General features: G+C 40.1%; 1 protein-coding gene across 1 annotated transcript; it reads left to right on the forward strand.

The window, feature by feature from the left end:
- Positions 1-11,011: 11,011 nt before the first annotated feature.
- On the forward strand, positions 11,012-45,597 carry LOC309479439 (uncharacterized protein). The gene is made up of 8 exons (XM_082143579.1): positions 11,012-11,457; positions 15,153-15,360; positions 16,291-16,398; positions 16,478-16,611; positions 17,993-18,166; positions 19,394-19,563; positions 22,700-22,918; positions 45,125-45,597. Exons 2-8 carry the CDS (start codon positions 15,328-15,330, stop codon positions 45,406-45,408), a joined length of 1,122 nt encoding a protein of 373 aa, XP_081999705.1. The 5' UTR covers positions 11,012-11,457; positions 15,153-15,327; the 3' UTR covers positions 45,409-45,597.
- Positions 45,598-72,089: the final 26,492 nt, after the last annotated feature.

Here is a 72,089-nt window from a genome sequence, read left to right on the forward strand (position 1 = left end):
CGAGCTGTGTAGACACTATTTTACTGTTGTTTAAAGCGGTAGATTGCGTTTGTAACACTTTCATCTGTTAGTGAGTCTGAGTCTGATAATCCCTGCTGAACTGAACAACTCAGCCTGTGACGTCCTATGGAACTCGACTGTGACGTCACATCTGCTGCTCTGCAGCGGTCAAACACGCATATTTAACCCTTGTGCATTGTTCAAATTCACTACCCTTTCATTATGTTCGTGGCTGAAAACAGCCACTACTTTAAACTGCTGTAAAAATGTATGAGATAAATATATATATGCATAAATCTATTAATCAACCTCAGTCCTGATCAAAACTACTAAACGTTTTTAAAAAATCAGGATTTTAACTCTTTAATTGCCAAATTCATAAATGATGTCACTGATTTGGGGGGAAAAAACACACAAAATGACTTATTTTCAATATAAAATGTGATTGTGGACTGGATTTTTTTTAACCTTTTATCACAGTCTTGGACATGTCAAAGATTAGAAACAACATTGGTTTTGATGCATTGTTAGTTTTTGTGCAGCATTCGATTTTAACTCATTTACTGTTCATGGCTGTTTTTGCCCCATTGACTTCCATTATAACCACATTTTTTGATTGCAAAGCCATGACACCATATAATCATGCATTTTTGATTGTTGGTGGTTTTCCCTGTTGGGAAGAGGTAAAATTTGTCATTTTTACTGTTGATAACCAGGTGGCACTATTAACCCTTTAGATAGGTCTGTGCAAAAAAAAGCTTAGTTTCTGGCTTTTACATGGCATGTATTCTGAATTTCGTTTCTGCAATCTGAAGGTCCGTTCTCCCACGTTTCTCTCAGGACACCCAACACCCCATGGGGCTGACGTCCATAAAGAAGTTCGAAGGGGAGAACCCTGTGGGGGCTTGCGGTACCTCGTGCAGAGCAAACAAGAGGTGTTTTTTTGGCGTCTTCGTGAACGAACTTCCAAATCATGGTTTTTAATGTGCGATTAAATCGTTCCACCTGTTTGTTTTTCTGTTTGTGGGTGATAGACACTGGTGCGAATCATTTATACAGTTCGCGTAAGGTTCGTAACATAAATGCCTTGCCTTGGTCAGTGAGAATCTCCTTCGGGATTCCCACTCGGGAGATTAAACGAGACATGTGCCTCTGCTTTTTATGGAAATGCTGCGGAGAGCCACTGCCTTGGTGGTCAGCCTCTCAATAACGCTCTGTTCCCCTGGTTCAGGCTCCAGTGGTCCCGGTTCCACCTCTCCCACCTGTGCGACGGCCCGCTCCCATACATTCTCTTTCCACAAGAGACATCCGTACATAAATACCCCAATAATTTACTAAAAGCAGTCCAATTTGTTCCCAAAATTACTGGATGTCCCCCATGCACACACCGTACCTGAACCATGCGGCTCTCATCCAATGCCTCGGGCTGAGTCAGGCTTTGATGGATCAAGGCTTGGTTGCATCCTGAATCCACCAACACCTGATAAGTACAAGCCAGCTTGATCTGAGGCAGCTTGCGGGACGTCTGGGACCTGGATCACCTCCATCACTGGACACCTAACAATAAAATGTCCCAAAACCCTGCAGTGCCAACAGACCGCCCCACCCCCCTAGTGGCAGGAAGTGGGTCAAGGGATTGGCATGGAGAGAGCGTCGGAAAAGGAGCTGATGCGGGCGCAGCTGCTATGAGCTGAGGCCGACCCGCTGAAGAAGGGCTCGTTTTAGGTCCTCGTAGACCCTGAGGTTCTGGACCGGTAGTTGCTGTGCTGCTATTTGCGCCTCTCTCCTGAGGCATATCGGCCAGTGGGATTGGGGCCACTCACATGCTCCTACAGTCCTCTCGAAGAGGTCCAGGAGCGCCTCCAGTTCGTCCCGAGGACCCTTCTTCACGAGAGGCACGGGAGTGGGCAGGGCTGATGTAGAGGGATTCCCCACAGCCCGAACCTCCCGGTCCATCTAGCTCCGGAACAGCTCGCGGTCCTCCTACTGCGCGTGGACAAGGGCCTGGAAACGGCGTTCCTGATCCTCCCTCATGTCCACCAGCGCCTGATGTTGCTCTTGATGGGGTCCCGCGAGCAAATGGATGACATCCGCAAATGGCGAACCTGACGGGGTTTGCATGACGGCATTCTTCTTCCTTCCCGGCTTCCGGCACCAGTGTAACAATGTACAGAGGAAGGAAGGAAGACAGGGTCGGCTTACTGAGACTCATCCTGTTTATTTTAAACAAAAAGGAACATAACCAAACTCGTGCTCTCTGCGCTCTCAACAGCTTCTCAGTGACAGTCCTCAATAGTTTCCAGCTCTCATCGGCGGTCACAGTACAAGCTCTCAGATTGATCTCTCTCCTCTCGCTCACTGTTTCCCAGCAGTGTATTCATGGATTTCATCCGGTCCCTTTCCACAGGTGTATTAATCAAGCACAATGCAGTCTGCATTCATAATCTAGGTGCTTGATTTTATACACCTGTGGAAAGGGACCGGATGAAACCCATGAATATCTGGTCTCTCCACGCCAATTACTGCAACAAGACACAGGTGTTACTCATTTGCACTTGACCTACTTACTCACCGCTTGTTTCCCAACTCTCTCTCCCGTCGCAGACCTCGCTGAACCACACCCCCCACGCCACAACCATTTTCTCAAGACCGTGCAACAGTTAACCTGTTAAGCTGCAACGCCACTTTTGAAAAATCCCCAGAAATGACATACCCAAACTGAAACAGATACAGTTCATGAACCCTTTGCACTAAAAGCACAAGTATGATCTCATTTGAAAGCTGACACCTGGTAGTTTATTGTAAATGTAGAATTAATTATTGTCATAATGAAAAAAACATTTTTTAAATAGCTTCAAAGTTTTGTAAAGTTATTAGAAATTTATTTTTATTAAACATATTCATGAAAATAAAATTGAAGTGGGCCCTGGAGCAATCTAGAAATGCACTGCAGCTAAAGCCATATGTGTGACCATGTTATATTTAAAATCTGAAAATGATAAGTCTAAAACTCTGTATTTGGTTAAATGTTTTTCAAGATCATGTCAAATTACTTTATTTTGATTAGACTCTAAAAATGCTACTGATGTTTAGTCATCATCTAAGTCATCTATTCAGTCTATTGTCTCTATTGTTTTGTGGTGCAAACGAGCCCCATTCAGTCTCAGTCTCCCCAGTACACATTCACACACCTCTCCAGCCTGGTTATGGATCTAAATATGCATATCTTTTGTCTGCATTATAGTTACTAACGACTGGCTATTCACAGGCTATTCATAGGGTTTCAATCCCTAATTTATTTTATCAAAGTTCTCACTTATATTTGAAACTGTATCAAATGCACTAAAACATTTCAGAAAAGCATTACTATTTAGAAAAAAACCCCATAAAAGAATAACTTCTAGGTGACAGGTGCACCTGAGCTAGCTAGCATGTTAGCTTAGCACACCATCAATACACGACCATTTATGAGATTAAAACTATGTTTGTGCTTCAAACTTATTTTATAACGCAAGTCGATTGTTTTAAATAATCTTCTGTGATCTAATTTGGCTTCAGATAAAAAAAAAAATCAGAAAGAAAATATATTATTTATAGTATGCACGATGATAAAGTCTATATCGATTAGCATTACATTATAAATATAATCTATTATTATAAAAATACCTGGCATTGCTTGAAGAACAGTCAAATATCAAATATCATTTGCAATCATGTTTATTGTCTTCAAAACGTCTGTATCTGCATATTACAGCGATCTCTGTGTTAGCTTTGTGTGTAGCTGCTATCAGTGACGTCCTTGAAGGTCACATGATTATGGCTCTTCTTCATGTTCCATATGGAGTATTATTGTGCATATAGCGCCCTCAGGCTATTGGTATGAATTGAAAACACAGAACATCTCAGTAAGAAGCGCTCATAATGATTACATCGACGCATTTGGGTATAAATTCAATAAATATTATTCCTGTCTATAGAAATATGATGTGAATCTATGAGAATATATCAATATTTCTCCAAGTCTGCACATTTTTGAGCTAAAAGCCCTGAGGGACGTTGTTTTGTGAATCGCTGTCATGACAACAGCACGGAGTTTTTTTTTCTGAATGGACCAGCTGACGCTCATAAATCATATTAAAGGTATCAACGCATTTTTCCATTTCATAACTCCTGACACAAAATAAGACATAACTGTCACTATAAGTTTCTCAGAATACAATAGTTGTCAAATACTGAAACTTGAGTCTTATATCTTTTTAATGATGTATAGTTTGTCAAGGTAAAACATTTAATCTGATAGTAACTTTGAACTAAATAAATAAAAAAACGCTTCAGTGCGCCGACGCACTGGTGAGGGTTAACAGGTTTTAACATCTTATAAATCTTGCAACTTTTATATATAAAAATGTAAGTACTTCAGTGTTCAGTTCATCTTTTTCCCTTAAAGGCTTGGCACTCATCTAGACAAACCGAATTGTAACATCTGTAATAAGCAGCATCTGATGGACAAGTGAGGATGAACAAACAAAAGACCCGGAAGGACTTACAGAACTATACTGAACTTTTATTCAAACATACAGACTAATAATACAAATAATAATGAAAAAGTAGGCCTATACTAATAGGGGAAAACCAACTATAAATTTTTTTAACAATGAGTACATTTTTTTATTAAAACATGAAAAACATTGTGATGAACAAAGTATAGCTAAATTTTTTTTCATAAATTTCATGTTTTGCAATAATATATCTTACTATATATTTAATAATTGCCTATATAAAGAAATATGGAAAATAAAGTTAAACAGAGTCACAATCTGTCTGCAATATTTAGGTGAACAAATAAATTGTAAAATATTGTTAAAATATATACAACAAAAAACTCAAGCTTTAAATGTATACTTTTTGTTCATTGTTGAACTACACACCTTTGTTCTGCACCAGCATCTCATTGTCTCATTAAATCACTGTATAGTGATAATTTACAGCAATCAAAACTCCTCTTTAAACGACAGTGATCTGTGGCTCGTTGTGTTGTGTTATGGGAGCCATACATTTCAGCATTAGCAAACTCACAAACGTTTTTGTCATTTAAAATCAGTACAACTGACCAACCATAACTCAAAATGATACAAAACTACTTAGTCAGACTAAATGGACATGCAAAATATATGAAAAAGAAATACTGACAAAGCATTGTGATAAAGTATTTAATGCAACCATCAAACTATATACAATAAACACATAACAGAATAATGTGTACACTTGATTACCAATTTGTTGTAATTTGTCATTCAGTAGGATTTTTAAATGTCTCTCGGAATATTGTGAAATATTATTAGAATTTAAATAAACTGTTTTCTATGTGAATAATATAGTAAACTGTCATTTATATCCTGTGATCAAAGCTGAATTTTCAGATCCTGATCCTTCAGAAATCATTCTAATATGATGATTTGAGTATTATCAATGTTGAACACAGTTATGCTCCTTCATATTTCCGTGGAAACTGTGATACTTTTTCCAGGATTCTTTGATGAATAGAAAGTTCAGTGAACAGCCTTTATTTGCATTTATTAAATGTATGTACTTTTGTAACATTATAAATGTCTTTACTGTCCATTTTGATCAATTTAATGCGTCCTCCTTGATGAATTAAAGTCTTAATGATTAATTTCTAATAATCTTACCACATATGTTTGAATGCATTGCATTATTTCTACAAATAAGCATCAAAAACTCTTTAAACATTGATTTTAAAAAAATCATAAATTTTTCTTGATCATTAAATCATCATATTAGAGTGATTTCTGAAGGATCATGTGACACACTGAAGACTGGAGTAATGATGCTGAAAATTCAGCTTTGATCATAGGAATAAATTACATTTTAATATATATTCACATAGAAAACAGTTTATTTTAAATTGTAATAATGTTTCACAATATATTCTTTGGTGAGCACAAAATAACATTAAAATACCCTACTGACCCAAAACAGCTTTTTTTTCTTTTCTTTTTTTTTCTTTTTATTTCTTTTTTTACATTTTTTTTATTATTTTTTTTTTATTGAGGAAATATCAAAACAAACAATAGAAATACAGTACATTTCAAATGCTAGGGGGAGGTACAGTCAGCATTATAGGAATACCTTAAAGAGTGTACTTGCAGAATTCTAATAGCTTTTTGTTTCTTCGAGGGCAATATTGACTCAATATAAAGCTTCACTTCATTTTTAAATGCAAAAAAACACGGCTTTTTCCCTGAAAATTTGCATTTAGGAATGTGGAATTTAGCCATTAAAATAAAAAAAATAAAAAAATAAGTGCGGGGTTGTTTATCTTTTGAGTTTACAATACCTAGTAGAACAACTTTCCACAGTAATGTAAAATTTTCATCAACATTTCCAACAATGAAATAAAGTACATTTTGCCAAAAAAAAAAGACACAAAAGGGCAGTGCCAAAATAAATGAACAGCTGTCTCTGGCTTCTTTTTGCAAAAACTACAACTTTCATCAATATCTTTTTTAAAATTTGGTTAAATAGTGTTTAGCAGGGTATATTCTGTGAAGGAGTTTAAAAGATACTTCTTTAACCTTGTTTGTTAAGAGATAGCGATTGGGAAGAAGCCAGACTTTTTTCCAGTCAACATCACTCACAAACTGATTCCAGTAAGCAATAACATTTGGTCTCGAAACAACATCTTTCTGGAAAAGGGCTCTTATTGACCTGTTATAAATATAAGGACATGAGAAACATATTTTACCTACAAGGGACTGATTTGGTGAGAGGGGTGGAAGTTGCTGGTAATCTAATCTTTTTTGTTGTTTAAATAACATACATATTTTAGAAGAAATTGCTCCAAAAACAGTTGCAAATTCCCTTGTTTGATCCAATACAGCTTAATGTTAGTAAGAGTGACACTTGTCTGGCCACGCCTTTGGTTCTTCTTATTGGCTCAGCTTCAGTGACATCACTACAGGTTAACTAAGCCCCGCCCACATTGGCACAACTGACAGAAATGCAAGAGGTGAGATCACAGGTTTACACATTCCGGAGCAGAAGGAGGCGGTAATGCACATACAAACTGGATGACAACTGATGGAAGAAGAAGAAGAAGAAGAAGAAGAAGAAGAAGAAGAAGAAGAAGAAGAAGAAGGAGGAAATATGGCTCTAAACGTGTTCTTTCGTCAACAAACTCTTCTCCTGCATAGAGACAGAGCGCATTTAGGCCACGCCCACACCCAGGGGGAAAACAAACGAACTGTCTCCATTGACTTTGCATTGCGAGAGAGTAAGGGGAGGCTGCAGACCTGGAGCCGGTAGATCTACGCCCCTAGCAGTTTTACGCCCCTGGCAGTTTTACGCCCCTGCTGTTCCTGATGCGTCCAGTAGGGGGAGGCTGTACATTGACACGAATTGATTGAGGTATAATAAATAATCCGCTAAAGTTATTGTTGTTTAGCAATGATGCAACATTTATTATTTATAAACGAATAGCTTGATAGAGCTAGGTAGTTATCAATTCATTTCTTTATATCAATGGATAGGTCTATCATTTATTTCGAGAGACAAAAAGTTCTGGACGGTCAGGTTGATGTTCTGTCTGGCTTAAATTTATAAGTTATAGCTTACCACGTGTAAATTTAGCTGCCCCTAGTCTTCTCTACTCACTTTCAAAATTAATTTTCTTTTGAATTTTCTTTTGTTGCCTGTCTTTATCTTGCCTCTTCTGGTAAGACTCCTTTACTTTCTGGTTTGAGTTGTTTCTTATAAAATGAGATGATCTAACTATCTCATTTATATCTAAATATACATTTTTCTTAAAATAGCGTACTGATCTGGATTAAAATGTAGGCTGTGTGCACTTAAAGTGGGATTTATCATACTCTGTCTTTGCCAAGTAACTTGCATGATGCATCCCATAAAGGTGTGTGTTTGCTTTAGCTATGGAAATCTCTCTCTCTCTCTCTCTCTCTCTCTCTCTCTCTCTCTCTCTCTCTCTCTCTCTCTCTCTCTCTCTCGAAACTTTTATAAACTATAAAACACCCATCTCTTTTTTAACTGCATTCCAAACCAATAGCTTCTCTAGTAAATAAATGACTTACAGAGACATACAAGGACATGTTTTTAATGTCATTTTTAAAATTTTCTCTGCACAGTCCATCATCAGTGGCCAAAAGAAATCAAAGTGTCTTGACACTTTTTCCAAAAGTGTTCCACCAACAAGTACCTGTGCCATTGTACTTTGAAGATCAGGAGCAAATTGATGCAATCCACACTCATCTGACATAAATTCTGGGCAACACACACACACACACACACACACACACACACACACACACACACACACACACACACACACACACACACACACACACACACACACACTGTGACTAGATCAAATTCACCATGGATGTCCTTTTTATATTTTTTTAAAGTTTAGCTTTTTTTTAATGAAATACACACATGAAATGCAAATTAAAAAGGCAGTTTGTGTTCTCGTAACACTTTATTTTATGTGGTCTGTGACTCATGGGGTCAGTGATTCTGCAGGGTCTCCAATAAGTATTATAGTTTATCTCAGTTGCTTTGGTGCATTTCTCAGATCACACCTGAAATCACATCATCTTTCACTTGTGCACATCATAAAAGCAATTTCTCATTTTATACAAATTGCAAATGCTTTGGTACATTCATGCAATTCATAATGTACAACTGTCTGCTGTTTCCTACATTATCAACTCTTTATGTCTTGTTGATCAAAATATAGGCCTATTATACTATTTCTCTGTTGAATTGTCATACTCAAAACATCTAGGCATTAGTTCCTTGCATAAGTCATTAAATGCAAAATGGCTGACTAGTTGTCATAAACTGTTAAGCATGTTTTCAATATACATTTCTATTACACTTTATTTTGTAAATGTGTCCTGAACTGATGAATTGCGGAGGTGTATTTAGAATTTCACTAATGAAGGAAAAAATGAATTGATATAATGAATAATGATGAAATGTACAAAAGCAACTGTGATAAAAAATTAAGGATTCAGGAATTTTATACAAAATTTAACAGTGAGTCCTGCTGCTTTTGAATTTGACAAAATCAAATTCACCATGGATGTCCTTTTTACATTTGTTTGTTTAATTTTATTTATTTTTTTTATCAGTGAGCAGAAGCACTTTGACAGGAGGATAGAAAAACAGTTAAAGCAGAGTGGCAAGCCATAGGGGAGTCATCATAATTCATAAATGGTGTTGATAAATAATGTTTTTGTGAACAAAAATATTGTCTCTTTCTTATAAATGGCCCTTGGAATTTTAGAAAAGGGATAAATTGTGTTTGTCTTCATAAAATGCTATGAAGGACACTGTTTTGTAGCTGTATGATGACTAAGTGAATAGTACAGCAGATATTTAATCGAGAATCCACATGATTACACGGTGCTGTCTAATGGGCTAAATATGTTTAATATCTAATTGTAACTTTATATAAATTCACAACAACATATTTCACTCAGTCTCCTGTATAAAAACATACAGTGAATATTCTATTATTATTAATTAGTATTATTATTATTACTATTTATTCAATATTAATGTATTCAATATTCAATTAACTATTCTATAGTAGGTCATATATCATTACTTGTCATCTGATCCAACTATGTGTGTTATTTTTTAATTCATGAAAACAAATAGTCTTCTGTATAGGCTGAGTGAAGCCCAACCTAATATCTAGAGATATTTTAATCCACAGTGCAGTGCAGATTTATACTAAAACGTTTAATATTTAAATTAACAAAAACCACAAATTCGGGCAAAATCTATGAACTGGGCGGTTATTATTGTGTAAGTTTTGAGCATCGATTTAATGGTGTTATTTCGCAGCATATCCCCCTACTGGACGCATCAGGAACAGCAGGGGCGTAAAACTGCCAGGGGCGTAAAACTGCTAGGGGCGTAGATCTACCGGCTCCAGGTCTGCAGCCTCCCCATATAGTTGCGAGAGGCTGCCTCCTTGTCATTCCTTGCTTCTAACAAAAGACAGACAAATGCCTAAAAGCTGCTGTGTGACAAGGTGTACAGCAAACAAGCTAAAAAACCCAGAAATAAGTTTTTATTAGCTCTCGACCCCAAAAAACGAGTGTTTTTAGGACATAAAAGTGGATACAGGCAGTTGAGACAGAGCGTCACGTGTCTCATTACTCTGAGAACTAACGTACGGCCGCTGGAGGAGACCGTAATCGACAACACAGGATAGTTTATCTTACAGAAATATAATATATAAAACTGACATTTGGATATTTGACTCACCAGTGACCAAATGTTTAACTTACTGCACACGTAGTGTATTTTTAGTGCATACTGAGTGTCAGGATCCCACAATTGACCCATTCGTTCCAGCCTGTATCCACTTTTATGACCTCAAACGCTCGTTTTTTGGGGTCGACAGCTTATGAAAACTTATTTCTGGGTTTCTTAGCTTGTTTGCTGTAGCTGCTACACCTTGTCACACATCAGCTTTTAGGCATTATTCTGTCTTTTGTTAGAAACAAGAAATGACAAGGAGGCAGCCTCTCGCAATGCAAAGTCAATCTTCTTCTTCTTCTTCTCAAGTTTAATGGCAGTTGGCAAACCAAACTTAAATGGTGAATGCAAAGTCAATGGAGACAGTTTGTTTGTTTTCCCCCTTGGTGGGCGTGGTCTTCAGATTATGACGCGTTGCGCTCTGTCTCAATACTTGAGCGGCACATATGAGGAGTTTCTGGGTGTTTCTCCCTCATTTCTGCTAGTGGTCGACCGATATTGTTTTTTTGATGGCCGATATCTTAGAGAGCAGGGTGGCCGATGTAAAGCCGGTATTTTTATATAGCCTATACTTTATATTTATTTTAATCAATATTTAATAAAATATAAATCAATTACAAAACAAATCCTTAAAATAAACCTGCTTATACTGTAGATGGCAACTTCTTGAATCTGCCATTACAGTCATCTATTACAGTATTTCACAAATAAAGTAATTGTTTAAAAATATATGAATATGTGAATAAAAAGGAAGTAAACACTGTAACATTGCACTCAGTAATCTGGTAATATTGTGCGCACTGGTAATCATATTTTTTCAAATAAAGACAAGGTAACACTAATATTACATACAGCACACAGTGAAAACGATATGAATATGACACAGTGGGCAACTGGATATAGCACAGCATATTTTAAAATGAAGGATTTAAATTTTTTCGATCGTGTCTCCTGTGAAGCTGATCTTCTGTTCACATTCACTCACTTCACACGGACCGACCGTCCCTAACACGTTTATGCACACTTCACAAGATATCACAGCTGGATTCCATTAAATCTGCAATGAAATTAAATGTTTATTAGATATTCAGAGATTTGATTAAATGATGTAGATGCACATTTGCTGAATGTTGACGGTAAATGAAAGTATTTTAGCCTGATTGTTTGCCTTTTCTGTTACAAATAATATAAAAGCAACGCTTTACTTTTTACCAGTTCTGTCTAACAAAGTATTAGATATGACTGACAGAGATCGTAAACTAATGAAGACGGAGAATGTGAGTGAGCGCTGTGTGAGCAGGCGCTGGTGTTCTCAGCGCCACCCGTCAAAATAAAAGTCCCGCTTCCAACACATCGGCCTTGGCGATATATCGGTTGACCACTAATTTCTGCTTCAATCTCTTGATAAACTGTGGCATTTCTTTGTTGTTTAGAATCCAGTATTCCTGTAATTCTTTTGTCTTTTATGAGTTTAATGAAGAAATCTGTCTCGTCTTCTGTCCAAACACACCGCATCATCTACGTCAGCTGACCTGTAAATGCGCAAAAACTGTTTCCATTGCAGTTTTACGAAATATTCCTTTTTCGAACTGCCTGAAAAACCACCTCATGCAAGCGTTAACTTTTTTTTTTATATATATGGGAGTTTTTTCGAAATTGACACGTTTCCATTGGGCGTATTTTCAATTCACAATTTCAGTTTGTGCGATTTGAAGGGTAATGGAAATGTGGCTTATGTTCCGTAGCTCTTCTTTCTTTTAATGATCTTAATGCTGACACTTCTTTCTCACGTCCTTCTTCACAGGTTGACAACGTGTCCCGTTTCCTCCGGTACGTGCAGCCCACGGCGAGTGAGCCGTCCCTGGACTTCTTGTCTAAGAGCACAGAGACCCGGGACTTTCTGACGGCCCTGCAGCGCACCGACATGGGCACAACCACCTTCTATAGTTACATCAGGAGCATTATACGGTTCCTGGAATACCTGATGACAAGGCTGGATCTGTGCAGAACCGACCCAGAGCTCCGGTCCAAATGCCAGAGTTACACTGACACGCTGAAGACTGTATCCAAGACACATGACAAGACCTGGGATACGAGGTTACATGTTCATTTTGCATTGAGCTTTTTTTTTTTTTTTACTAATGTTATAAATACATGCAGGGCCGGCGCGTCCATATAGGCGAACTAGGCAATTGCCTAGAGCGGCACTTTTGTAAGGGCGGCAAAATGTGTGCCAATCGGGAATGAACAATTCACAAAATAGGCTATATGATTTGCTGAGCTGCCGCTGCGCCGCCCCGCGCCGCCCCGCCCCGCGCCGCCCCGCCCCCTGCTCTCACGAGTCATGACTCATGACTGAGTGATGGGAAGTTCGGATAATTTTACTGACTCTCTTGTTCGATCTCGTTCATAAAAATGAACGAATCTTTATTTGAGTCATTTCGTTAATTTAAGTGGCTTTAAATGTTACACAGCCAAAATCCCCGATCACATCCACCTACGCATAGTATACCGGTATGTATATATTTGCTTCCTCTTGGCCTAAAGTGTTCCTGCAACGGGAGTGTTCTCTGGCTAGAGCGCAGAACAGCGGAGTTTGTATGGACAGAAGTGCATGCCTGAGCTTGTGTTTTGGGTTAAGCTGCGTTGCTTTGACATTGTGGAAAATATAACAATAGAAACAAAGTATAGGCAATTAGCATTTTTACCCATTATTATCAATCTAAATTAATCTCGATTTTAATTTAACTTAATTTCGTTTTTCTTTATGTAAATTTCGTTTTTCTTTATTTAAATTTCGTTTTACTTTATTTAAATTTCGTTTTTTCTTTATTTAAATTTTTAATTTTGTTTTTTCTTTATTTAAATGTTTTTTTTCTTTATTTAAATTTCGTTTTTTCTTTATTGAAATTTTACATTTTGTTTTTTTCTTTATTGAAATTTAGTTTTTCTTTATTGAAATTTAGTTTTTCTTAATTTAAATCTACCCTTTACTGTGTCAGTAATTTGTTAGTCAGAAAAATATAGACTACCTTAAAGTAGGCTATTGCTTAATTTAACAGACATGTGTGTGTGCGTTTTATATTGCTAGTGAAGCGTGGATAGGGGCGTCACCACTTTTGAATAAGAAACAATATCAAGACTATAAAACTCCTCAAAAAACGCGCACACACTCAAACCTGACTGCACATCACATTTTTGACTTTATTGATTCTGCTTTTATTCCGGAGTCCCTTTTATTTTATTGCTCCGGAGTCGCATATCAGTCACAAAATGCGCCGAGGAAGAAAAAAAACATATATAGCCTAAGTCGCACTGGACTAAGTCGCTTTTTTTTTTTTTTTAAATGTATTTCTCTAAAGCGGCACTAAAAGAATGTTTTAAAACTTTCACAGAGACCTCAAACTGAAAGCACAAAGCCTGTCTTTAAATTTAATTTCGTTTTGTATTAATTGTATCTTAATTTTAATCGATGTTTCATCAACCAATTGTCTGGATTCAATAAATAAGAAGAATATATAAGCTATTAGAAAATAGATAATTAGGACATGGAGGCGCTGGCGAACCTGGAGCTCGTCTCATAAATGAACCGAAACTCAGCGTAGGCCTATAAGGTAGCCTATTGCCTCACAGACCTGAGACATATAGATAGCTTGAAATGTCTACTTTTAAGCAGAACAATTCAAAACGAAAGAAAACAGACTGCGCTGCTTATGTAATTCGTATGAAATGTGCATTTCTCTCTGGCGCTGCGAAGATCGCGAGTCGTCAACTTCATCTGTCTAGCCGACACTGACATAAAAAATAACTGTTTTATTAGTAAACAATTAAAATGTCTCCTGCTATATTTTACATATTTGCCTGTTCCTTACAAAACACTGACAGTGGGGTTTTTGACGGGGTTTTTTTTTTTTTTTTTGAGCAGCTGCGGACAAATTCTTTCGACACACACACACACACACACACACACACACACACAATATTACGTAACACTCTGCGCTTATGTTTTAAAAAGATAATTTAACATAAATAAAAAAAATTAAATAGCCCACTTAAAGTGTTTATTACAAATAAATGACTAAATGCTAAAAATTAATACATTTTAATGAACAAACATATGCGTTGCATTTACAATTCTGTGAAAACAGGGGGTGCTGCAGCACCCCCACTTCCCGCGGCCCTGTTCGGACCAGCCCTAGGGGCGGCACAAATGTTTTTCGCCTAGAGCGGCAGAAGTGCACGCGCCGGCCCTGAATACATGCATGCGTATATACGTACATAGATAGATAGATAGATAGATAGATAGATAGATAGATAGATAGATAGATAGATACTTTATTAATCCTCAGGAAACTAGGTTTGTTACAATAGCAGTAACCACATTTAATCCTCGCACACAGACAACATCAATCTCTCTACCTTACTACATTCATAAAACAAAAACGTTCACTAAAGCATTCTATACCCTATAATATTATAATGTTTCTTCTATTATATATCTATTTAAAAAAATAAACTGCGTTAGACTTAACTGGGAAGGGTCACAGCACTTGCATATTGTTGTCCTATTGTTAGTTTAACTGCTTCTATTGTTCTCCTCATTTGTAAGTCGCTTTGGATAAAAGCATCTGCTAAATGATTAAATGTAATTTAAATAATATATTAACTAAAACATGCTATATCCTGTAATGATAATACTAAATCTGATACACAAACAAAATGATCTAAAGCATACAACCCCTATTTTAATAATACTAAGAACATAGGTTATGGTTGCTTCCTCACATAATCACAAGGGTGGTGTCTTTAATAACCTGTCTTGTTTGTTATGTTTAATCCAGTCACAGAAGGTTCAGTGAGAGAGCTCCCAGCATTAAAGATTGCCAGAGGATTTTAACAGTTGCGAAGTCAGACTTTCTCAGGATCCACGGGGATCTGCTGACGGGCACAGCGGTCTCATGCCCCGACAAGACCCTGTACTGCTATTACCTCCAGGCGCTCTTGGTCTTCCGGCACATGCAGCGTCCAGGAACCGTGACAGGATTGACCGTAAGTTCATCTACTTTAACCCTTGTGCGTCAATTAAAAAAAGTTACACATAGGTCCATAGAGGACAAAAAACCATAGAGGTCCATAGTTTCTGTGTCAAAAAACTGTCATAAAAAATTTAAGCTTGGTTGCACACACTTAAGTTTGGCCTCATTTTAAAGAAGACCCTCGGCAGATTATTGTTAAAGTAAAAGTTTAAAAAGTGAAAAGTTATAGAGGTTTAAGTTTATGAGCAATATTTTATATAAAATATATATTTTATGAAACATGTTGAACTCAAAAATCAAAGCCATGAATCTAAACAAGTTGTGCTCCAAATTTGAGGTTGAGATCCCAAAAAAAGAGCTTTCAGTGAGATATTGTTTGGGCGCAGGAACACATTTTCTCCATTAGATGCAGCAAAACTCCACTGATACACACAGTGGTTGGATTTGTGATTTGCAGTATAGTTTCTTTCTCTCAAATATTAAAAGCACATAAACGCACACACACACATTTTTTTATTACACACATACAAACCACACTCTGACATCCATACCAACACACCCACACAATTATAGCTGAATAATTTATCCAGTTGGCTCTATAGTATGCCGAAGCAGAAAAACAGAATAAAGCGAGTATTTGTTTTATAAGCCAAACCTGAGAAATGGCACCATCTGGGAACATTTTTACGTTTGAAGCCTTGCTAACAGAATGAAAGATTAAAAATTGCAGTTTTAATAGGTTTAAATTTTTGTCCAAAAGGTCCTGAGGAACTATTTTGTGTACCTCGGGGAATAGTAAAATTTCAAAAAAAATACACACCTGTGCCAAAATGTATACAGTTGGCATTTGCACAGACAAAATTATCAATTTAATGAGTTTGTTAACTCAGGATATGCTGGACACGTATGCAATATTAAACTAAACCTTTTCGATGTTTCCCAGGATGAGGACTGGGTGGAGCGGATCGCTCACGGTGGCAGGGTGGTGATCGGCGTAAGGAAGGAGAAAACTGCAAGCATACAAATAGCCTTGACACAAGAGGAGGAAGCTGTAAGTTTGAGCGTGATACAAACAGCAGATTGCACAGCGCCTGTGTTTTACATTCAGTAACTGTGGTGTTTCTCCGCAGTGTTTTCAGCTGTACTACAAGCAGATCAGGCCTGGGAACATCAGGCTCGAAACATTCTGCCAGGGTTTTTTCGTGTCGTCGTCCGGCGAGGCTGTTTCCAATGTGTCACATGACGTGTTCCACCTCCATGAAATGTACGTACTGTACCTACACAGATCCATGTGTAAATGGAGACACTTTACTATATCCTGTCAGTCACGGTTAGAGTTGGGTATCGTTTGAATTTCAACTATTCCGATTCCAATTGATCCTTTGCAGGGAGTTTGATTGACAGGCGATCTGACCAATCATAATCCGCCATTTATGTCCGACAAATCAGTCAGGAGAGTTACTAGATTAATGTTGGAGGATTTGAACCTGAAAAACGGAGTATACTGACATCTTTCCGCGGTTAAAACAACATTCCTTCTTATGTTCATTCATGTTTATTTGATGCTATAAATTAACTAGAAGGAAGAGATGATCGGTTCACGAGAAGCTTTAACTGAGGCGCCACAGCGATCTGTCACGACACATTAAAGAGCCACAAAACGGTATTTATTGTTTAAATTTCTTTACAAAATGACCAAATTTGAAAGTTGAGACTTTGTTTCATATCAAAAGTAACCTGGTCTGTCCTGTTTGTCAGTGTGTTGTCAGTGTCCTCTCTGCTCTGCAATCATGCGCGATGTATTTTTCACTGTGTGAGAACATGGTGGGGCGTGAGAGCGGCATGGTTTGTCGGACATAGCAACAGTAATGTTGCGATCTTGCGAACGGTCAATTCTGCTTATCGATTCCTAATTTTGAATCCAGTAAGGTAAAAAAAAAAAAAAACTGGGATATCATTCACATTTAGTCTTACTGCAAAACATTTAGTTGTAGTTGAATATCTTGAACAAAAATCAACAGGCTAAAAATACCATAGCAAAAACTTGCCTAACTAATATAAATTTCAAGCATTATTAAAGACTAGTAAACACACACAGTAATTAAAAAAGAACTAATAAAATACTAGCAATCGCAACAAATAGATACAACTGAACAAAGATACGATTGAAACGGTGTTTTAAGATTTTCAGGTATTCAGGTACAAAAACTGTAATCAAAAGTAAAATAGCACTGCATTTATAAATAAAATATACATTAGAAATATAGTTACAAAAGTTATCCAGTCAAGAATGAGCGAGTTTTCTCTATCTTTTGTTGTTTGATTAGTGTTATTATAGATTGCTGTCACTTTAAGAGTTGCCTAATCTACAGTAGAGAAACAACGATCTCCTATATCTTGAATGTGGACTGCAGTACTTATTTCCACCACTAGCTGTCATTCTTACAGACTGCACCTTCAATGTTTTAAAGTCATATTGAAATGCTCTCAAAGGAATCGATAAGAGGAATCGAAATTTACATTTTATAACAAGTATCCGATTCCTGACCAAGTATTCGATTCCATTCTATTCCAATCGATTTTCGATTCCCAACCCTAGTCACAGTCATATCACAGTTAACATTTGATGTGATGTTTTCTTCCAGGTATAAACTGGCCTGTGTGAAGAGTCAGGACGTGCGGAGGGCTTTTAGATCGGCTCCACAAAGCCTCCCGGTGCACAAACAGAGGGCCGTAAACCTGTACCTGTCCAATAACACTGGAAATCCAACGCCTCAGGACACCGTGGACGCCGCTGAGCTCCTCGACTCCTTGTCCGGGTCAGTCTCCACTCAACACATCACCTGGGGCCGGTTGCATAAGACGATAAGACTAGTCTTACAAGTTAGACATACATTTTTTTTTCTTTAAAGGGATAGTTCACCCATAGATCAAATTTACCCCATGATTTACTCATCCTCATGTCATCCTAGATGTATATAACATTCTTCTTTCAGACGAATACAATCAGAGTTACATTAAAACATGTCCCGGCTTTTTCAAGCTTTATAATGGCAGTGAATGGCTGTTTCTGTTTTGAGGTCAATAAAAAAAGCATCTATCCATCATAAAAGTGTCCCACACGGCTCTACGGGGGTTAATAAAGACCTTCTGAAGTGAAGCCATGTGTCAGTGTAAGAAAAATATCAATATTTAAAACTTTATCGACTAAAATAACTAGTTTCCGGCAGACGGCCGTACGCAAGTCGACTTACGCCACAAGAGTAACACTTGACGATGTATGACGTATGATGTAGGAGTAGCGTAAGCTTTGACGCCTCGCGCGGTTCAAACAAACAGGGCTGGGCAACAAACTCAAGCTCCTCCCACATTTAAAAAACTAATAATGTCGTTTTAGATGTCTAATTCGTGACTGGTGTTTTGCTCTCTCCTCTGCGCTTCAGCGTTCGTCATTTCATCATGCGTCGGGTCAGAGGTCACTCTTCTACCGTAAATCGATGCGTACAGCTGTCTGTCAGAAACTAGTTATTTTAGTCGATAAAGTTTTAAATATGGATATTTTTCTTACACTAACACATCGCTTCACTTCAGAAGGCCTTTATTAACCCCCGCAGAGTCGTGTGGAGTTCGTTTATGATGGATAAATGCTTTTTTTTATGTGCTTCAAAACATAAACAGCCATTCACTGCCATTATAAGGCTTGGAAGAGCCAGGACATTTTTAATATAACTCAGATTGTATTCGTCTGAAAGAAGAAAGTCATATACTCCTAGGATGACTTCATGGTGAGTAAATCATGGGCTAATTTTCATTTTGGGGTGAACTATCCCATTAAGACTGTTCATAGGTTTTTTTTTTTTTTTTTTGGTTACATCAAAACGTAGATTAGCCTAATTTGATACAGAAAATTAAAACGGACTGCCACTGACTAACTGCTAGTGGTCACACTAGAACTTAAGATAATGTCTTAACATAATGGCTATGTTTATACAACTGGTCCTTTTTATACAAGTGTTTTTTCTTATATTTATTCATCACTAATACAGTGCTTCCTCGGACGACGACACCTCATTGGCTGAACTGAGTTCTGCTGGATCCAGGATAGAGGAACACGCTTCACGAAAAGATTTCGTCGACTCGGGTTTTCCAGAAGACCGTGTGCTTTATGATAAGTGGCGAGCCTCCCAGTACAAACAGAGAGAGCAAGATCTGCTGTGTGAGTCTCAAAATACACCAATACAGCATTGACACGACACAAACTAGGCCATTAAAGGGATAGTTCACCCCAAAAAATGAAAATTACCCCATGATTTACTCACCCTCAAGTCATCCTAGGTATATGACTATCTTCTTTCAGACGAACACAATCAGAGTTATATAAAAAAATATCCTGGCTAATCCAAGATTTATAATGGCATCATTATAAAAATCATTAAATATCATTTATAATGAATGGGAGCCTAAAATTTGAAGCCCAAAAAAGCGCATCCATCCATTATAGAAGTAATCCATACGACTACGGGGGTTATTAAAGGCTTTCTGAAGCAAAGCCATGCGACTACGGGGGTTATTAAAGGCTTTCTGAAGCAAAGCCATGCGTATGTGTAAGGAAAATATCTAAGTCAGAGTCCAACGGGGACCAGAGAGAGTCGGAGCCCGCAAAGGGATATCTAGTGGTTTGGACCCTTCAGGGGCCGAGGCCTCTCAGATGGAAAGCACTCGTGCCTGCAGTGCTGGCACTTCCAAGTTATAATATCTTACAAAAGTGGATGGCGAAGACCAGCCGGCCGCTGCACAAATGTCTTCAGTTGGTCCAAGCCCATGAAGAGGCCATACCCCTTGTGGAATGAGCCCTGACGCCTATTGGGACATTGCATACCCTTTGAGGCGTAGGCTAAAGAGGTAGCATCCACTATCCATCTTGATAATCTCTGTTTCGTGACTGGAAGCCCTTTGGTCCGGCCGCCGAAGCATACAAAGAGCTGTTCTGACTGTCTGAATGAGGCAGAACACTCCAGATAAAAGCTGAGAGCCCTAACAGGGCAGAGTAGACTCAATTCTATATCGTCTTCCAGTGAGGGAAGCGCCGATAGCGAAATGACCTGGGCTCTGAACGGGGCTGAGAGCACCTTAGGTACATAACCATGTCTTGGCCTGAGGACGACCTTGGAGTCGTTAGGCCCGAATTTGAGACCAGAAGCGTTCATAGAGAGCGCTTGCAAGTCGCCCACTCGCTTGACCGATGCTAGTGCTAGCAGGAGTGCAGTCTTAAGTGAGAGAGGCTTTAATTCAGCCAACTGAAGCGGCTCGAAAGGGGGTCCCTTAAGGGCCCTGAGAACCGTGGATAGGTCCCAGGCAGGTATAGAGGGGGGTCGAGGCGCGTTAAGCCTCCTGGTCCCTTTAAGGAAGCGCATGACCAGGTCGGTTCCTTCCCAAGGACTGGCCGGCCACAGGAGCATGGAAGGCTGCTATGGCCGCCACGTATACTTTGAGCATGGAGGGGGTCCGGCCCGTGTCCATCAGCTCTTGCAGAAAGGAAAGTACTGATGGTACATCACATGAATAAGGGTCAAGGTCCCGAGCTGCACACCAGCCGGAGAACGCTGACCATTTAAGAGCGTAGATAGTACTCGGTAGCCTCGGTGATAGTGTTTAGGACCTTTTCCGGGAGGTTCCCGGATACCGGTTGAGGGGCCATACATGAAGGGCCCACAAGTCGGGATGAGGGTGCCAAATTGTTCTGTTCGCCTGTGTGAGGAGATCCTGTGATATGACTGTGACTATGGTTGGGAATCGAAAAATCGATTCCAATTCTGGAATCGAATACTTGGTCAGGAATCGGATACTTGTTATAAAATTTAAATTTCGATTCCTCTTATCGATTCCTTTGTGAAACCATTCAAGTGCAAGATGACTTGCTTTTATGTGCTGCATGCATGTGTAACTATATTGGTCAACTGTGCATAGTGACAGCAGCTAATAACACTACTCAAACAACAAAGACAAAGAGAAAATTCACTTGTTTTTGACTGAATAACTTTTATTTGTAATGTATATTTTACTTCTAAAGTGCAGTGCTATTTTACATTTGATTACAGTCAGTGTTGCCAGATGTACGATAATTATCGTATTTGTACGATAATTTTGACCTCTGTACGATCAATAATGAAAAAAATCCCATAATGTACGATAATTTCAGAGTTTTCAGTCGTTCGTCCAAACACACATCCTACCGCTTCTCTCTCTGACCCCGAATCATTTCGCAGGCACGCCTGCCTGCACGCAAGCACGTATACACACACACACAGGCACCACACACACACACAGGCACCACACGGTGTCGCCCGCACGTCAACACTACAGTTTTGCCGAAGAACTGTCTATGGTTTAGATCAGTTTCACAAAACGAAGCAGTAAAGTGCTAAAAAAAAATGAGTTCAGAAAGGGAAGGTGAGGACAGTGTATCAGTTTCTCTCTGTATCATAGTTTAATTATGGTCTAGTTCAAAATGTGGACTTTCGGCATATCTTTTGCACTTTGGCAAAAAAAAGTTAAGTAGCCAGACTTCCTCCAGTTAGTGTGAGCGTATACACAGCTTGTTTAAATTGGCTGTAAAATTATTTGGAAAATAAAATTGTTGGAAAATAGCTATATTTTATTCGTTTGGTTCGTGTACGATAATTTTGAGGTTTTGGTACGATACTTCGACATTTCTAATCTGGCAACACTGATTACAGTTTCTGTTCCTGAATACCTGAAAATCTTAAAACACTGTTTATTTCAATCGTATCTTTGTTCAGTTGTAACTTTTTTTTGCGATTTGCTAATTTTTTACTTGTTCTTTTTTTAATTACTGAGTGTTTACTTGCCTTTTAATAATGCTTACAATTTATATTAGTTAGGCTAGTTGTTTTTCTATGGTATTTTTAAACCACAGGCAAAATTCCTTGTGTAAGTGTTCTTTAGCCTGTTGATTTTTGTTCATGATATTCAGCTACAATTAAATGTTTTGCAATAAGACTAAACGTGAATTATATAAAAAAAAAATGTGTGTGTTTTTTTTACCTTATTGGAATCGAAATTGGGAAACGGAATCGTTAAAATTAAAACGATACCCAACCCTACGGATGGATGCACTTTTTTGGGGCTCCCATTCACTGCTATTATAAAGCTTGGAAGAGCCAGGATATTGTTTATATAACTCAGATTGTATTCGTCTGAAAGAAGAATGTCATATACACCTAGGATGACTAGATGGTGAATAAATCATGAGGTTATTACCACTTTTGGGTGAACTAACCCATTAATTCACCGTGACTCGAATGAGTTAAGTTATGTAACTCTTTCTTCAGCACACTTCACACACAGCAAGGCTTCAGCTGGAAAGGTGGCGAGGCTGATTGCGCAGGAGGGGTGGAAGACCAACTCCCCGAAGCCAGAAGAGGTCGAGAGGTTGTGGAAACCAGCTCCTCCAGACAGCATTGAGGCAAATCAGGTTATAATAAAGTGTGTGTCTGAGCAGACCTGGACCGGGCTGGCCGTCAAGAACTTCGGTGACGAGCACGGTCTAGGTAAGAAGAGCTTTCATTTTCCTTCTAAGGAGAGAAAATATACATTTTAGCAACTGTTACAGGGTGGCCACGGGTCCTTAATGGCCCCCGAAATCAAAATGTACGTTTTTCTTTTTTTTAGCTTTTATAAATGTTAGCCTTAAGGTTATGAATAAGCTGGTGTGTTCCAAAACAATGACAAAATTCGCATTTAGGAGATGAGTACAATTTATTCACACCTCTACTATTGAATCATCAGCGCTCGGATTCGCTGTCAAGTACAACTCGCAGTCTGTGAGGTCAACTAAACACTATTGGCTATTTGAAAAGGGGGAGGAGCCGTTCAATATGTCCCGCCATAACTTCCTGTTTCAGTGGAAATCACGTCAACGCATCAAACAAAGCTGCGCGATCTAAGGCACTTCAGTGGGCCTTTAAAAAGTAAAAAAAAAAAATTTATTGCAGTTGTAATTTTGCAGTACACAGTATTTTGTTTAATTGGTAACAGCTCTATAGTGCAAATGTAAGAATTTGACATGAAAGATACATTTAAAGGGGTCATATAATGGTACATGCACAAATTTACAAGTTGATTGCACTGAAATGTGTGTTGGCAGTGCCTGTACACAACCATCATAAAATGATAAAAATCCATCCAGTGTTTTTTTATTTTTATCTTCTTATATGTTTTCCCCTGTCTCATATCAAGCCGTTCGACCGTGTGACGTCACACGGTCGGACGCCCCTCCCACGATTGTTGATTGACAGCAGCGTTTCAAATCAGACCCGCCCTCGCTCGTGAGCGAGCTGTCAGTCATCATAGTCTGCGCGTCATTGTTGATACTCACTGGAGCACTGTCTATGAGCAGAATGGCATTTAAGCGATTGTGGTGTTCTGTTCTTGGGTGTAATAAGGAACACATCAGTCATTTTGATGTTCATAAATCCGAACCGCTGAAGACGCAGTGGCTGAGGCTGCGTTCGAAACCGCATACTCAATGAGAAGGTACTTAATTTCAATAAGTACTTACTTAACGAGCGCTAAAAGAGTATGTACTTTATAGCCAGATCTCGTTGAGTATGAATGCGAACCGGACATCTGCCATGTTGACGTTATCATGTGACCTACGACGCGTTATCACACGCGCAACAACTTAAAAGATTTGAACGACACGTTTAATTCATCTATCTGTAAATATCTTGATATTGATTCAACTTACTCATTTTGTGGTCTTTTTGAAGAAACTGCTGCCCATTTATTTTATGAATACATTTAGGGTTGATTTAAGTTCTTAACCCTACTAATGTGACCCACCGTTTTATCCCTAACGATATTATTTATTTTTATTACGAAATACCAAAATTGTCATCTCTTGAATATGTTGTTAATTTTTTAAAATTTTATATCCAAACATTTTCATCCACACGCAAAAGTGGCTGCTTTATGTTTTCCTCTTTTTCTTGTTGAATTTAACTCTCGTTTCATCCTTCAGGCCTAGGCCTATAAATAACAAAAAGATGCTTTTTAAAAAATGTATTATAATGAATTATTTAAGAAAATGTATATTAAGATATTCAACCTTGTAGGTTCTTTTTTCCTGTGTAAAAAATCTCATATTATGTATGCAAACCCATAATATATACCTCATAACATCAGTAACTCGACAGCCCTACCTATAATGGTTTTCCTCAGCTTTTGTAATGTCTGCACAGAGGGCAGCTGTGCGAAGATTCGCCTTTGGAGAAAACTGTTGATTTTGTACTCGAAAAATTTAAGTATCATTAATATTAAAATTAATATTACCTCAGAATGAATTGCATTGATATCCCACCCCAAAACATACAATAATAACAATGATAAATGCTGACCAATACTTAATTATATTACTTTTTACTGAAAATGATATAATTCAATAAAACAAACATAGCTATGCATGATTGAATACACTCTAGATGTGTATATAATGAACATATCTACATTTTCTTTCAAACAATTAAATAAAACATTAATTAAATAATTATATTTTATTTACTGACAACAATGAGAAATATTAATAAATTAGTAAAAGAATGAATGAAAGTCACCATCACACAATAAACAAATACATATACAAGTCAACACATGAAACAAAGCTTTATTCAAACTACAATCATGTATGTAGGCTACAGGCGCTGAACCCCAAATCCTTCTGCCATCTCAACACAGCGGTTCCCAGTGGAGTGATGGAGGGTCTCGTAAGGGCAGGTGGAGTGATGGAGGGTCTCGTAAGGGCAGGTGGAGTGATGGAGGGTCTCGTAAGGACAGGTGGAGTGATGGAGGGTCTCGTAAGGGCAGGTGGAGTGATGGAGGGACTCGTAAGGGCAGGTGGAGTGATGGAGGGTCTCGTAAGGGCAGGTGGAGTGATGGAGGGTCTCGTAAGGACAGGTGGAGTGATGGAGGGTCTCGTAAGGGCGGGTGGAGTGATGGAGGGTCTCGTAAGGGCGGGTGGAGTGATGGAGGGTCTCGTAAGGGCGGGTGGAGTGATGGAGGGACTCGTAAGGGCAGGTGGAGTGATGGAGGGTCTCGTAAGGACAGGTGGAGTGATGGAGGGTCTCGTAAGGACAGGTGGAGTGATGGAGGGTCTCGTAAGGAGTGATGGAGGGTCTCGTAAGGGCAGGTGGAGTGATGGAGGGACTCGTAAGGAGTGATGGAGGGTCTCGTAAGGGCAGGTGGAGTGATGGAGGGACTCGTAAGGGCAGGTGGAGTGATGGAGGGACTCGTAAGGAGTGATGGAGGGACTCGTAAGGGCAGGTGGAGTGATGGAGGGTCTCGTAAGGAGTGATGGAGGGTCTCGTAAGGGCAGGTGGAGTGATGGAGGGTCTCGTAAGGACAGGTGGAGTGATGGAGGGTCTCGTAAGGGCAGGTGGAGTGATGGAGGGTCTCGTAAGGGCAGGTGGAGTGATGGAGGGACTCGTAAGGAGTGATGGAGGGACTCGTAAGGGCAGGTGGAGTGATGGAGGGTCTCGTAAGGAGTGATGGAGGGTCTCGTAAGGGCAGGTGGAGTGATGGAGGGTCTCGTAAGGGCAGGTGGAGTGATGGAGGGTCTCGTAAGGACAGGTGGAGTGATGGAGGGTCTCGTAAGGACAGGTGGAGTGATGGAGGGTCTCGTAAGGACAGGTGGAGTGATGGAGGGTCTCGTAAGGAGTGATGGAGGGTCTCGTAAGGGCAGGTGGAGTGATGGAGGGTCTCGTAAGGAGTGATGGAGGGTCTCGTAAGGGCAGGTGGAGTGATGGAGGGTCTCGTAAGGAGTGATGGAGGGTCTCGTAAGGGCAGGTGGAGTGATGGAGGGTCTCGTAAGGACAGGTGGAGTGATGGAGGGTCTCGTAAGGGCAGGTGGAGTGATGGAGGGTCTCGTAAGGACAGGTGGAGTGATGGAGGGTCTCGTAAGGACAGGTGGAGTGATGGAGGGTCTCGTAAGGACAGGTGGAGTGATGGAGGGTCTCGTAAGGGCAGGTGGAGTGATGGAGGGACTCATCCATGGCACCATCTCCAGGATTCAGCTCTGGGCTCCTCATCCTCAGTGCTCACACCAGTCTGCTGACATTGCAGATCCTACAAAAAATGCACAAACATAACACAAAAGCAGTAATTCCAACCGCACAATGTCATTTGATTTCAGTATTATTTAGAAGACAAAAACGCTTTTTTTCACAAATGCCGCCATCATCTTTCCTTGTAGGTCCTGCTCCACCACAAAAGATCTGCAGCAAATGCACAGAAATAAAGAATCAGAAAAGTGCTGTAATAGCTCTGTTTGAAATTACAATAATTCAAATAAACTACAACTTAATATTTAAATAGTTGTTATTAATTTCTGTAGTATACTCAAAGCCTTTGATGGCAGCATTCAGCTTCATGAGCCACTCTCCACTGGATAAACACATCTGTTCATCCGACCCTGTAACATCCAGACAAGATTCACATTACCTCTGTGATTTATGAGCTCAACACTACATTTACATGTTGAGGTTGTTTTAACTTTTTATCCAACATAAATGTTCCTCAATTTATCAACTACTAATGGACAAATAAAATAGATAACTTATGTTTAGTTACTTTATAGCAGTGGTGGACGAAGTACACATACCATGTACTTGAGTTAAAGTAAAGATACTCAAGGTAAAATATTACTCAAGTAAAAGTAGAAGTGCTGCCTTTAAACATTCACTTGAGTAAAAGTACAAAAGTATTTGCCTTCAAATGTACTTAAGTATCCAAGTACTATGATTTTTTTATTACTATAATGTCCTATTATAATTTTTGTCACAAGACTCTTGCTTGACTCAGTCTACGTGAAGACTCTGTCACTCTTGGCAAATCAATCTATTAATAAAATGACATTAATTACATAATTAGTCTATATATATATATATATATATATATATATATATATATATATATATATATATATATATATATATATATATATATATATATATATTTGAATTGAATACATTTTTTGTGTGTTTAATTTTGGACGGAAGGGGACTGATCCCATAAGGTATAATACATTTACAGTATTTACTGTACATATTTTTCACAAGCGTCTATGGTCATAATTATAAACATCCTAATGTTATGATACATTCACATAAACCTGCACAATGCCATTGAATATATATATATACACACTACATTATGGGAGCAGCCAATTTCCCTACAAAATTAAACACCAAAACGTATTAATGCAGTGTTTCTGCCACTCCTCAGAAAAAAAAAATGCTATTATATGCAAGTAATTTTAGTGTCAAGGTAATAAGCAATGTTCATTATGCGTCAGTATTTACCGATAATTGCTGCAATAATAGCTGCTGCTCTCTGCCCCGCTTAAAATGATTGGCAACACAAATTGTTTGGAACTATTGAGAGCTACACGAATCACGTGACCGCGCGGCGGCGAGATCACAGTAGGCTTGCTCGACTTGAAACGGCACACTGCACAGACCAATCGGTGAATGACATTAAAATACCGCAAGAGCGGAGAGTAGACGGCTCTGTATGCTTTTCAATCGCTCTCGCGATTTCGCTCTATACTTTGATGTCATAAACTGATCGGTCTGTGCAGCGCCGGTTCAAGTCGAACAAGCCGTGTGTGTCGCAACCTCTTATATACTGTCTATGGTCGCAACTCTCATATTTAACGGCTCTGGTTCGCGCTTAGTAGATACCACCAAGGCAAGTTCAAAACAAAGCGCGCACGTTGTAGGCTACTGTGATGGGTGGCTCGTTTGACCAGTTTAGTTTTTATCCACTCATAAATAAAAAGGAACGACTGATTTTGAAAATGTAGTAGAGTAAAAAGTAAGATATTTGACTTTGAAATGTAGTGGAGTTAAAGTAAAAGTCTTCCCAAATTTAAATACTTCAGTAAAGTACAGATACGCAAAAAAGCTACTTAAGTACAGTAACGAATTACATTTACTTCGTTACTGTCCACCACTGCTTTATAGATTTGTTCTACATAATAGCACACATTCATCACTCAGATGTCTATTTCATGTTGTGATATTTCAAGATTTTCCTGTAAGATGTAAATGGACATTTAAAATAATCGTCTTTAAGGTGTATGGTTTATGTAAATCCACTTTAGAGACCCAACTTACGTGTCCTTACTGGAGCTCCCCTGTTAGCTAACGTTATACATAATAAAACGTGTTTTTACAGCAAAATCACAACTATACTATACTGTGTAACGTCTTTACACCTTCAACAATTCAACAGTTTACTCTAAAGTAGTTCAACACATGCAATTTTAACACAAGCAACCGTGTTTACTCACATTTGAAAGCACCTGCGTCGCCGATCTCTGCGATGTTTGATAATGACACGTCCTCTCGCGTGGCCTCCTGGGATAGAAGAGTATCCATCGGTCGAGCACTCGAAAATCTGGCCGAAAGCAGTAAGCCATCCGGGAACTTCTTGCCTATGTAACCCAGGTTGCTAAAGATGTTTTTATTTTTGAAATAGGAAAGAAAGAGACTGACACTTATGTGAATGAACAGTTATTTTATTAAATATCTGTAAAGAAAAGAGAAAATAAGAATGCATAAATTAGACAAGAGTGATTTGATTTAATGAGACGATGATTGGTCCTAATAAACGAATCAGAGTTGGCCGCCTTAGTGGGTGGAGTCATCGGAGTCGAGAGATGATGCAATGATCATTTTTTCCGAGAGAAGCACCGAAAAAGAAGCATGAGCGGGATCTGAGAAGAGAAAGAATTAGACTGAGCAAGCTAGTAGTTTGTTTAGAGAGATTTAGAGATATAGAACATAACGATTTTGAGAAATAGAAACAGAACTTGATACTGTGATGATTGATTTTGAGTAAAAGTGAAACTAGCTTTTTGTACGTGCATTGAAGTACGGGCCTAAAGCTGAAAGAGCTGCCGCAGACTTTTTCTAATTGATATTAGAGTACTCTTGGTAAGTGAAGTTTTCGTTTTATTGTTATTACTAAGGTTCTTATGTATAAATATCCGATAAAATGTGTTCAAATGCCAGATGTGTGTTATATTTAGCTAAATGTATTTAAGAGTCAACCTTCTGAAAAAAGGGAAAAAATATAGACGATTTCTTCATAAATGTGTTAAATAAGTGATATTATAAAGGGAGAAGTTATTTTTGATGATTTGTGAAATGTGAATTTATAGGTTTTGTCGAATAACTGAGTTTGAGCAAACGGATGAGTGTGACGCACGTGTAAATTGAGCAGATGAGACCTAGCGCGTCATTTGAAATCCTGTTTTATATATATATAAATGAGAAGTTAATGTGTTAATATTATATGAAAAGTGAAGTTTGAAACGTTAATAGTTGAATATATTGATATTAAGTGTGGTAATATGTGTATTTTTGAGAAAAGGGCCTAATTGTACTTTTGGCCTTGTTTTTTCAAGGTTGGTTTATTTTTTTCCTTTACTTTTAAAAAAAAAATTTATCCTTTCGGGATTTTCTTTTGGTTTTGTCTGCCATTTTCTATTTGCTGAGTTTGGATGCTGCTTTCTGGAACGAGGATCGGGGAAGCTGCACGTGAGATGTCCCTGCTTTACTGCGAAAGTTCGAGAGTTGGTGCAAGCAGGAACTGGCGAGCCATGCCCAAATAAGGATCGAACTGAGAATCGCACTGTGAACTGTGTGGTAGGGTCGAGTACATGGTTTCTCCTCCTATCCTACTGAACCGTGAGTTAATTTGAGTTGCGGAAGAAGGATCTCGTGAAGGAACATTGAACTGGAGCTGAGAACTAGTACAATCTCATATCACATTGAGATTTCTGTGAACCCTGAGATAATTTGACTGTGATTTATTTTCGTTATTGTTGTTGTTTTGTTTCAATTTATATTGTGATTATTTCTTTTGAATTATTGATTAAGAGTTCATAATTTCTATTTTTGGGTAATAAGAGTGAACTGAAAGGTAATTTGAAAGGTTGAAGTTGAAAAGAGTTACATTTAAATCAGACCAAAAGAGAAAAGTATTCTTAATATAAATAAGCCAAATTAGGAATAACTAAAATAACTAAAGAAACCATATATCTTAATTATACCAAAATAAGTTAATTAGGTAAAATTAGATTTAAACTAAATGGACCGTATAAATTATAGTAGATAAAAAGAAAGACTAAAAAAGGGGTTATAATTAGGATATAAATAAGAGTTTATTTATTTCTGGTTTATTTTCTTTTGTTGACGTGTTGAGTTTAATTTTTTTGTCTTTTTGAACATTTTCTTTCGTTTTAATTGCTTGTTATTCCTTTTAAATACAAATTGACTTTTTCCAACTTAAACAGTGTGTCCCTGTGCTTCTTTGCTGCTAACACAGTCTCTTGAGCGAATTCTGGTCTTCTGATCGCTGTTCCATAGATTGAAGCAGTGTCTTCTTTCACGCCCCTCTGTGTCTTTTACTGAGGAGGGTGAGGGTAACACACTTGCCACGACACGGGTTACAGAAAGTTGGCGAGCCAGCCAGGAGACTGTTGCTTAGCAACAAGGATAGTAGTAGGAAACAAGCTAAGTAGTAACCGAATTTTTCTCAGAAGCGTTGATCTTGCGTTGTGACAATGGAAATCATTGAGAGAGAGAGTGTGGACGTAGCAAATGCGCTTCTTGTCAAAGGTCTCACGTTGACCGAAACACGAGATGAGCTGATTGATAACTGACGATCAAACGTCTGAGTTCCATCAGCATGCCATTGTAGAATATGCTCACAGCTCTGCAATGCTGGACTTAGCGCCAATGTTACCCATAACTTTGGGAAGTCTTTCGAATCCAAGTGTCATGTTTCAAGTACGAGCTTTAGCTAGCGTCTGTAACCAGACGGCCAGTGAGAAACCTCTTTCAAATGTGTTTCAGGAGGAGTTGAATGAACTCCAGGAAGTTCACTCTACCAACTGTACTCCAGAGAGAGCGCGAAATGTGAGCTGTGATGATTCCAGTAAAGCAGAAACAGTAGGAATGCGAGATTTAGAATTCAAAAACCCAATCAAGAGACAGACGGGCCCTATGGCCTTTCCAGAAACCACCGTTGATGGTGTTACAGTGACTACTCGTTCTGGTTTCCCCATGAACGTTGTAGACCCACCAGGTATTCAGAAGATGGTTGTAGAGCACATAGTGAAGTCAGCTGATGCTGCGATGTTACAGCAAACTTCAGTCCGTCTTAGGAATTTCTCAGGGAGGTGCCCGCGTCCTCCAAATGAACCTGACTTTGACACTTGGCGAGTAAGTGTAGAACTCCTGCTAAGTGATCCGGCTATTTCCGATTTGCAAAGAGTACGTAGGATCCTAGATAGCCTGTTGTCTCCTGCCGCAGACGTAGTGAAGCACGTGCAACCTCCAGCTTTGCCTGCGGTGTACCTTGAGTTGCTAGAATCAGTGTATGGTTCCGTAGAGGATGGTGACGAACTGTTGGCCAAGTTTATGGGCACTTTATGGTCTCATTGACAGCCTTCAGTTAGGGAAGAGCGGAACCCAGCCACTCACTTTCTCGGAGTTGGTTGTGTTAATTCGAACAGAAGAGAATAAACGTACTTCCAAAGAAGAGAGAATGAAAAAGCACCTTGGGTTGCCAAAAACTCCTGTTGGTTACCCGAAACCTCGAGCTGCCACCCAGCAAGTGTCAGTGTATTCTCATGAAACATCAAATGCTAGTAGTTCTGAAACAGATTCTCTAAGAAAGCAACTTGCAGAAGCTCAGGCTCAACTTGCTACTTTAGGTAGAAGTTCAGCTTAGAAACGCCAGAACGAATGTTCTGAGAAAACAGAATTTGATGCTTTGCGAAAAGTAGTGGAAGAGTTGCGCGCTCAGATAGCCGCTATGCGAGTTTCCATGACTCGTGAAAATTCAAATAGCTTAGGAGTCGCTAACCTACGTCGACAGGTAGCTGAACTGCAAGCTCAGAATGTTGCTCCGAGAAATTTTAGAGATCACTCCCGTGTGACTGCTGGTCCTCGAGTTTTTCCGCCTCAGAATTTGATAGAGACAGATACTGGTCGAGATGTTAGAAGGGCCCAACCAATGGCCAATCGGCCTCGCCCCGGATATTGTTTCCGATGCGGAGAGAACGGTCATTTGGCTGTTGCCTGTGATAGTCCAGCAAACCCCTTGAGAGTTGAAAAGCGTCGTAAGCTGAGAGAGCAGCAGGCTCAGTGGGACTCTCTGCACGGGAATTCTTCCTTGTCTTTAAACTAGGGGACGTCTCTGTAGCGGGGCATGCAGAGACGAGGTGTAACTTTAACCGCCCTAAGTGTTTTAGACAAGCGGCCGTCGCGAGTAATCAGAATAGATCACCCTTAAAGACAGTGGCGTATCCAGGACATTTTTACTGGGGTGGCCAAGATGGGACACAAAACTAGAGTGGGGTGGCCATATATACTATAAAGTAATGTTATGTAAACCTTTAAACTCTTATGAACAATAGAGGATTTTAATAATAGTAACAAAGTGCAAACTTTATTTTTAAATAATGGTACTATTTCATAAAATGTAAGATACAGTCACAGGCCTATTTAGGAAATGTGTTTACTATAGTCTGTTATTAATTGCCATAGTGGGGGATATGATTTACTCCATTAACTTGGCCATTAACTTGTCCGAAAATGCATTTGTGTTTATCTGCAAAAAGGTTCACATACACTAGATTGCAGCCTAGGCTACTGTTAATGTAAATATAATGTTAGTGGTTTGTTTTTAAAGTCTACATTAGAGACCTGCGCGGGACGGATTTCTCACTTAATAATTCCTAAAAAGCTGACATCTCAGTTCATCGCCATCTCACAAATCTCTGTTATTATCAATGAAACTGGCTGCATAATTAATCTTTCATATTATCTACACTTTGTTTGATATAATAGATGATTTGCCAGTATGCAGAATTCAGCACTGAACAAAAAGTCAATTTTGAGTGGTGAGGGGATTCTATCTTAAATGCATCTGATTGGCCATTGCGTTCAAGAAATCAACACACATGTCTGTGATTGGTTACATTGTTCAACGCTGCAAACATGTTATAAATAGAAACTCTGGCCTGTAAATCGTTTCTATTTTGTTTTAGTTGTTCTTGTTGCTTTTGTGCAACAGATGAATGACAATTTATTCGTTTTTATTTGTTCAATTTATAGATAATTCTATTTTGCGGGAGTCCCGACTCCCGCGAATCGACACACGAGTGCATTACTGCCCGCGCCCGCACTCGGCCATCAGATCTATATTCCCGTGCCGCACTCTGTTGCGTTGGGTCCCGACCATACCTCTCAATCGACTGATTCCAGCGTTTTTATCGTTGTTGTATTGTTGCAACTGTGTGACCATCCTCTTGTTTCACGGACCAGCAGCAGCAGGTGCACCGTGCAGCGCGCGTGCTCTTATCTCATGGGTCATCTGACCTGCATGGCCAAACGTCCGCTGAGCAGAAATCAGCTCTCACAGTCTCAGTACGACCGTTAGTGTGTTAGTTAAAAATGTGAAACTGGGGGGGGCGCTGTTGAGCTGACGATGGAGTGAGACGTGTTTGTTTGAGCTCCCGTCGAACTTCTTTTTCATTTTAAATTAATAAGCGCACAGTACATTAAAACATCGACTAATCTGCTCTAAAAGCATTTTCGAAGCCGAGAGAAAGTCTACATTTGAGTGAATGGCGACGAATCTGCGTAAATTTCAATATACTGGAGCAGCGAACACGAGGCCTAGCACTGCAGGAAGTCATACTGCTACTAACACAGCGGCAAGAGCATCTCCACCACAGCTACGATCAGCTAACGCTAAACCAGAGATGGACGTCAAGTCCCTGAAGTCGGAGATTCTTCTCTCGCTGAAAACTGAAATTTCGGCGGTGATAAAATCAGAAATGAAAAACGCACTTGCCGACGACTTCGACTTCCTTAAAAATGAGCTGCAGGCATTAAAAGCAGAAGTTAAAAATAGCACGGCGGCAATTCACTCTGAGATCGACCAAGTAAAAACCACAGTCCGAGACATGGAGACCGGATTGTCAGCATGGTCAGACGAGGTGGTGACCTTGCAGACCACGGTGAACACCCTGAAGACGGAGGTGGCGGAGCTCCGAGACAAATGAGAGGATCTGGAGGGAAGAGCGCGGCGGTGTATCAGAATACTGGGGGTGCCTGAGACGCCTGGTTCAAACTCCACGACATCGGTCTCAAAGTTGCTGCGAGAGGCGCTGCAGTTGGATAAGGATGTGCTCATCGATCGCTCACACAGAAGTCTGGCTCCGAGAAAACCCGGCGGGAAACCACGAGCGATAGTAGCCAAACTCCACTATTTCCAAGACTGTGTTGAGGTACTGAACCGGGCGCGCACCCGTGCTCCACTTCGGTACAACGGAGAGTCAATTGCTATCTTCCCCGATTATACTACAAGAGTCGCCAAAGCCAGAGCCGCGTTCACCGAGGTCAGAAAGCTGCTCCACAATCGCCAGAATGTCCGGTTTGGTATACTATTCCCAGCCCGTCTCCGTGTCACACACAATGGGGAAGAAAAAGAATTCACCGACGCAGAGAAAGCGATGACCTACGTGAGAAACCACATCATTCCCGCAGAGGAGCGTGAGTGGGACTGTTTTTGCGTTTTCAACTATTCTGACAGTACTTTATCCGTTTTCATCCGTGGAAAGGCAGCTAAATTAGCTGCACCCAGTGGACTTATGTCACTGTTGTTAGACTGTTACAGTTTCACCAGCTTATGCTGTTAACATTCTTCTCTCTTTCCTTTCTTTGCCAGTGCTGATTACCCTTATTTATAAGTTTACCGTAGCCTAATAGTTCTTTGTTTTTGTTCTTTCTTATAACTTAATGGTTGCCTTACAGTGAAAGGGTATGTCTGACTGAATATGTTTCTGTTGATTATATAGGTTTATGTATACTACAATAACAATGCGCTGAATTGGTTTTTTTTCACGAACCGTTCGACGGGGGCCTGAATAGTTGGCTTTATAGAGTTCCCCAACATAAACACATATGTGTGGATTTGTTCTTGAGGGGTACCATGTTTGTCTTGTTTCTCTAGGCACTAAGGGGGGTGGGGGATGGTGGGATTATACCAGACTTGTTTATTTCTTGGATTTATTTTATGTACGTCTTTCTTCCTTTCTATTTGCTCAGCCAGATGTAAATTTCAAATGCACTAAATCTTTTAGTAGGTTATGACGGATCCTAAGTCTACTAGAGCGCTGGATGCACTCTCATCAGTGAACTTTGTGAGTTGGAACGTGAAGTCACTTAACCATCCAATTAAGAGAAAAAAGGTATTTACTCACTTAAAACAACTTAAGACCGATATTGCGTTTCTTCAGGAGACACATTTGCGCACAACGGACCTGATCCGAATAAAAAGAGGATGGTCAGGACAAGTTTATCATTCCAATTTCCACACAAAGACTAGGGGGGCAGCCATCCTCATCGATAAAAATATCCCATTTACAATGACTAATGTTGATTCTGATTCAGCAGGGCGCTATATTATTGTGACAGGGCAACTTTTTTCACTTCCGGTCATTCTGGCCAATATTTATGCGCCAAACTGGGACAATCCAGAATTCTTTTCAAATTTTTTTTCTCGTCTACCAAACATGGCATCACACCATCTTGTCCTTGGTGGCGATATAAATTGTGTACTTTCCCCTACCTTAGATCGCAGCTCCTCCAAAAAGACGCTTTTGTCTAAATCGGCACACACAATCCAGCTTTTTCTTAAAACGTATGGTGTAGTGGATGTATGGCGATTTCGTAATCCTAATGCTAGAACATACTCCTTTTTCTCCCCAGTGCATAAGAGCTATTCACGCATAGATACTTTCTTCCTGGATAAAAGACTTTTATCTTCTGTAACTAAGTGTGATTATGATGCCATAGTCATTTCAGACCATGGTCCGCTAACCGCGAAAATCAGCATTCCTAACACACAAAATAGTTACCGCCCTTGGAGACTCAATCCACTTCTCTGATCAGAAGAATCTTTTACCAACTTTATTTAATCTGAAATACAATTTTTTCTTGACACTAATCAAACTTCAGGAATGTCATATTCAACTATATGGGAATCCTTAAAAGCCTATCTACGAGGCCAAATCATCTCTTATTGCGCAAATAAGAGGAAAAAAAATACAGTGCGTTTTAAAGAACTAACAGATCAAATACTGGAACTAGATATGTTATATAGCCATCAACCATCTCCTGACATAATGAAAAAACGTCTGTCTTTGCAGACCGAATTTGATATCCTATCAACGCAGCAGGCGGAATATCTCCTCTCTAAATCTAGACACGGCTGCTATGAACATGGGGAAAAAATTGGACGCATTCTCGCACATCAGCTACGACAAAGAACTGCCAATCAGGCTATACCTGCAATCAATGATGAACAAGGTTCAAAGTGTACAGATAGCCTCAAAATTAACTTTTGTTTTCAAAATTTCTATCAAGTATTATACACATCAGAATGTCCAGCTGCACCCGCCGTGCTGGAGAATTTAAGATCCCTACATGTTCCATCCGTAGACCCAAACATAGCTCATTCATTGGAGGACGACTTCTCGGCCCTGGAAATAGTATCTGCAATCGGATCTATGCAAAGCGGCAAGTCCCCAGGGCCGGACGGATATCCGACAGAGTTCTTCAAAAAATTTTCTGACCAACTTGCCCCTTTACTAATGTCAGTTTTTGAAGAATCACTTTCACTTAAGACCTTACCTTTGACCATGCGTCAAGCAGTCATCTCTGTAATTCTCAAAAAAGGAAAAAACCCTCTGGAGTGCAATTCATATCGCCCAATTTCTCTCCTTAACACGGATGCAAAGATCCTTGCCAAGGTTCTGGCACGCCGACTGGAAGGTGTTCTTCCTTCCATTATATCACCTGACCAAACAGGCTTTATTAAGAATCGTTACTCTTTTTTCAATGTCAGACGCCTTTTTAACATCCTTTATAGCCCCTCTCCACCAGGTGTGCCAGAGATCGTCCTCTCACTTGACGCTTTTTATTATTATTATTAGTACGAACAGCAGCCACTGGAGAAGTATATAAGTCTGATCCATGATATGAATTTATTGCCAAATCCAAACCTCCCCAGCGCGCTGAAAAGATAGCCCCACTCCACCCGGTCGAACGCCTTTTCAGCGCGCTGGGGAGGTTTGGATTTGGCAATAAATTCATATCATGGATCAGACTTATATACTTCTCCAGTGGCTGCTGTTCGTACTAATAATAATTTGTCCCCTTTCTTCGAGCTTAAACGTGGTACAAGACAGGGATGCCCCATGTCGCCGCTCCTTTTTGCGGTTGCAATGGAACTGCTAGCTTTAGCTCTGAGGCAAAATACTGATATCAGAGGAATTCACCGAGCAGGGGAGGAGCACAAAGTCTCGCTCTATGCGGACGACATGCTACTATTTATATCACAACCCCTTTTGAGTCTTCCTAAGCTAATGGTCCTACTAAAAGAATTTGGCAAACTATCCGGCTACAGGGTCAATGTTCAAAAAAGTGAGCTGATGCCTGTTGGCACTAGTAATGATGAGACTTCCTTAAATTCACTCCCCTTTAAAATAAGCCCCCAAAAATGTAAATACCTCGGCATATGGATTACAGATAAACATAAAGATCTTTATGCTGCTAACTATCAGCCTCTGTTGTCAAACTTAAATCAGGATATCGAACGATGGGACCCCCTGCCTCTCTCTCTGGGTGGAAGAATTAATACAGTAAAAATGAATATACTGCCCAAATTTTTATATATACTTCAGTGCCTTCCCATCTTTTTAACTAAGTCCTTTTTTACGAAATTAAATAATCAGATATCAAGTTTCATTTGGAACAAAAAAACGCCCCGAATAAAAAGAAGTGTACTTCAGAGACCTCGCTCAATGGGAGGAATGGCACTTCCTAATTTCTTATATTACTATTGGGCGGTTAACATTCGAGTACTGTTATATTGGATGGATAATAATAATGACAACACTGACACTGGATGGCTAAATCTGGAGGGGGCATCTGTAAATTCCACTTCTTTAAAAGCCTTACTGTGTTCCAAGTTGCCATTTACACGGCCCATTTCTAACTTTACCTCTAACCCTGTGATTTTGCACTCAATCAAGATCTGGAACCAATTCAGAAGATCCTTTGCACTTACAGATCTTTCTCAGGTTGCCCCAATTGCACTGAATCATATGTTTGCTCCATTAATAGATGGGGTCTTCGATATGTGGTCCAGAAGAGGTATGGTATCACTGTCTGATCTATATATCGACGGCAGTTTTGCCTCCTTTGAACAGTTGGTACAAAAATATCACATTACCAAATCACATTTTTATCGTTACCTGCAACTTCGGAATTTTGTATTTTCAAACTTTATATGTTCTCCCTTACGTCCTCCAACTGGCTTGTTGGATTCAATTTTTGATTGTAAATTAGTCAGAAAACGAGCTATTAGCACAATATACGAAACACTATATTCTCATAACTTGATGCCTTTGGACCTCCTCAAAAATAAATGGGAGACAGATTTAAATGAGCAAATCACAGATGACACTTGGCACAAAATAATACAGGGAATTTTTTCTTCTTCCATCTGTCTTAGACATGCTGTCATTCAGTTTAAAATTGTGCATCGTCTGCACTGGTCTAAATTTAAACTTTCTAAGATTAATGCTGATATAGACCCACTTGTGATAGATGCGGGCAAGATCCAGCCACTCTCCTACACATGTTCTGGACATGTCCAAAGCTTTACGCTTTCTGGCAGTCCATCTTTGAGACCTTTTCTAAGATCTTTTCAAAAAGGCTTACACCGTGTCCATTCATTGCACTTTTTGGTGTAACTCGGACAGACTCTCATCTAGAGATGTGGGAAAGAATAATGGTGGCTTTTTGCTCTCTCCTAGCTAGGAGACTGATATTACTGAAATGGAAAGACCCAGCACCTCCAACATATAGTCATTGGGTTAGAGAAATCATGTATCACATCAAGTTGGAGAAGATCAGATACACAATAAGGGGGTCTACTAGGAAATTTTACAACATATGGCAGCCTTTCTTTATGTTTGTTGAAGATATGGAAGCAGACAATATAGCAATGTGAACCCCTGTTTTCTTTCTTTTTTTTTTTTTCTTTCTTTTTTTTTTATCTGGCTATGTGAGCTCTGTATTTTGAACTATGCATTTCATACTGTAAACACTGTTTGTCTGGTATTTGTGGGGGGTGGATGGGTTTTAGTTCTGTGGGATTTATGCTGTACTGTAAACTACAATTTGTAAAACTAAATAAAAACACCTTGATCAAAAAAAAAAAGAACAAATGTATATACAGTATATTTATTTTTATAATAAAAATGATATTTGGTGTTTCTCTGAAAAAAAAAAAAAAAAGTGAAACTGGCCCTAAATCAGTTGATCAGCTGTCATCACTGATTGACAACATTTCTCGTTTCTTGTGTTGACGAACTTGACCTACCTATCAGATCTGGGGTGGCCACAGGGGTGGCCAATGAGCTTTCAGGGGTGGCCCCGGCCACCCCAGGCCACCCCCTAGAATCGCCATTGCTTAAAGAACCTGCCAGAGGGGTTAGTAGGAGTAAAGTGCACAGCGCATATTGTCATTGGGGGTAAGGAAATTAGTTGTCTCCTAGACACAGGATCTCAGGTTACTACCATTCCCCAGTCGTTTTACGAGTCGCACCTGTCTGATCATCCGTTGAAGTCATTGGGAAACCTACTAGAGGTAGAAGGAGCTAGAGTTGGTCTTGAAGTTTCCGAACGAGTTTGTGGGTGCAGAAGTTGAAATCCCTACCTTAGCTTTGGTAGTTCCGGACCTCAATAGTCTGTCGCAAGTTCTAGTAGGTACCAACTCCTTGGATGTGCTTTATGGTCACTGTATCAACGAGAAACAGAATAATCCTTGTTCGAATCTTCATGGGTATCAGGCAGTGCTTAAAGTCCTTGAAGCGAGATGGAGGCAAGCTAGCAGTGAACCATTAGGACATGTGAACCATTAGATTCTCCTTTGCCTTCACATTGGAAAGAGCGAATTTCGAACCGGTTAAATTCCTGAAGTTTTCTCTTTGCATGATCTTGACTTTGGTTGTACTAGTCAAGTGCATACCTGCAAACTTGTCGCTTTTCGGCGACAATCGCCGTTTTCTTGGTCAATTGGGTCATTTACGTGAATCGCGTAGAACCGGAGAGTTTTTTGGGGGGGGGGGGGTATTGTTTCTCACAGTAAACTGCCGTGCAGGCTAGAATTGCGAAACATTATTGGATAATTCTTATAATTTACATTTTTTTTAATAGGAATCTCGCATTCCTACTGTTTCTGCTTTACTGGAATCATCACAGCTCACATTTTTTTTAATTTACATCCGGCCAATCGGAATCTTAGCACTTTTTCTCTTGGCCAATCGGAATCTTAGCACTTGCGTCATAATCTTGAAGCACACACACCATGACACACACAGCGTCAACAACAGCTGAGCTCGCCATTTGCCTGGCTACCGTGCGAGTCTAATGGAAACTCACGCATGAATTTTCCTGCATTGAACTTGAAGCGAAATATCCGGCACATAAGTTGGAATTTCTTGCATTGAAGTGGGCTGTCACAGCTAAGTTAAGTGATTATTTGTATGGTACAGACTTCACTGTTGTAACCGACAGTAATCCCTTGACGTACGTTTTAACATCTGCGAAATTTGATGCTACCAGCTACCGTTGGCTGTCTAGTTTGTCAACCTACACTTTCAAGCTCCAATATAGGGCTGGGAGTCAGAATCAGGATGCGGGTCCGATAATGACACTGATAATGATTCACAAGAGCCAGAATCTGAGTGTGAATATGAGTCTGACACTGATCGATTCATTAATCCTGCATTTAGGGATACATTGGATTTTGAAACCCGAGTTTTGGTGAACCCCGAGCACTTACCTTGTCGAAATCCTTGGAATGTCCCTGTTGACTTACCTGTGGATGAACCTTTGAGAGAGAACTTACCTGAATCTGGAGAAGCGGAAGCTCCTCCTGTTGGGATGGAATCTGTTCGTGTTGATTTAGAGATTCCAGTGAGAGGAGAACAAGAAATTGATCCCCGCTCTGAGTTTCCTTCTCAGGAAGCTGAAACAGAAATTGGTTGTGAAGGTGAAAACAGAAATGAAGAGAATCCAGTTCTGAATGAAGCTAAAGATACTGAAATTGATCGAAGTGAACGAGAGAATGACACAGAGTCTGAAGAGGGAGCTATTCCCTGACGTTCGCAAAGAGAGCGAAGACCTGCAAAAAGGCTTGAATATCCCCAGTTAGGGAATCCACTTACCGTAGTGATTCAATCTCTGTTGCAAGGTCTAAGTGTGGCGTTCAGTACTGCCTTAGAGGAAGTAAATGCTTTTTCTGTTGATGTACCTGTGGTTTCGATTCAATCCCAAAACGTGTAGATGCAGCGGGACGTGCATGTATTCAAGAGGGGAGGGTGTAACCCAGGTTGCTAAAGATGTTTTTATTTTTGAAATAGGAAAGAAAGAGACTGACACTTATGTGAATGAACAGTTATTTTATTAAATATCTGTAAAGAAAAGAGAAAATAAGAATACATAAATTAGAGAAGAGTGATTTGATTTAATGAGACGATGATTGGTCCTAATAAACGAATCAGAGTTGGCCGCCTTAGTGGGTGGAGTCATCGGAGTCGAGAGATGATGCAATGATAATTTTTTCCGAGAGAAGCACCAAAAAAGAAGCATGAGCGGGATCTGAGAAGAGAAAGAATTAGACTGAGCAAGCTAGTAGTTTGTTTAGAGAGATTTAGAGATATAGAACAAAGATTTTGAGAAATAGAAACAGAACTTGATACTGTGATGATTGATTTTGAGTAAAAGTGAAACTAGCTTTTTGTACGTGCATTGAAGTACGGGCCTAAAGGTGAAAGAGCTGCCGCAAACTTTTTCTAATTGATATTAGAGTACTCTTGGTAAGTGAAGTTTTCGTTTTATTGTTATTACTAAGGTTCTTATGTATAAATATCCGATAAAATGTGTTCAAATGCCAGATGTGTGTTATATTTAGCTAAATGTATGTAAGAGTCAACCTTCTGAAAAAAAGGGAAAAAATATAGAAGATTTCTTCATAAATGTGTTAAATAAGTGATATTATAAAGGGAGAAGTTATTTTTGATGATTTGTGAAATGTGCATTTATAGGTTTTGTCGAATAACTGAGTTTGAGCAAACGGATGAGTGTGACGCACGTGTAAATTGAGCAGATGAGACCTAGCGCGTCATTTGAAATCCTGTTTTATATATAAATGAGAAGTTAATGTGTTAATATTATATGAAAAGTGAAGTTTGAAACGTTAATAGTTGAATATATTGATATATTAAGTGTGGTAATGTGTATTTTTGAGAAAAGGGCCTAATTGTACTTTTGGCCTTGTTTTTTCAAGGTTGGGTTTTTTTTTTTTGTTTTTTTTTTTAATTAATTTTTTTATCCTTTCGGGATTTTCTTTTGGTTTTGTCTGCCATTTTCTATTTGCTGAGTTTGGATGCTGCTTTCTGGAACGAGGATCGGGGAAGCTGCACGTGAGATGTCCCTGCTTTACTGCGAAAGTTCGAGAGTTGGTGCAAGCAGGAACTGGCGAGCCATGCCCAAATAAGGATCGAACTGAGAATCGCACTGTGAACTGTGTGGTAGGGTCGAGTACATGGTTTCTCCTCCTATCCTACTGAACCGTGAGTTACTTTGAGTTGCGGAAGAAGGATCTCGTGAAGGAACATTGAACTGGAGCTGAGAACTAGTACAATCTCATATCACATTGAGATTTCTGTGAACCCTGAGATAATTTGACTGTGATTTATTTTCCTTATTGTTGTTATTTTGTTTCAATTTATATTGTGATTATTTCTTTTGAATTATTGATTAAGAGTTCATAATTTCAATTTTTGGGTAATAAGAGTGAACTGAAAGGTAATTTGAAAGGTTGAAGTTGAAAAGAGTTACATTTAAATCAGACCAAAAGAGAAAAGTATTCTTAATATAAATAAGACAAATTAGGAATAACTAAAATAACTAAAGAAACCATATATCTTAATTATACCAAAATAAGTTAATTAGGTAAAATTAGATTTAAACTAAATAGACCATATAAATTATAGTAGATAAAAAGAAAGACTAAAAAAGGGGTTATAATTAGGATATAAATAAGAGTTTATTTATTTCTGGTTTATTTTCTTTTGTTGACGTGTTGAGTTTAATTTTATTGTCTTTTTGAACATTTTCTTTCGTTTTAATTGCTTGTTATTCCTTTTAAATACAAATTGCCTGTTTTTCCAACTTAAACAGTGTGTCCCTGTGCTTCTTTGCTGCTAACACAGTCTCTTGAGCGAATTCTGGTCTTCTGATCGCTGGTCCATAGATTGAAGCAGTGTCTTCTTTCACGCCCCTCTGTGTCTTTTACTGAGGAGGGTGAGGGTAACACACTTGCCACGACACGGGTTACACCTACTCTTATGAATACTGATGTTTTGAACGTACTGCTTCCTTCACGTACTGTTTTCGCCTACTATATAGTAGGCATATTCGAACGCACTTGAGTCCGAATCTCGCGATAATTAGCACGTCACCCAGGTAATTCTCGCTTACTCTTTTGGATTCGTACATACTTTTTCGCTCGCCTACTCTTTTTCCCATACTAAATAGTAGGGAAGTATGCGGTTTCTAACGCAGCCTGAGTTTTGTTTTCGAAGGGAATATTCCCCACGATCAATGTCAATGCTTTCATGTTTGCGTGAATCATTTCACACACCAGACTGCTTTATAAACGAGGTCAGTATAAAGCTGGTTTTGCTAAGAAGCTGCTCCTGAAAAAAGGATCGGTACCAACTATTCGTGTTCCTGCTGCACCTCCAGAAGAAGTGAGTGTAACGTTTTATTAACCTTTATATTAATATTTATATTAATCTTTGCAAATCGCTTGCACGCTTCAAGATGAATGCAGCTGTTTACACTCAGGGTACATTACGGCATGTTTTCTATGTACGACGTTCTCTATATAATTCATAATCCCACGTTATTGTGTTACGGTGTACGCACAGAACAGAGGGGCGGGGTGAGCAAAGCTCATTATCATTTAAAGACACATGCACTTAAACAGCGTGCTGAAAACAGAGCTGTTTTTGACCAGGTAAAATTAGTGTTTTCTTACAATACTAATGAGAATTTTTAATTAAAGTATATTACAAACTTTTAATTTAGACCCTAAAGAATCATATTAGCTTGTACAAAAATGGCATTATATGACCCCTTTAATAAAGTAAAAAACAATATGTCAAAAATATAAAAAATATGCAGATTTAAGTATACAAAAGCTTATAGATCGCTGATGAAAATATTTCTTCGGAATAAACTGTTTACACAACCAAAAATCTTGGTGATACGATGCTTTTCTGGGATCTTTTTATAAATCGGATATTGTCTGCTTATATGAAAAGTTCACTGTATATACGTATGTAATTATGTGTATTTCCATCACAGGTTTGGTTTTAAGTTTCATTAAAAGGTCTTAAAGTCTTGAATTGAACTAGTTTATATCTGTAAACACTCTGTGTCCGCTGCGCCGGGAACTAAAACACTGAATAGCTTTCCTGCATGTGCACTCAGTTGTTGTTTTGATCTTAAAATGTAACGTCCTCTTGATTTCAGGAGTGGTTGCGACCCGTCCGTTCTCTAAAGGAGACGTTGTGTGTGATTTCCACGGGAAGGTGATCCCGGCAGCCGAAGGGAGAGCGATGATGATGAAGGGTCTTCGGGACCTGTTGTTCTTCAGGGTGGGACACCGAGACCTGTGTGTGGACGCCCAGACCCCCTGCGAGTGCCACCCCGACACACACACCGTCGGCAGGAGGATCACACACTCTCAGAGCCCCAACCTCAGGACATCATCCTCTTTAAAGCACACGTGGACATCAGCATCGACACACAGCTGAAGTTTTACCTTGGAGAGATTGTGAAGTCTTTCCTCGGCCTGGAGCTGGACTGGCCCGATGAGTAGAAGAGTCCGCTTCACTATTGAGGAACTGTTGCACAGTTTTTCACGATGTCCCTGTAAGAACAGATCAAACAAAACTCGTCTCTTTTTCCACTCCCACAAATGGGTTGAAAATCTACCAGTTGCATAGAAACATGTGGTAAAGCTTGTTTGTGGAATTAGTCCGCAGAATATAACCAGAAAACACTGGATCCTCTTCTTTTGATGCCGTCATCAACTCCCCTGATATCAGCCAAACTTTTTTTCAAGGCGATATCCAGGACTTGTTCATTAAAGAAATGCCAGATTGATGAGCCAGTCCTGCTGTTTCTGTGCAAAAACTCGATGATGGTAATAATCTCATTTCTGCTTTATTTACATGGCGATTTTTTTATTTAATGATCTTTTATGTTTAGGGTCAGTATGACCCTTTTTTTTTTTTATCAATAAATTCTAGCCTGGGAAAACCCAGACAACTTCCGGCAAATTTAGATTTGCTCTGCAAGTAAGTCTGGCAAAGAGCCCATTCAAGGCCATTTCCATGCCGTGGAAATCGCGGCACCAATCAGAAACGTTGAGGCGGGCTTTACACGATGATAATCGCTCTGATTGGTTTTAGGTCTAGCCTATCCAATTGTGCCCAGAGGCATTTGAGCGACGTCCACTCTGTTGGTGAAGCGCACCAACTTTTAAATGCAGCATTATTATATTCAAATTGCAAACACATGAGGACAGTCTCCATGAAAGACCCACTGGCAGATGAACGTGCTACTACATTTCTCTCCGAAACGGAAGGAAATTAAATTAGATTTAATAGAGGATTTTAACTGTGACAAGATGATTGACAGGGCAGTTTACATGACGGGATGCACACGACAGATCCGTACGATAAAGATGATGAAGTAGTATGTCCAAAAGTTGCCTACTTTTTTGCTACACATTCAAAAGTAAATACATTTTCTTCACAAAAAGAGTATACTTTTATGGCGTAGTGTAACATAGGCGAATTGGGACGCAGCATATGGCTTTACACGATGACGATCGCTCTGATTGGTTTTTGGAGTTTTAGGTCTATCCAATTGCGCCGAGAGGCATTTGAGCGACGTCCGTTGGTGACGCCCCTTTGGAAATGATTTGTCTATGGAGCTTTGCCAGACCATAACTCAGTTACTACTGAGAATGGTCTGGTTTTAACCAGGCTAAATAAATTCAGCATAAATCTGAAAATTTCCACACAGGAGGCATAGTACTGGAGTATAAATGCTATGTAAAACAGGCACACACACACACACACACACTCTCACACTCACACACACACTCACACTCACACTCACACTCACACTCACACTCACACTCACACTCGCACCAAGGTTATTTTCGTAAACGAAAACTGAAACTAAGACTAAAACTATTGGTCAAAAAACATTTTCGTAAACTGAAAAAATTAAATACAAATCATAATAAATGAAAAACTAAACCTAAACGAAACTAACAACGGTTACTGAAAAACTAACTGAAATAAAATAATTAGCAAAAATAAATAAACGTTTTCGTATTTGTTTATCACACACTACGCGCAGAAAGACGCGCAACAATATCGTGTGCACAGACAACACACCGGAATCGAATTCTCTTTCGCGCTTGAACGAACAATAACACACACCATTATGCCAAAATGTCCGTTTGGGTCGGTTTATGTTCACACCTTAAACGAACCGTACCAGAGTTTGTTTGGAACCGTACCGAGACCACCTCTTCAGCTGGGTCTCGGCTCGGTTGTTTGGTCCGCACCGGAGTGTGATTGCTGTATTCACACCTGCCCAAAAGATTCGCACCAAGGGGGAAAACGAACTTGAGTTTGATCCAATCGAACCAAACAAGGCAGGTGTGAATACACCCTTAATCACACTGGCTTCACAGCAGGTTGTGTTGGCTGTAGTCTGATGAATTGAGTTTTTTTATTTTTTTATTTAATGTACCAGTGGTCACTCTGCTACATTTACAGCTGAAAAAAGTAAACTAGGCATGTTTAAGATTTCATCTTTAATTTGAATTAGTTTGTCTGAATTTTTCATCGTTTTTTTCTTGTATACTTTTAAGTTCCATTTATTTGGTGTTTTGTTCAATCTCAAACCATTATTTTATTTTTATTATTAAGATATCTGCACAAGAGTTAACTGTAATCTGGGCAAACATTAAACTTTGCTGAAATGAAGCGTCTCGCTTTGGTCTACACTGGAAGTGTTCTGTTTGCTCTGCTAAACTATATTTACTAAAACTAAAACTCAAACTAAATAAAATAAAAACTAAATAGAAATGTGTTTGCAAAATAAAAACTAAACTAAAACTAACAAAACCATTAATGAAACTAACTAAAACTAAACTGAAATTTAAAGCAAAACTGAAAACGACATTAAAATAAAAACTAATTTAAAAAAGCAAAACTATAATAACCTTGATTCGCACTCACACTCAATCACACACTCCCACTATCTCACACACTCTCACTCACTCTCACTCACTCTCACTCACTCTCACTCACTCTCACTCACTCTCACTCACTCTCTCACACTCACTCACACTCACCCACACACACTCTTTAACTCACTCACTCACACTCACACACTCTTTAACTCACTCTTTAACTCACTCACTCACTCTTTAACTCACTCACTCTTTAACTCACTCACTCACTCTTTAACTCACTCACTCTCATACACTCACACTCACTAACTCTCTCACACACAGTGCCGCTGCTAGCCATTTTGGTGCCCTAAGCATAATTCTTTTATGATGCCCCCCACCCCGACCCCGAGAAAAAAAACGTTTGTTTTTGTCAGTTTAACTTACCAAACATATAACTCAATACCAATAACACAATAGCAGCATCACAGAATAAAACTTAAGAACACTAAAAAGAGAAAGTAAAATCTTCACAGCTTTGCTGACTTTGTAAACATAGCCTATGTAGAATAGCCAACACACACTACACATTTGAAAGTGCAAACTTTTCTTCAGTAAACAGAATAGCAAGATAAAAAAAAATTATCAAATTAATCCAGACATGTTTTTCCCAAATTCAATGTCACTTTGAATAAATTACATTTATTAGACAAAATATTCAAACAAAGAATCTCATACCGGAAACAATTATAAACATTTAAAACTGAAAGCATGGCAGCCAAGGAGTTCTCCCCCTTTATTCCTTATTTATCAACTATTTGATAAATATAATATAATATAAAAGCATAATAGAATGAGGTGCAATAATGCACACAATTAAACAGTATTGTTTGCTTTATATCATTCATAATGACATTTTATATTTTTTATATATTTAACAGGAATTGTTAGCCTACCATGTGCACTGCACTGACTGAGAAAGTATTAACCACCGTCACGTCAAAATAAACCATAAACTACTGCTCAATATCTAAAGAAAAATTGTAAAGAAAGTAACAGCTAGCTGGCGTCAGTTATTTGTAAAATATGTAATGTTTAACAGTAAAATCTCAATTTAGCTTGCACCGAAGTTATAAGTTATAATAACATAGTTTGCTAACATTAACGTCGGCAAGTTCGAGGCGCGTTACGATTAGCAGCAGCACATTTCCCGTATTTAAGAATTATTAAACATGGACTTACCTGCAAGTGATGCACGGGCATCATCTCGCAGTTTCTTGTTATTTCTTTTCTCAGATCCTGACTCCTGCTGTCTTTTAGGGGCCATTTCCAAAAAAGTTGCCTACTGTCTGTCTGTCAAACTTCGTCCGCGCGAACGCGTCCTTCACAAAGGCGCCCGCGCGAACAACCGGCACGGACCATCCAACGCGGGGGGGCGGTACTTTCTAGACTAGAGCAATTAAATGATCTTGTTCCCCCTTTTTTGTTACATATACATGGCTAAAATGTGCCTAATAATATTTCTATAGGCTAATGAAATAATATCGGCATTATATATATTTTTTCATTAGGCTATTTTTGGTGCCCCCTCAGCACTTGGTGCCCTACGCACAGCGCGTGATGCGCGTGGTGGGAGCGGCGGCGCTGCTCACACATACTCACTCTCTCTCTCTCTGTCTCATAGAGCATTTGTATAAAACTTGGCAAGCAAAAAAAAAAAAAAAAATATGAAGAGGTGAGACCTAACACACACACATGCACAAACACACAACTTATCTTCTGCTTATTGCTATTTGTTTTTAAAAATGTTTATTTCCTATTCTAAAGTTAATTTAAAAAAAAAATTTATTTGGGTTTATTGAAACAATCTTTTTAGTTTTTTCTGTGGCATTTTTGCATATTGGCATTTTTGCAAAAACTTAAACTTCCCAAATAACAAAAACTAATTCTAAACTTAGAACTTACTAATATATATATATATATATATATATATATATATATATATATATATATATATTCACAAAATATATCAAAGTTGGGATAGGAGCAGTTGGTCACAGAATATTAATGAATCTCTATGGCCCTCTGCTGGATATATATGTTACAACACATTATTTCTAAAACTGTAAATTCTACAAGCTTTTTTCTATCCAGCAGAAGCCAGCCTCTGACACCTAGATCAATATCCAGAAACAACTATTTAATTTAGATCATCATTAAAGTAATTTTTTTTGATGATTAAGACTCTTTGGTGGCCCTGGCCACTGACACCTAGAGTGCCATAAAGTCTTTGTTAAAGCGTTATAAGCCATGAACCGAAGCTGCAAAAACAAACAAGTCACAAATGTCCGGATGTTAAATCTGTGACACTCAGAGTTTTGTGCTGAAGTGGCTGGAATCACTCATGCTTCATAAACTCTACTGGAAGTCTAAAACTACACTAAAAAATGTTATGTTTTTGATTTACGCATTTCAAATAATAGTCAAATTCCATCAAATTGAATTGAATAATCCTTACATAGAATTGTAAATGAGTAAAAAAAAAGATGCAGAAAGGGAAGAGGTAAATGAATATAAAGGAAGGCAATAATCAAACTGCTGATTACAGGAAGTACTCATGTCACAACCTGGCTCAAGGGTCATGACAAAAGAGGGAACGAGGCAGCATAAATAATCAAAAGTGATTTATTTAACAAAAGAGTCACCAAACATAACTATTTAAATGTAAATGATAAGTCTCAATAACATAAACTCAAAACAAAATATAGTCGGAGTGATCAGGCCATGGTTGACGTCTGGGTTGCAGAGAAGAGAATGCTCGAGTAGTTTGACCAAGTTGAGCTTTATCTCCACTGGTTCACAGGTTCCAGGTGCACCCAATCAGCAATCATCTCAACAGAACAAAGATAATTAACAATCACACAGGGGCCGTCTTTCTCCATCACTGAATAATTCAGCTGATAACGGTTGAATTTTTTGGAAAAGAAGCTAACTGGTCTCGCCATTCCCTGACCATCCTCCTGCAACAAAACAGCACCTGCACCCACCTGACTTGCATCTACTTGGAGCATGAATGTTTTATCAAACTGTGGCGCTATCAACACAGGAGACGAACACAACAGGGACTTAATGTTCTCAAAGGCTTGCTGACACTCATTAGACCACACAAACTTTACCTTAGCTTTTAACAACTCAGTCATATGAAAAACAACTGTAGAGGAGTTTTTACAGAAACTCCTGTAGTATCCAACGAGGATAATCGTTGTAACTCTTTTTTAGTTGTAGGCCTAGGAAAATGTTCTACTGCCCTGACTTTGGCCTGGACCGGAGCTACATGGCCCTGCCCCACTACACTTCCCAAATATGTCACCGTTGCCCTCGCAAACTCACACTTGGCCAAATTTACAGTCAGACGTGCCTCAGACAACCTGTCAAACAAAGCTCGAATGCGTTTAAGATGAGCATGCCATGTGTCACTATAAATAACCAGATCATCTAGGTAAACGGAACAACCTTCCAGACCTGACAACGCGATTGATCAATCGTTGGAATGTCGCTGGAGCGTTCCTCAAACCAAACGGCATGACTCTATAGGAATAGAGTCCAGATGGTGTAACAAATGCCGACACCTCCTGAGCACGCGCAGACAGCGGAACCTGCCAATATCCTTTAAGCAAGTCAAACTTGCTAACAAATTTGGCAGAACCAACCTGATCTATACAGTCGTCCATACGCGGCAACGGAAAGGAATCTGGTTTAGTGACTTGAGTTTACCTTTCTGAAGTCTGTGCAAAATCTAGGCGATTTATCAGCCTTTGGAACCAAAATACACGGTGAAGACCAACTAGAAGGTGATGGGACTGCAATATTATTTTCCAGCATGTAAGCAACTTCAGAGTCTAGGGGCCCTATTTTAACGATCTGAAACGCAAGTGTCAAAGCGCAAGTAACTTTGTGGGCGGGTCTCGGCGCTGTTGCTATTTTCCCGGCGGGATAAATGACTCTTGCGCCAGGCGCAAATCTAAAATGGGTTGGTCTGAAGTAGCTTCATTATTCATAGGTGTGGTTTGGGCGTAACGTGAAATAAACCAATCAGAGCGTCATCTCACATTCCCTTTAAGAGCAGAGGCGCTTTTTCCATAGCGCATTGCTATTGTAACGGCGGATTTGCCAGGCGCGCGCCAGCAGCGGTTCACAGCCAAGGAGAGCAACACTCTCGTCACGGCCGTAAAAGAGAGAAGTTACATTGAAATGGAGAAACCCACCCAAATTAACTTCGGTTAAACAGGCGTATGATAATTTGGGTAAATGTGTAAGCTAGATGTATGCTTTTATAATAAATTGTCTATCTATCTATCTATCTATCTATCTATCGTAATAATGTATGATTTGCAAAAATGAAAACTGCTGCTTCTGTGTAGATGAGAGAATCAAAGTGTATGCGCGTTGTGCACACGCTACATTGATTATGGCCAAGCATGCGCCCTTAAAATAGCATATGGATAACATGCGCAACGCGCCACTGACTTTAAACAATTTTTTCCTGGTTAGTGGCGCAATTGTTTTCTAAACCTGCAAAATAGCATGAAGGAACGTTTGCGCCGGAACACGCCTCCTCTTTGCGCTGAACCGCCCCCGGGAGCGCAAGTGTATTTCCTAACTTACCGACGTGCTTCTGTGGAGGGAAAAGCGCGCTTTGCGCGGGTGCAAAATAGGAATGATACATGCGTCGGTGTTCAAAGTCACTTGCGCTGGGTGCAAGATAGGGCCCTAGATGTTTAAGTTTCTCTGGAGACATGCGGTAAAAACGCTGTTTAATTGGTTGTGCATTTCCAACATCAACATCATGTTCGATCCAATTTGTGCATGTAGGAACATCATCAAACAGACATAGATATTTCTGTATCAGATCAGACAACTCACCACGCTTAGATTCAGTCAAATGCAACAACAGACTATCAAGGTTACGAAGTGTCTCAGAATTTTTTAGCCGACCATATAACAAACTGTCATCTGGTTCTGGCACTCCATCTGCCTCCTGTGATTCTGACACCGAACTCACAAGCAGAACCGGATGCACCTTGTCTCTTACTGTCTGGCTTACCTCAGCCTCACGTTTATAATATGGTTTGAGAAGGTTGACATGACATAACTGTGTTGACTTTTTTCGTTCTGGTGTTGCAATTATGTAATTCAGGTCAGACCTTCTCTCAACAACTGTATAAGGACCAGCATATTTAGCCTGAAATGGCGAGCTCACAACAGGCATCAGTGCAAGCACTTGATCTCCCGGACTAAACTCTTGATGCTCCGCACGGCGATCATAGATATTTTTCATCTTACTCTGTGACACTTGCAATTTCTCCCTCGCCATTTCACCTGCTACAAACAGACGATGTTTAAAGCCATTGACAAAATCAACCAAATTTCTGGGCGGTTCTGCCTCCACCAGGCCATCCTTTAAAACAGCCAAGGGTCCACGCACTTTGTGTCCAAAAACCAAGTCATTAGGACTAAAACCTATACTTTCCTGCACAGCTTCTCTTGCAGCCAACATAAACCAGGGAAGACCCTCCTCCCAGTCTCTATCCAGCTCTGTGCAATATGCATGCAGGAGAGACTTCAAAGTCTGATGGAATCTTTCCAAGGCCCCCTGACTCTGTGCATGATAGGCTGATGACGGGTTATGACGGACACGCAACAACTTCAAAATTTGACCAAACATGTGCGAAAAGAAAAATTGGACCCCTGATCGCTCTGGATGACCTTCAGAATGCCAAAGACCGAAATGAACTGACTTAGAGCTTTCACTACCGCCTTAGTGGTAATTGCCCTCAATGGATACGCAGCAGGATACCAAGTATTCTGACACATCACAGACAGCAGGTATTTACAGCCAGACTTAGAGCATGGTAACGGACCCACACAGTCCACAATCAGGTGCTCAAATGGTTCATTCCTAACCAAAATGGGTTGTAATAGAGCAGGTTTAACAGACTGATTGGGCTTTTCCGTTAACTGACACACGTGACATGTCTTAATGTATGCTGCAACATCTTTTTTCAACCGTGGCCAAAACAAATGCTTCAAGACATTAAGATAAGTCTTTTTCACACCAAAGTGCCCACTCTCATCATGAGCAACTTTTAAGACAAGTGGACGAAATTTTGTTGGTACCACCAACTGAACGACAGCATCCCCAACAAAGTCAGTACCCAGAATCAACCATTTCCTAAGCAACAAGCCTTTTTGTACAAAATACCCACTTGCTACACTGTTGATCTCCTTAGCAGATACAACACAATTAAACATTTCTTTAAGGGAAGAGTCACTTTGCTGTTCCTGTAACAACTACATTTTTGATACAGATAGTGAAAAGTTCGACATCGATGGAGTCACAAACTCTACTTCACTCTCATCAGATTCCCTCTCAGACTCAGCTTTACTCATAGCTCGTGTACTTACACAGGCTGAGAAAACCTGAGGTAAATCAGCGGCAATATGGTCAACAACAGACTTAACTGGGCAAGATGCAACGACTGGCAAGGGAGTAGTGTCAGCCCAAACACGGCTACCAGCCAGCCCATACCCAGAATGAAATGAATCCCCTCAATGGGCAACGCTGGACGCACACCTACATCTACCTCTCCTTTTACCAGTTCACAGTCCAAGATCAACTTATGTAACGGTATGGGCAAAACAGTTAAACCCATGCCACGACTTAGTATGCAGTCACCCGTATCAGTTTCTTCTGACAACGACAACACAGATCCCACAATATAAGAGTCATAGGCCCCTGTGTCCCTCAGAATTTTTACTGGAACCCTAACCTCACTTCCTACCAGTGACACAAACCCATCTCTAATAAAAGGGGCATAAGCTGCCAAGACATCCGGTTCAAGCTCCGCTGTAAGTAACTCAGACACACAGTCCGTAACAACCGGTGCAGCTGCTGCCACAGGATTAACCTTAGATATTACAGTTTTATTTCTAAAATGCAGCAGCGGACAATCAGCCTTCCAGTGACCCTCTTCATGACAGTAGTTACAGTTAGTGTCAACATTACCTCGCGAAACTGCTTCTAACTTTGGCGCACCAGCTCTCCAAGAACGCTCACGTGTTATAGCACGCTCTCTAAAACTCCCTTTATGGAGTAACAAATACTCATCTGCTAATGCAGCCGCACCTGCCGCCGTGACACACTTTCTCACTAACATATGTTGCAATGTAGCCAGGAAGCATGTTTTTGAACTGCTCCAAAACAACAAGGTCACACAGATGCTCAAAAGTAGTGACCTCCTGCGCATCCAACCAACGTTTAAAATGACCAGTCACGTCCCGAGCAAACTCCATATAAGTTTGACCAGTGCGTCTTTCCCAGGACCTAAAGCGTTGGCGATACGCTTCTGGTACCAGCTCATACGCCTTTAACACAGCAGACTTGATTTTTACAAAGCTAGAGCTATCTTCTGTGCTCAAGGATGAATAAGCTTCCTGCGCTCGTCCTGTCAGCACACACTGAAGCATCAAAGCACAATCTGCATCAGGCCAACCTCTAGCTTTAGCAACACGCTCAAATAATATTAAAAAAGTATCCGGGTCCTTTTCATTAAACTGTGGCAGTAGTCTTAAATTATTAATATCAAAGGAACACATAGCTCTAGACAACTGCCCGCTCTGATCTTCAGTGGACCCCTTACTATCATTTGCCAAAGATAAGTGGTGCCCTTCCAGATCTAATTTGGCCTGCTCTATTTCTTGCCGAATCCTCTCCACCTCAATCTGCTTTTTAATTTGCAACTCATGTTTACATTTGTCATGATCAAGCTGAATCAACAGTTCCTTTTGTTGGTCAAACGTTAAGCCCTGAGTCTGGATAAGTACACGAGCGGAAACTGGAGAATCATCTTTTTCGTCTACAGCCAACACACCCTTCTCCCTCAACTCAGACTTCAAAACTACCTTAATATTCTCTTTAAGGCGTTTGTCACCTACCACTATAGAGAAGTGCTCTGCAATCTTCAGTAGCTGCTCTCTAGTACAACGCTCCAACGCCTCTTCAGACGGAGCTGCAATAAATGCATCACAATCTGCCATTACGCCTAATTACAATTGGCACATCAAAACCACAGCAACAGACCCACAGACCCAGCAAGACAGTGTAGCTTCCTCGTGCGTACTAAAAGGACTAAACCTCACGTGATATGGAGTTTTCCCGCTATCTTGATCAACCCAGCTAACTAACTCATCTCTAGTCTTCATGCAGCTACTTGTGGTGGGTATTTATGCACTAATGACCGCTGGCATGGAAGAGCAACTAGCACACTAGCGACCCTCCCAAAACCACGGACATGCTCCCAAGCTAAAAGCTTCACCCACGTTCGCCACAACACTACCAAGGACCCGCACAACAAGCCCAAAAGTGGACCGTTGCTACAGCCTACAAGAGAAAACTCCAACCGCTTTTAACAACAATATGCACACAAGGACCTACAACAGTCACCTGGATTACCTGTTGACTGTAGAAACAATAAATAATTTGTAAAAAAAAACAAATCACCTACAAGTTTTTCAAATGCCAGTAAACAAACCTTCACTTACCCTGCTCAACCAACAAACCTATTGTATATCACCACAGCGCTACCCCAAATGAACAAACAAGCGAACAAACAATTACCAAAGTAAAACAAGCTTCTTACCATTCCAACGGGCTGCATTTTGTCACAACCTGGCTCAAGGGTCATGACAAAAGAGGGAACGAGGCAGCATAAATAATCAAAAGTGATTTATTTAACAAAAGAGTCACCAAACATAACTATTTAAATGTAAATGATAAGTCTCTATAACATAAGTAAACTCACAACAAAATATAGTAGTCGGAGTGATCAGGCCATGGTTGACGTCTGTGTTGCAGAGAAGAGAATGCTCAAGTAGTTTGACCAAGTTGAGCTTTATCTCCACTGGTTCACAGGTTCCAGGTGCACCACTCACAGGTTCCAGGTGCACCCAATCAGCAATCACCTCAACAGAACAAAGATAATTAACAATCACACAGGGGCCGTCACACTCATAAAACTCAAAACTCTAATATGCAAATATTTTATAAGAAGTGCTTGTGTTGAAACAGGAGAGAGGCTGTTTACTGATGGATCAAATGATGGTTCGTGTGACTGGGATTTTAGGGGAATTAATAAACATATTACAGGTTCTCAGTGGGACACACACCTGTTTGTCATGAGCTATGTAGCGCTTGTACTGAATGTGTTTATATTTGTTTTGTTGGATAATGGTTTGAATCTTATACTGTGGACAGTGAGAAGAACTGATTATGGGATTCATGAGGGTCTTTATGCACTGATTTCAGTGTTTCAAGTACTTTATAATGCTGAGATACTGTTGATGTTGAAGTCAAACTCGTGCTGGTAGAAATCTAGAGAGAACTGATGAACTCTTCAATCAAATGCTCCAGAAGCTCCTCAATGTCAGCTAGAAAACACACACAAATCTCAGAGTAAACCAAATAACACAGATTATCTTTCTCAGGGGTTTAGTTACGGTCTCTGCCGATCTTCTTCCAGATTAAAGCTCTTCAAGATGTTTTGTGATGTTTCTGGTCGATGCTCACAGAAGCTTCTGGAAGTTTCCCGTCAATAATGTTCCTCGTCACTGAAGAAGAAACAAGACAGACACACACACACACACACGCTGAGAAACACATTATGTGCCAAATGTTCATTAAAGTAAACAAAATACTGTTGTTGAAATGATTGTTCTTCCCCGAGAGAACGAGTGATGGATCTGGGTTTGCTGAATGGGGTCTTTTGTTCCACAGAAGAAAGTTGCAAACTTTGGATAAAATCATCTTACCTTCTTATTCTACTTACCATCATATTCATCTGTTCTCTGCGTGTATTTAACCTACCTTTTACAAAGTTTTCCATAAATATTCAGACTTAACACTGGATTAAGCACAAAAGAAACTGCAGACTGACTGAATGTGTCATTAAGAAGGTCTCGATACGAGACAAGATGTCAGAATAAGAGCCATTGTGAGGGAATGAAATATTTGCAGTGAAATACAGTTTCTTTTCCCTTTTCCGTTCACAGTGAACTTCACACCAATGAAATCGATCAGCATTAGGCAAACCACATCAGACTGACTGCTGTCCAAACGTGTTCTGAGTTACAGACTGAATCAACCATTACAAGGAGTTTTCCAACTGTAGATTTCTCAATAACTGACACAACGCAGGATAGGATTAACAACCGAACGTGTTTCGTCTTTTTTATTTTGTTTCTCCTGTTCTACACTCCCGCCGGTCCAACCGGACCACACCCACCTTCCCATGTAACCCCAACCTTAAAGGGCTAGCAACATTTATCAACTCTACATCCCTTCCCTTAAAGTGGGATTTGAGTGTGCCGTACGGACTCTTATTCTGGCTGTACTGAAGACGAAGCGGTTTGACCAATCAGATGAAAGGGATGTTTCAGCTCCGCCCACATGTGCGAACGAAATATCAAAGCCATAAACTGATTTGTAAACAACAAACGAAAAATTAGAAATCGAGCCGAAATCTCATTTTCCGTTTATTAAACTAAACGAAAAAACGATCCGTCTTTTCATTTCTCGTTATTCCATTCCAAATGAAATGATCAGATGATACACGGACCATTAAGAATATATTAAACCAAAAACTTTCAAAGGATGTTAATTAAAACAACCACAGAAGGGCATAAATTCTGTAGAAATTTAATTTTACTTTACCGAATTATCCATTTGTTTTCTGACAGGGAACACATGGAACGAATCACCGCTCCACATTTTGATTGACAGCCGTCACAACCTTCCAGTGACCGTGTTTACTCCTTTCTTTTCAACCATTGGATAGGATTTAGAAAACGGCTGTTGTATTTGTACTTCTGATGAAGCGCTGTTAAATATAGGGGGAAAACTACGCCGCAAAAAGAATAAATAAAATGCTTTCTTAAAAAGGCAAAATAACGCATGCACGTTTTCTACATATGATAATTAAAAACCAACAGACTGATGAAAATGTGGGACATTTTCTCAATATGCGACGTGCGGGACAAGGGGTGAAAATGCTGTGCGGTGCAACCAGAGCCCGTCTACGGAGAGCCTGGCCACTCCCTATTAAGTCCTATTGTACCGAATTTTGGTTGTAGTTCCACCAGAGTTCCACTGGGGGGCGCTCGCCATGAGTGCAAAATGAATGGGAGTCAAAGGGGCTAGACGGCTAAATCTGTCTCTTTCACCCGATTGCCGTTGAGAAATCTCAGATTTGATTGTAGGTTTTGCAAGTTCAACATGGGTTATAGGTCGAAAGTTGAATGAACGAGTACTTATGTTCTTTCGATTTCTTACATGTTGAGTTGTTGTTGCCCATAACACGCTAGCATTCTGCTAATGAACGCTGATTGGTCAGTTAAGGACTGATTACGACCAGAGATACAGCTTGATGGCATCGTGGCATCCGAAGCGGGACCAGAAACAAACAAAACAAAAACTCTTCTAGCACGTGTATTTACCTGTGTCAGCTGTGTTGTGTATTTACCTGTGTCAGCTGTGTTGTGTATTTACCTGTGTCAGCTGTGTTGTGTGTTTACCTGTGTCAGCTGTGTTGTGTATTTACCTGTGTCAGCTGTGTTGTGTATTTCCCTGTGTCAGCTGTGTTGTGTATTTACCTGTGTCAGCTGTGTTGTGTATTTCCCTGTGTCAGCTGTGTTGTGTATTTACCTGTGTCAGCTGTGTTGTGTATTTACCTGTGTCAGCTGTGTTGTGTATTTACCTGTGTCAGCTGTGTTGTGTATTTACCTGTGTCAGCTGTGTTGTGTATTTACCTGTGTCAGCTGTGTTATGTGTTTACCTGTGTCAGCTGTGTTGTGTATTTACCTGCGACAGCTGTGTTGTCGATGCCTCGAGAGAAAAGAAAGTGCAGAGCGCGAAAGCACCAAAGTGACTGAAGGATCGCCGTAAAGCAGTATCTCGGGTCGTACGATGTGTATGACGTCATTGACACTTTAAAATACTTTTTAAAGCAAATAAGTGACTCAAAAAAATCTAACACCCAGCAATGTGTAATTTCTTTGCATCCCCTTTCGAAAACAACATTCAAATTACTCGACAAAAAATTATATCCTGCGAAAAGTGGATTTTGAGAGCAATATCTCCATAGACCTCCATTCATTCTGCACTCGTCCTGTGAGCGCCCTCATATGGAATCAGAGTGGAACTGCAACCAGTTCAGAAGCCGGAAGTTTACTGAGAGTGAAACTTCTCAGAATCAGAATCAGAATCAGAAAGAGCTTTATTGCCAAGTATGCTTGCGCATACGAGGAATTTGTCTTGGTGACAGTAGCTTCCAGTACACATACAATACAAAGTGACAAGACAAGTGACAAGTAACAGGTATAAATAAAAAATAAAATAAAAAAATAGAAAAAAATAAAATAAAAAGATTATAAATTATAAATATATATAAAGTTATAAGGTGCTATAATGAAATGTCTGAGGGAAGTATTGCACATGTTTGTTCCACAGTAGGGGAACATTTAAGTGTTCATGAGGTAGATGGCCTGGGGAAAGAAACTTTTCCTGTGTCTGGTTGTTTTTGTGCTCGGTGCTCTGTAGCGTCGACCAGACGGTAACAGTTCAAACAGAGAGTGTGCTGGGTGTGACGGGTCCAGAGTGATTTTGCGAGCCCTTTTACTCACTCTGGATGAGTGCAGTACTTTGAGTGTGGGAAGGGTAGTGCCAGTGATTCGTTCAGCAGTCCGAACTATCCGCTGTAGTCTACGGAGGTCGGTTTTGGTAGCAGAGCCGAACCAGACGGTGATGGAAGTGCAGAGGATGGACTGGATGACAGCTGAGTAGAACTGTACGAGCAGCTCCTGTGGCAGGTTGAATTTCCTCAGCTGACGCAGGAAGTACAGTCTCTGTTGGGCTTTCTTCACAATAGAGTCTATGTGAGTGTCCCACTTCAGATCCTGAGAGATGGTGGTGCCCAGGAACCTGAATGACTCTACTGCAGTCACAGTGCTGTCCATGATGGTGAGTGAAGGGAGTGCAGGGGGGTTTCTCCTGAAGTCCACGATCATCTCCACTGTTTTGAGCGTGTTCAGCTCCAGGTTGTTATAACTGCACCAAAGAGCCAGCTGCTCCACCTCCTGTCTGTACGCAGACTCGTCACCGTTCCGGATGAGTCCGATAACAGTAGTGTCGTCTGCAAACTTCAGGAGCTTGACAGAGGTGTCTTTAGAGGTGCAGTCATTTGTGTACAGGGAGAAGAGCAGTGGTGAGAGAACACATCCCTGTGGAGCACCGGTGCTGATGGTGCGGCTGTCGGACGTGATTTTGCCCATTCTGACTAGCTGTTGTCTGTCTGTCAGAAAGCTGGTGATCCATTGACAGACGGAGCTAGGGACAGAGAGCTGGGTCAGTTTGGTCTGGAGCAGTGATGGGACGATGGTGTTGAAGGCAGAACTAAAGTCCACGAACAGAATCCTTGCATAGGTCCCTGGTTTGTCCAGATGTTGTAGGGTGTAATGCAGTCCCATATTGACCACATCATCCACAGACCGGTTTGCTCTGTAGGCAAACTGCAGGGGGTCCAGCAAGGGTCCAGTGATGTCCTTCAGATATGCTAACACCAGTCTTTCGAATGACTTCATGGCCACAGATGTTAAGGCAACAGGTCTGTAGTCATTGAGTCCTGTGATCTTTGGTTTCTTCGGGATTGGGATGATGGTGGAGCGTTTAAAGCAGAAAGGGACTTTGCACTGCTCCAGTGATCTGTTGAAGATCAGTGAGAAGATAGAGGCCAGCTGGTCAGCGCAGGTTTTCAGACAGGCTGGTGAAACACCGTCTGGGCCTGGTGCTTTCCTTCTCTTCTGTTTCCTGAAGATCTGACGCACATTATCCTCACTGATCTGAAGTGCAGGGAGGGAGGGGAGGGGGATGGCTGGAGGTGTTGATGGCTGTGTAGAGAGATGGTCAGGGCGGGTATGGGGTGTCTGATCGGGGGTCTCAAATCTACAGTAAAAGACATTCAGCTCGTTCGCAAGATGCTTGTTGCTGTCGATGCTGGGGGATGGTGTCTTGTAGTTGGTAATGTCTTTCAGGCCTTTCCACACTGATGCAGGGTCGTTGGAGGAAAACTGGTTTTCCAGCTTTTTGGCATAGCTCTTCTTAGCCACTTCAATCTCCTTTGTCAATGTGTTCCTGGCCTGATTATACAAGATCCTATCCCCACTCCTGTAGGCATCTTCTTTGACCTGACGAAGCTGTCTGAGTTTTGGTGTGAACCATGGTTTATCATTGTTGAATGATAAGTAAGTCCTGGTAGGGATGCATAAATCCTCACAGAAACTGATGTATGATGTTACAGTCTCTGTGAGCTCGTCCAGATCGCTGGCAGCAGCTTCAAAAACACTCCAGTCAGTGCATTCAAAACAGGCTTGTAAGACCTGCTCTGTGTCGTTGGTCCATCTCTTTACAGTCCTTATTACTGGCTTAGCAGTTTTAAGTTTTTGCCTGTAAGTTGGTAGAAGATGAACCAGGCAGTGATCGGAAAGTCCTAGAGCTGCTCTGGCGACGGAGCGATATGCATCCTTTGTTGTGGTGTAGCAATGGTCCAAAATATTATTGTCTCTGGTGGGGCATGTAATGTGCTGTTTGAATTTAGGCAGCTCACGTGTGAGTTTTGCCTGATTAAAGTCTCCGAGAATGATAAGAACAGAGTCCGGGTGTTGTTGTTCTGTTTCTGTGATCAGATCAGCCAGCTGTTGCAGCGCCGTACTCACGTGTGCTTGCGGTGGAATGTAAACACTGATGAGAACGAGCGAGGAAAACTCCCGCGGCGAGTAGAACGGCTTACAGTTAAGGAAAAGCACTTCCACATCAGGACAGCACATCTTCCTTAACACAGTTACATCAGTACACCACCTTCTGTTGATGTAAAAGCATGTCCCACCACCGCGCGTTTTCCCCGTTGACTCCATATCGCGATCTGCTCTGAACAGCTGAAAGTCCGGTAGATGTAACGCGCTGTCCGGAATGGCTTCGTTCAGCCAGGTTTCCGTGAAACAAAGAGCAGCAGAGTTGGTAAAGTCCTTGTTTTTGCGTGAGAGCAGAAGTAGTTCGTCCATTTTGTTAGGGAGAGAGCGGACATTCGCCAGATGGATGCTAGGCAGCGCCGTTCTGAATCCGCGCTGCCTGAGCTTAACGAGTGTGCCGGCTCGCTTCCCACGCCTGCGCGTCTTATACTGTTTCCACAGTGCAGCGGCGCAACCGACGACAATGTTCCGCAAAACGCCAGAAGAATCAAAAACTGGTTGGTGATCAGTTGGTGTGCACTGCCGAATGTTCAGCAGTTCGTCCCTGGTATAACTGATAGCGTATGACAAACATAAAACAGGACAAACTAACAAAAACAGTGTAACAACTGGAGAGCTCAACACCGAGGCAGCCATCCGCGGCGCCATCTTGGATGTACCTTAGTGGACAAATGGGTACTCCCCTCGCTAGCCTGGTTAAAACCAGACCCTTCTCAGTTGAAACTGAGTATAGGGTCTGGGGAAGCTATGTAGACAAATCATTTCCAAAGGGGCGTCACCAACCGACGTAGCTCAAATTCCTCTGGGCGCAATTGGATAGTCATAAAACCAATCAGATCGATGAAGGAGATGACCTATGCTTCGAGTGTTGTTCTTTGCTCCGGTTTTAAAGGGATAGTTCACTTTGAAATTAAATGTTGGTATGTTTTAGCTTACCTCAAGGGCATCCAAGATGTAGGTGTCTTTTTTTCCGCAGTAGTTTCAATTTTGAAATTTTTAGGTAAAATCGTTTTTGTCTGTCAGTCATATAATGCAGGTCTATGGTCACGGTCTCAAAGAGCATGCACAGAGTCCAAATTAAAACAATTCCCCGTCGTCCAAATTAAACAATTCCCCATCGTAAGTACACATTGATGGCCTAAGACACGAAACGAGCGGTTTGTGTGAGAAAACGAACAGTATTTATATCGTTTTTAGCTTTTATTCACAGCCATGTCCAAGTGATCTGAGGGCGCGCGCGCCCTCTATCCCTTTAACGAAAACGGTAAGTTTAAATCGCTCAAAACAGACGCGATAACTTATTCGTTTATATACTGTCTATGATTCGAACGAGTGATGTTCCACGGCGGCATCCATCTTTGTAATGAAATCTCCTTCAGCGTCGCTGCGCTGTCGTCATCATGTAAATCCCTCCCCAAACGTTTCTGATTGGTGCCGCGATTTCGGCGGCACAGAAATGAGTTTGAATGGGCTCTTCTCCAGACTATCCTGGAGAGAGAATTAAAATTCGCCGGAAGTAGTCTGGGTTTTCCCAGGCTAACTTCTCGCCATATTAGACATTCTCTGGTGCAACGCAAAGCGGGACGCGTGGTCACCCTAACATAAACGTTAAAATACGTCTAAAATATTACAATATTTTTCGGTCTTAAGCCCTGGTTCAAATGTTTACCTCATTGCCTTGTCTGAATAAGACATTTCTCCTAAACAATAATAAACGTAAAAAATTACGCTGATTAACTGCAGGTTAACTTACCATATGCAGTGAAAAACGATTTAACAATATGTAATTTACTGTAAAAAACAGATTCTGGTGTCTTATTTTGCATTGCATGTTGTTTAGTTAATGTTTAGTGCATGATTTCAGTGGTATGTCTTCTACTCTGATGGGTTTAGGGTTTGTGTGTGGGATACTGTCTACTGTATGTGTTTATTAGCTCATGGAAAGATATTACTCTGTATGTCATCTTCAATATAAAGTAGAGATCTGTCTTCGGGATCTCTGGAATGTTTTATTTTAATGTTTTGTTTTATGTTTAGTTTAATGTTTATTTAAGGTTTATTTATAAAAAAGGAGCAAGGAAAGTCTTGAGCTGAGACTCAGGGTGAGGGTACAGCGTCATTGCAGGGAGTCTTCAGGATCCTCTGATCCCGCTTTGTGCTTCTTGTGTTGAAAGAGAGATAAAGTAGACAAAAACAGGAGAAATTATACACAGTAGCAGTATATAACACAGTTGTTGTATTTAATATGATTCCCCATTTGGCCTATATGATTTATGTTTTGAAACTGCTTGCCTTTTTTAAACTTGAAGAAGGAGATCTTGTACTTCTAAAAGACAATCAGAGCCCTCGTAACAAGTGGCCTATGGCTCTTGTGTCCCAAGTATTTCCAAGCACTGATGGGAGAGTACGCAAGGAAAGTACATTTCTATCACAGATGGAGACAGTTCAAATGAGTGAAGTTTGTTTAGCAAGATCTGGTGGTTCACTGTGTCGAAGGCTTTACGGAAATCAATAAAAATAGCTCCAGTAATGTGACCTTTGTTAAGAGCGTCACGTAATTGTTCAGTGAAAAGTAATAACGCCGACATGGTTGATCTCTTATCACGAAAACCGTGTTGACAGTCACAGAGCCAGTTATTAGTTTCAAGGTAAAACCTTAGCTGGTTATGCAAGACTTTTTCCAGCAACTTAGACATTGCTGGAAGTATTGCAATAGGTCTGTCATTTGAAACTGTCATGATTCTGCCCTCGTGTCCTTGATTTTCTCTAGTCTTGAGGCAGGATCATGACAGACCCGTGTTTTGTGTGCAAGCACATGGTCTTTTGTTTGGGCCATGTGCTTGTGTTGTCTCGTTACTTAACCCCGCCCCCTTGTTATCCTCGTTTTGTCATTATTGCTTTACCTGTGTCACCTGTTATGTTATCATTAGTCTCCCTATTTAATCCCCTTGTGTTTGCTGTCCTGTGCCGGTTCATTATCTTACCTTGTGAGTATCCTTTCAAGAGTATTGTCTAGAGAAAGTGCTGATTCTGTATTTGCTGTTGGTTTATCGTCTAGTTATCTGTCAAGTCTTAGTTTAGTCACTCCTTGTCCTGTCCATGTTTTGCCCCCTCGTGGGTTTTGTTTTCCCTGTTTTTTGTCCATAAATTAGGGATGGGGAAATGAAGCCTCATGAATCACTGAGGCTTTCTCCTGACTGTTCCGGGAAAAGATTCAAAGCTTCGAGAACTGGTCGAGAACAGCGCCATCTGGTGGTTATTTAAAATAAAGCAGCCAGAAGCCTGTGTTAGAAGCTCTGGCAGATCAAGCAACCACAACACACTCCATAGTTTCAATGTTATGTGTACAAATAAAAACCTTACATGTTTGTGTTTGATTTGTTCATTAAATAAATTATTTTACCCATTAAAGTGTGACAATTAAAATATAAAATGAGCTTATATGATTCAATAAGATCTAATGTAGGCTCTCTATATATTTCTCTCTCTCACACACACACACACACACACACAATGAATAAGGACATTGTCTGATAGGATCATCTGTTATTAAATGTGCTTATGACACTTGTTACTGATAGTGCTTAATCAACTGTAGGAATGACAGAAAGTTGATCAAGTTTTTAATTATTTTTATATTTTTGGATGTTGCCATTGCTCTAAATACAAACCCTTCACCAAACACCAACACCCCTTCCCCCCTAATCCCACCCTAAACCCCAATACCAACACCAAATTACCTAAAATCACCAAAAAGTGCAAAGATTTTACAAAAACAAAAAGACACGACAACAAAAAAATAATAGCCTAAGTAGCGAAAAATAAATTTTGCTTATTTAAATGTAATATATTGATTAACTTTCAAAGTACAGCACTCTCCTCACAAACACATCAACCAGACTGAGGCAACAATGACTCGTTAAATAAGATCTGGAGTTCGAGCCTTCTGACACCCAAAGCGAAACGCGCACGTGACTGGAGAGAAAGTGAGGCTTCGTTTGTCATCGATCACGTGACTCTAGTAAACCGATACACGCCCCGATACGGGGCTTCACTACAAATTGTTTCGCTTGTGTGATATGCGCATCGAAGCTTCAGTGTCATATGTAACATCACTACCATAAATAAACTGTGTGTCAAGCATCATGTCTGCGCTTGGGTTCATCCTCAAATTCATGACAGAAACAAGGGTGTGATCATCAGATTTAAAGTTGGAGTAATTTACAGTTTACAGTTAGTTAATCATGTATTAATTTAGGGCACAACATATCGCCGGCGTTGCATCGTCTCTTCCCAGGCGTCGCGTCGTCTCTTCCCAGGCGTGGCGTCGTCTCTTCCCAGGCGTGGCATCGTCTCTTCCCAGGCGTCGGGTCGTCTCTTCCCAGGCGTGGCGTCGTCTCTTCCCAGGCGTCGCGTCGTCTCTTCCCAGGCGTGGCGTCGTCTCTTCCCAGGCGCCGCGTCGTCTCTTCCCAGGCGCCGCGTCGTCTCTTCCCAGGCGCCGCGTCGTCTGCAGGCGTCGGGTCGTCTCTTCCCAGGCGGCGCGTCGTCTCTCTTCCCAGGCGTCGCGTCGTCTCTTCCCAGGCGTCGCGTCGCTTCCCAGGCGTCGCTTCGTCTCTTCCCAGGCGTCGCGTCGTCTCTTCCCAGGCGCCGCGTCGTCTCTTCCCAGGCGTCGCGTCGTCTCTTCAGCTGTAGAATAAAAGGTAAGTATTATGTGAATGCTTGGCTAAAGAGATGTGTCTTTAATCTAGTTTTAAACTGGGACAGCGAGTCTGAGCCTCAAACAATATCAGGAAGGCCATTCCAGAGTTTAGGAGCTAAATGTGAAAAAGGAGCTGCGTGTTTTGCCAATTCTTGTTGGATCCTTAATTAATTGATACAGTCCGAGTTTCATTACAATAGCTTTTAAAGATTTTGATGAGCTATCATTCCAGTCAAGGTTGATATCGCCCAGAATTACAAGCTCCTTTGATGTAACAGATTTAATTATGTCAGAAAGCTGAGATAGATAAGAACTTTCACTGACATTAGGGGGTTTGTAGGTGACAATAATGGTAATTGCATGTTGAGGTGTAAAATGTACGATCAGTTTTAATGTTTCAGTTTTGGTTTCAAACTTTGATATTAAGTGTGTATATTTCCAACTCATATAGAAGGCCACTCCGCCGCCGGTCTTGCTAATGCGGTCTTTACCATACAATTCATAAAAGAATCCGGAATATTAGGAGTTAACCATGATTCAGAGATTGCCATTACATGTGCTTTCGACTGCGCAAGCAAGATTTTAAATTCGTCTAGTTTGGGAACAAGGCTTCGGGTGTTTAAATGGCAAATCTTAAAGCCTCTGGTGCTACCGAGTTGACTTAAATTAGTTGGACTATTTCTTGGATGAGGTCTTCTTCTTTGTACTTTAAATGTTTTGACTAAAGGACTAGAAGAAGATACTTCAGAGGGTAAGATCGGAAAAAATGGGGGAGTAAAGATAATCGGGGTTGGAAATCTAGAATGGAGGAAATATTCGCGAGTTATCAGTAAAAACATACGCTGTGGTTGCGGTACAGCGGTAAGAAATCTGCTATAGTTTGCAAATGCATATAGTCCCCACAAATGCAATATGCCTAAAGTTGTCAAACAAGTATTTGAGTCCGGCCCGGGATTTAGCTCAACATTTCCAATAAACAGGAGAATAGTTATTAAAAGTCTTGATGCACTTAAAACGTATTTAGACTTATTTTCATTTTCATCAGTCATTTGCTTTAACATCAGTTACCCACCGGTGAAAAATAATAGTTTGGATGGAGAAAGACAATGGCTGATGAGAAGCTGGTTGGCCAGAGTTTTTAAACACAAACCTCTTGTCAGAGCATTGTAGGTTGCTAACCGGTGAACTAGTCCGCTGACGGCCGGGTACGTGGTAGTCGGACACACCCGCGCAGAGCAGCCGCCTGTGAGCTGTGATTTCCTATCCAATACAAAGATGATATGAACAAGTCAACTCATGAATGATTTTTTAGAGCTAGAACAGAATTGAATTCTGCTTGGTTCACTGATTCTGTTATTCTCCTGTTTACTACAGTGAAGCCGCTTTAAAACAATCTGTATAGTATCAAGCGCTATATAAATGAAGGTGACTTGACTATAACAAGAACATTACAATGAACACACATTTGAAAATCTCACTACAAATAATCCAGAATTTAAGACAAAAGATAATAATCCTTCTCTGCCTGTTACACTTCCTCACACCTGAAACTGATGGTGTGAATCTCCTGAACTTCTCCAATCTACTGTAGACCATTACTAATCCATTTATGTTGTAACATCTGCTCTAACGTCGGGCGTTTAGTCGGATCCCTGGCTAGACACTGGCTAATCAGATCCCTGCATTCTGTACAATAAGGAGAGAGCTGGTTAGTCATGAGCATGTGACCTGGCATTTTTGAAAACAGCATCTAAAACATGATTAATATACTGTAAAATGTTCCTTATCTTCAGTTTAAAAGTGAAGTATGTCGTTTCTGTGACACTAGTGGCAGCGAGTGGAATAAATGACCAAATAAAACAGCTATATATAAAACATCTTACATACTTCACCTTTAACTGTTTCTGTACAAAGCCTTTGCTTTATGTGTGTGTTTATCAATGTTATCAATATTATTCACTCACTTTTGGATAAGTTGGGTTTCAGAAATGTAACTTTGGCTTGTGTGATTTCCGTTCTATTGTGAAAAGGAGAACATCCGTTCACCATCTGGTACAGCAACACTCCTAGAGACCAGACATTTGCTGGGATGGCGTGGAATCGAGGCTCTGTCAAGACTTCAGGTGGGCAGTAATTCGGAACTCCTGGAAGAAAGACATTTGCACATTGTTGAGCTTTTTTTTTTAAAGCATCAAATAATTAGTAAGTCTATACATTCAGGTTTCCACACTCCCAGAATGCTCACCAATGTATATGTCGCTGTCGTAGCCATCGCTACTAAACAGCTGACCGCAGCCAAAGTCTATCAGCTTGACCTGTAGCGGGGGTTTCTTCAACAGGAAATTCTGCGCATGAATGTCATTATGGAAAACGCCACGATGGATGCAGTGTTGCACTGCCAGCACAGCCTGTCTCATGATGACCCGTGCTGTTGTTTCAAACACTTGATGATTACGAGTGATGAAGTCCAGCAAGCTCTCGCAGGGTTCGGGATACTCCATAACCAGAGTGAAATCTCTAGGATCTTCAAACCACTCGTATAGTCGGATGACGAAGGGGCTTATGGGTTCTTGCCTCATCATCATCAGCAGCGCCACTTCTGTAACGAGAGGTTTGGGATTCCCAGGCTAGAGAGAAGTAGCAGACTGAAGGTTAGCTGGGTAAAAATCTGAAGAAAACATCATTTTGAAATGTACTTTTCTTTGATCTTTTTAGATCCGTTCAAAAGAGCCTTTTCAGCTCAAAGTTATTTGGTGCCTCTAGGCTTATTTGTTGATCACATTTACACCTAATGCTTCCTACGGGTGTATTAACTACAGTAATCTGCACTTAAACAACTCAACACACATTCAGCTTTTGGACAACTTACAATATTAAGATAACGATCGTTGTGAATCTTGCACATCCGCTTGATGGCAACCTGCAAAAAAAACAAAACATCCCAGTTTCAATAACAGTAACAGTATTCAAGCGCCTGAACTTGCACTGAGTATTAAACCATCTGTAAATTGTTTTAAATGTGTTTTGCAAGAGCAAAATGTTTGTACAATTAAGTAAGATTTACCTTTTTGCCATCAAATCTGCGTGTTCCCAGGTACACCTTGCCAAATCCTCCGGATCCAATCATCTTTCCCACGTTATAGAGAGACTCAAAGGACTCTGAAAAACAAACAGAATAATATGAGACAATTATTAGCTTGCTAGATCCAGTGCTGGTCGAGAAAATAATATTATAATGGGGGAAATAATATTAATATTCTCTAAAAAACAAGCCTTATTTTGAGTGGAAACCAAGCTAATACTGTTGAAAATAATGTTGGAGAAATAATGATTTACCATGATTTGGCTTGACGCCGGAGTGATCTGGAGCGGGTGATGATGGTTCAGGATCAGGAACAAAAGCCTCCACAACATCCACAACACTACAGGAACAGCAGCAGAACACACACTTCAAAGCCTTCCAGAGCCGGAGGAAACAACCAGCTATTTCCCTCTTCCTGCGTTCTGGAGCTTTTTCTGAAATGAAGAAAAAACAATTGAAAACAACTATTAGACACATCTCTGACGTCAAATTAAGCAATGATATAACTTACATTTTACTGTTAAATTCTTATCTGTAATGTTACAAATCTAAAGTAATGGGAATTGTTCATGCTATCCCCCTGACTTCTGCTTAATGCCTGCATAAATGTCCCAACATCTTATTTCACAATATTAATAGTCATTTTATTTCACAATTATCACGATTACGAGGGCGGAGCCTGGTGATTCCGTGTCAACGATAAAGTTCATTTTCTTATTTTTTTCTGATCTTTTATTAAAAAGAAAACATACATTTCCAGGCTTCATTTGGCCAACTCTGGCACATGTGGCTCAGTTCTGGTAATGGCAAAGATCATATGGGCCATATCTTAAAATATATTTATATTATATTAAACATTGACTTTTATTAAATGCATAGCAATGTCTTATTTATGACATAACCGACTCTGTAATGCTCGGCACGACAGCCATTTTGACAATTCAAGAGCAATAAGTGGCGAAATATAATTATTTTCTGGATCGTATGCTGTGGAGAAGCGGCTTTCTGTGTGTGTGTTTCTGGTGTGTGTCAGACAGCGCAAGTGCCATCAAGTTCATGCCTTATTGAGAGCGTTTTGCTAACATTCCCATTCAATTAAGGAAACATTATTTCTAAATGTTCCCTGAACGTTCAAAACGTCCAGTTTTTTCAACGTTTCAAAAATGTTCTATCTTGGTTAAAGGAACATTCTATTTTATAATTTTGCATTATGGGAACGTTACTTTTGAAGGTTCTCGGAATGTTCTGAAAATGTTAGATGAATGTCCAATTCAAATATTTTAAAATATCTCACCTTTTGAGCTCTTGTTCACTGGAGAAGCCTCCACGGCACCCTTAGCAGTTCGGCCATCTGAAGTCTCTGTTGGCTCGACAGGAACTTGACCCGGCAGCGGAGGACACAGAAACCCTTCGAGGCTGTCGGACCTGGACAAACCCTGTTGGTTTGGGCTCTCCAATCCATCGGCACTCCACCTCCACTCGACGCTGTACGAGCCTCGGCTGCTCAGACTCAACGGCTCTCTACACCTCCTCTCGACATGGACCTCAGAGAGGAACGAACCTGAGGATGACTCTCTACACCTCCTCTCGACATGGACCT

This window comes from Leuciscus leuciscus (assembly GCF_965113295.1).
Source record: "Leuciscus leuciscus genome assembly, chromosome: 17".
NCBI classification, from domain to species: Eukaryota; Metazoa; Chordata; class Actinopteri; order Cypriniformes; family Leuciscidae; genus Leuciscus; species Leuciscus leuciscus.

Bases quoted from the DNA above. Each gene is read 5' to 3' on its own strand.
- LOC309479439 (XM_082143579.1), top strand. From the start codon at position 15,328: ATGCAGCGTCCAGGAACCGTGACAGGATTGACC. The intron at 16,399-16,477 runs GTAAGTTTGAGC...GTTTCTCCGCAG, and splicing joins TGACACAAGAGGAGGAAGCT to TGTTTTCAGCTGTACTACAA. The intron at 16,612-17,992 runs GTACGTACTGTA...GTTTTCTTCCAG, and splicing joins GTGTTCCACCTCCATGAAAT to GTATAAACTGGCCTGTGTGA.